Source organism: Lepisma saccharinum, unplaced genomic scaffold (assembly GCF_977018435.1).
Source record: "Lepisma saccharinum unplaced genomic scaffold, izLepSacc3.1 HAP1_SCAFFOLD_968, whole genome shotgun sequence".
NCBI lineage: Eukaryota > Metazoa > Arthropoda > Insecta > Zygentoma > Lepismatidae > Lepisma > Lepisma saccharinum.
Genome location: NW_028143620.1, coordinates 1 through 62,608, shown reverse-complemented (window position 1 = coordinate 62,608; position 62,608 = coordinate 1). Strand labels below are relative to the sequence as shown.

At 37.2% G+C, this 62,608-nt stretch overlaps 2 protein-coding genes across 3 annotated transcripts; both read right to left on the bottom strand.

The window, feature by feature from the left end:
• Positions 1–19,332: 19,332 nt before the first annotated feature.
• LOC145983450 (uncharacterized) lies at positions 19,333–25,107 on the bottom strand. The gene is made up of 2 exons (XM_083116555.1): positions 25,029–25,107; positions 19,333–22,936 (listed from the first exon to the last, which is right to left on the bottom strand). The coding sequence occupies exon 2, from the start codon at positions 22,917–22,919 to the stop codon at positions 21,651–21,653; it is 1,269 nt and encodes a 422-aa protein (XP_082972681.1). The 5' UTR covers positions 22,920–22,936; positions 25,029–25,107; the 3' UTR covers positions 19,333–21,650.
• Positions 25,108–39,767: 14,660 nt separating this feature from the next.
• Positions 39,768–53,068, bottom strand: LOC145983449 (uncharacterized). Of its 2 annotated transcripts, none has more exons than XM_083116554.1 (2): positions 52,952–53,068; positions 39,768–41,390 (listed from the first exon to the last, which is right to left on the bottom strand). In XM_083116554.1, exon 2 carries the CDS (start codon positions 41,378–41,380, stop codon positions 40,127–40,129), a length of 1,254 nt encoding a protein of 417 aa, XP_082972680.1. In that variant the 5' UTR covers positions 41,381–41,390; positions 52,952–53,068; the 3' UTR covers positions 39,768–40,126. The 2 variants fall into 2 exon arrangements, with proteins under 2 accessions (XP_082972680.1, XP_082972679.1); XM_083116553.1 differs by lacking the exon at positions 52,952–53,068 and adding an exon at positions 50,898–51,033.
• Between the last annotated feature and the right edge of the window lie 9,540 nt (positions 53,069–62,608).

Here is a 62,608-nt window from a genome sequence, read left to right as displayed (position 1 = left end):
TTTTGAAATCTACAAGGCTTATCTCTGTGACATAATTCCCCAGGATGCTGACAAGTTGTTGATTTGTATTCAATGCATCTATGATGCTCACTTGCATAATTTGTGTGGGGACATATGGGTTCTCTTCAAAACAAACAGTTCTGTGATTAAAATTATCTGAAAAATCTTTTGCATTTGTTTCATATATACTGTAGACAAGATACTGATTGTTTATATATTTTACAATATAATTTTCAGACATCTTGCAACGTATGTTTAGGATAAATTGTTCAGGATTGAACATACGTTGAAACGTTTATATAGGAACAATGGTGGAAAATATCAGAATCAGATTATCTGGATTCTCTGAGTATGACCTGTTTGCAGTTTGCAATGAAACAGAGATGCAGTGGGTGCTTAACACTGAATTGCCTTTTTCACTACCTATGCCACAAATATATAAGCAAGTTTGAAAAAATTGTGTACAATAATTATGGCAGAATTGCTGGATATTTTGTGAATTTTTACAAAGATAATCACGGGTATTATTTCATGCTCAAAGTGTTTAGGAATCACTGGTGGGGAAATTGCTACAATTTGTTTTCAGAGCATAGGATGAGGATTGATTCATATCCAAGCTTGAATTGGGTGCATTACAAATTTAGAATATCTACAATTTATAATGATATTGAATTTGTCACAACAGATGCTGGCCATTTGTATAGTGGGGATGATTTTGATCCTGATTGTGTGTGGTACTCTAAACATATATACCTGAATGAGATTATAATGTATTTTATAAGACAAAAATTCAAAGATTGTGATTCTGATTGTATTGCAAAAATTCTAGGTGGGAATAATCTTAGCAGAAGATGAAATTGTGGGAAACAATTGTGGGAAACAATTATTTAAATTAAAAATATTTTCAGACACAGCAGAAACAACAGATACAGCAGGGACAGCAGGGAGTGCAGAAATAGAGCAGAAACAGGATTGAAGGTATAGAATAAATTTTTTGTTCCCAACATATTGACTGTACAGAATAGTGAAAGCCTAGATATAAATATAACCCATAGATATTCTGTTGCCCCCACTTGCAAGATGTCTGAAGATTATATTGTAAAATATATAAACAATCAGTATCTTGTCTACAGTATATATGAAACAAATGCAAAAGATTTTTCAGATAATTTTAATCACAGAACTGTTTGTTTTGAAGAGAACCCATATGTCCCCACACAAATTATGCAAGTGAGCATCATAGATGCATTGAATACAAATCAACAACTTGTCAGCATCCTGGGGAATTATGTCACAGAGATAAGCCTTGTAGATTTCAAAATTGTTGTTAAAATTTCAAATAAAGGCACAAAATGTTATGTCAACAAGATTTTCAGACCTGAGCTAAGCACATCCCTGAGCAGTGATGGGATCCTCAGGTTCTGTGACAACATTGTGAGTCCCCCTGAAAATAAGATCAATCTGTTCAAGCTCAATACCCACAAATACAATCAGTTGCTCAGGTATGTATACTCTGAGGTTGGGTACTATGATGATTTTTATGTTATGACCCTTGTAGGAACAACAAAAATATATTTTGTAGAATTTCAGGACAAAGCACCTGATAATATCATCACATATGAATACATAGAGAATATAGGATATGCATTCATCAAAAATTCCAAGACCTCAGCAGAAAAATCTAATTATATGAGCTCTATCAACTATGTTGATTGTTTCTCTACAAAAATTATATACAATTCAGAATCTGTAAATGCCATTGTTTCATGCTACCTCCTTTTCAGAACAGCAAAAAATAACACCGAGAGGGTTCTTGCAGTTGAGTGCTTCATGCAACTTGACAGATTGGAATATATTAAATTGAAAAAATTACCCCATCTCATATACAATATTGTTTTGGATGAAACAAGTGACACTGTAATTGTTCACTGTGTAATATCTTTGATGGGCCTTGAATCACATAAAAACAGTTTCATCTCAAAATTTGTAACAATCATAAACAATGAGGCTGTATCGGAATGCATTGAGTAATGGGTTTTCATGATTCTGTTCCTTGCATATTCATGCCAGTGTGTAATTATTAAATATGCAGAATTTTTTTGACAGAAGAGCAATTTCAAAATACATCAAATCACAATCACTTATTGGGGATTTCAGGCTTAGGTTCTTGAATCTGTCCGAGCATGACCTGTTCTCTGTTGGGAATGAAACTGAAATGCAATAGGTGCTTTCAAGTGATTTTGCCTTTCACTACCTGTCCCTGAAATCCCTAATAAGATTTGAAATATCCATGTTCAATACATGCAAAAGAATTGTTGGATTTTTTGTGCATTATTCTGTAGAGTATTATTATTGGCATTGTGGATTTGCAATATATGATGATTACTGATACAACAATTGCAATGAGAATTGTTTTGTATACAGAATGGACATAATTATGCCACAGAGTCTAAACTGGATCCACTATAATATCACCAACAGAATTTCTGTACCTCTACCCCTGAATCATATTGAATATGTCACCACTGATGAGGGCAATTTGTATCGACTTGAAGATTTTAAGCCAGGCATGAACAAATTTTCAAAATATACAAATTTCAGTGAGATTCTAATGTATATGTTTAGGCAAAAATTTAAAAATTGTGAGCATGAATGCATATGCCTGTCACTTGAAGCGCACAACATACAAAATACATGCCAATGTGACAGGGAATTGTTCACATTGCCACTAAGCTTGTCATAATGCAGAATTTTTTTGACAGAATGGGAATTTCAAAATACATAAAATCCGAATCACTTGTTCAAGATTTTAGGCTTAGGTTCCTGAACCTGTCCGAGTATAATTTGTTTGCAGTTCAGAATAAGACTGAAATGCACTGGGTTCTTAACAGTGACAAGAATTTTCAATACTTGTCACTGAAGGATGTAAGCAAGTTTGAAAAATTTATGTACAACAAGTTTAAGATAATTTGTGGATTGTTTGTGCATCACCACACTGGGAGCTATTATTATTTCTGCAGGTTGAAATTGTTTGATGAATGTTGGTACAGCAATTGTTGTGATGGGTATGAAGATTATGATTTAGAGCTCATGGCTGATCAGAGCTTAAATTGGGTGCATTTTAATTTTTTGAACAGAATAATTTCCAATCCCAATCTGTTTAATAGGAATATTGAATTTGTGACCACAGATGATGGGCACTTGTTCAGTGCAGATGATTTCCACCCGGATCTTGTTGGGTATATAAAGCACAAATGCCTGAATAAGCTTGTTCTGTATTTTCTGAGGCAAAAATTCAGAAATTGCAGCAGTAAGTGCCTTGCACTGTGCCTAGACAAAACCTCTTGGAATGAAACATGCAGGTGTGGGGAACAATTATCTAAGCTCCCAATAATACATACATAGTTGCTACAGTTCCAATTTTGCAATATTGTTCAGCAAACATGTATCCCGGGCAGTGTGATTTGGAAATAAATCGGGATTATCAGCAACAAAGGAACAATATTATTAAGCATAGTGTTGGGCATGCTCTTAAAAAATTACAGCATTGCATTTTTGAATGTGTCATTGTTTTAGAAGGATAGCACACAGCACTTGTTGCAATGTTTTTTGAGAGAAGGAATTTGTCACAATATATAAAATCGGAATCACTGTTGGAAAGGTTCAAGCTTGCATTTTCCGATTTATGTGAATATGATGTGTTTGCAGTTAGAAATGAGACAGAATTTAGGTGGGTGCTTGACAGTGACCATGAATTTGGATGCATACATCTGGGATTGTTGGGCAAGAAGGAAAAATACATATATCTGTTGCACAGGAGAATTGTTGGGCTGTTTGTAGGTTTTTATGATTGTTACAGAAAAAATTATTGGTTCATAACAAAATATTTTTGAATCAATGTATTGTTTTCATATCCCATTTGTCATATCTGAGAACTGGAAACATTTAAATTATGATACTTATTTGAAATCCTATGATGATTTTGAATTTGTAACCACAGATACAGGCTTGGTGTTTTCTGGTGCGGATTTTGTTAGAAGGCAAAAATATATCTCAGGGGTCATAAATGAAAATGAGATTATTCTGTATTTGCTGAGTTTGAAGATAAAATTTCATAATTTGAGATATTTTGAACCTTTAAACTGCAATTTTTTGCAATCTTCAAATCTCAACCTCAAATTCTGATCGGGAGGTACACAGAGCCATGTACAATTTCTGTTTATATCTACATGATTGCTCTCCACAATTGTGTAGGTGCACAATAGGATCAATGCTCATGTCATTTTTTGACAGAAGAGATGTTGCAAAATATATTAGATCTGAATCTCTCCTTCCTGATTTCAAAATTAGATTCTCAACACTCTCAGAGTATGATTTATTTTCAATCAATAATGAAACAGAATTCCGCTGGGCCCTGAACAGCACACAAAAATTCAATTAACTAAACTTGAAATACATCACTGATTTTGAGTGCCACAAGTATAATTCTTGAAGGGGAATTGTGGGACAGTTTGTTGTTTTTTTATTATTATATTGATTTTTCCTATTATGGAGGATGGTTTTCAAATCATGCAAGTGTGGGGAGATTCTATGATTTTGAGATTCTTCCCAATCAGAGCTCAAACTGGAAACATTTTAGATTTTTGATGATGCATCTGGATAGGTTCCAAAAGGCAGAATTTGTTACAACAGATAGTGGAATGTTGTATAGTGGTGCAGATTTCAATCATCACCTGCAATATTTTGATGCATACAATTCTCAGATGTTGAACATGACTGAGATAATCATGTATCTTCTTCAGCAAAAATTTAAAAATTGCAGCATTGGGTGCTTTAATAGGATAATAAAATCATGGAATGTATTTACAGAGTGTGAGTGCGGGAAACCACTAAGCTGCATGCCTCTGCTGTTGCGATAGCCCAGCCTAACATGTAATATTGTTTGCAGGTTGATTCAAGATGCAAACATTTTTTGAAAAAAGGGATATTTCCAGATACATCAAATCCAAATCTCTTGTTCCTGAATTTAAATTGAGATTCTCAAAATTGTAAAGTGTATTGTGTGCTCCATGATGCTCACATAATTTGTGGAGAGGCATTTTATGGCCTGTTTCTGGTGCATAGGGTCTAGCTCCTGGTCTAGAAAATTACAAAATATGGCCTTGCAATCTAAATTATAGAGAGCAATCACACAAATATTTCCAATCAATTTTGTTTGGAAATGTTGATGACTGTGCAGAACAAGTATAAGTGAAATATTTCATGTTATATTTTCTATAGCATTTTGGGCATATTTTTGTGAGAATTCTGCTTTTATCTGGATTACAATTCTTTTGATGCTTAGCCCAATTGGTGCTGGATATATTTTTATTGCATTGATTACAATATTTTTGATTAGGCATTTTTTATTGTTGGTTTATTATATAAAATTTCTTGGGGTTCAAATCAAAATTCTATGCTTAATAAAAAAATATCAGTTGGGTTCAGCAGTGTGTTTTGTATATTTAGTGTGTGTGTGTGTGTATGTGTGTGAATATTTTTGGCTTTGGTATTTATATAAAATTTCTTGGGGTTCAAATCAAAACTCTATACTTAATAAAAATATCAGTTGGGTTCAACAATGTGCTTGTGTGTGTGTGTGTGTGTGTGTGTGTGTGTGTGTGTGTGTGTGTGTGGGTGGGTGGGTGTGTGGGTGTAGGTGGGTGGCGGTGGGTGACGGTGGCTTAATTTCAAGTGTACCCAAAAAATATCAAGAGGGGCATATTTTTAACAAGCTTATGGACAACAATCTGACAGAAGTGCCTTTTGTAAGTATGGGCAAATCAATCTGAGGGGGCTCATCATTTGTACACTGTAGTTTCGGGAAATTCCCGAGGGCATTTTTACAAAAATCTTGGATTAGACAGGGTACTACACTTGAGCAAAAAGCTCATATGCTCATCTTGAGCAAGGTTTAAGTGTAGCCAAATCTGCCTGAGGGGGGTTCATCATTTGTTGAGTTTATAATAGGTCAAATCATACTACTTACACTTCAAGGTAATTATAAATGGCTTACAATCCTACCCGAACTTTTAGATAGATATAACAACTCGGTCCATTCCACAATCAACATGAAACCCTCTGAGGTAACTTCATCTGATGAGCAAAAATTGATCAGTACTGTTTATTATCCTAGATACCAGCCAACAACAAGAAAAGCCAAATACAAGGTAGGTGATCAAGTAAGAATCAGCAAATATAAGCACTTATTCAAAAGAGGCTTTACAAGAAACTGGAGCACTGAATTATTTACAGTGGTTCAAGTTAAACCTGGGGCCCCTAACACATATATAATAAAAGATCACCGAGGAGAAATTCTCAATGGCAGGTTTTATGAAGAAGAACTCAGCAAAACTAAGCAGCCTGACACATATCTTATAGAAAAAATCATCCGCAGAAAAGGCAACAAGATACTTGTCAAATGGCTAGGACTCCCAGAACACAGCTGGATCGAGGCAGACAAAGTGATACTATGAACACCTGGGATGTTATAAAGAGACTGCCAGAGCCTGAACAGCAGAATAAGAGAAATGGCAAGCTGCTGCCTGATAATATTAGATGTCTTATTGTTGGGCCATCGGCTTGTGGTAAAACTACACTAATGATTGATAATTTTTTATTGGCACCCAACTGGTTAGACTGGAAAAACAGGCACTTGTATGTTTTCTCTAAGAGCTTGGAACAATTAAAATATCAGCAGCTGATGAAGCTATATGATGGACTGGATATTGCCACTTTTGAACCAGATGTTAAGCCACTCCATGAATGTGTCGATAATTCTGTTGTTGTGTTTGATGACATTATACTGGATAATCAAAACAAGGTTAGAAATTTCTTTACACAGGGCCGACACAAAAACATAGATTGCTTCTACCTTGCACAGACTTTTTCTAAAATACCCAAGCAGCTGATCCGAGACAACAGCAATTTTATATGTGTGTTTCATCAAGATCATACCAACCTCAAACACATACATGATGAATATGTAGGTGGGGACTTGAGCTACAATGATTTTTCCAAGTTTTGCAGTAGGTGCTGGAATCAAAACAGTTATGGGTTTGTCACAATTGATATGACAAGGAAACCCAATAGTGGCAAATACAGAAATAAAATCAACAATTTTCTAGACATTGAAACATATATAAATAACCATGAAAAGGCCATTTATTGATGATCTTAAATTAAGAGATTATCTTGTAAAAAGATTCAAGGGATGGAAATCAGAGATCCGAGGAATCTATGAACAACACAAGCAAACAGAACAACCTATTATTGATGCTATTAGTGAATTAGGTAAAAATATCAAAACTGTTACAGAGCAAAATCAAAATTTGATCACAGAGCTTGTACCTGTAGCTGCTAGGAACATATTAGATTATCCAATCACCCCACTTTCTAGTATTCATACACCTAGTCCTGTTCCTCCTCGAAGAATTGAAGCTACTCAGGATCCTATTGAATTTGGTCTTCTTGCTCAAAAATATTTAAGCACACCTAAAGACAACAAAGATGAGGTGTTTGGTTTATATGCCGACACAGATCATGATGGTAGCATCATACATAGAATTGGCAATTTCAGAGTAACATTTATGGGAGATGATCTAATTGTACATTCAGAATCTCATCTTGGAGAAAGAGGTGCTTTTGTTAAGTATCCTGGCACACCTGGATTGTGGGAACTGATGACTAGGAAGAGACCTGGCAACTATACAGATCAAGACTATGAGCATTACAAAGAAATATTAATAAAATCAGATGCTCTATACCAGAACAATGATCTCACACAAAAAAGAGTCAAGTCTAGCAGTGGAGCAAAATACAACAACTTAATCAAGCCCATATGGTCACAGATCAAGACTGGTAGTGGAATCAAACAATACAACACCCTGCCTAAAGAATTTGTGTGGGTTGATGATGTCAGGAAACTTGTAGATAGGTTATTGGTGATAGCTGGGGAGGAAAATGCTGGCAACCACAATTTTTACAATGAAAAGGTTGGAATTATGGACATGATAAGCACAAAATTGTCTAATTTTATAGTGAATGACACTAAGGGGATTGGATATCTTATAAAAATTATTAATACTCTACCACCTAAATTTTGGAATATTTCTGAGGGTCGGGGGCTGGTTAATGACATTATAAACAAGCTGCCATTTGAACTACACATTCCAGGCTATCAGTATTGTGGTCCAGGCACAAAATTGGACCATAGATTAAACAGAGGGGACCCTGGTGTTAATCCCCTAGATGCTGCTTGTAGAGACCATGACATAGCATACAACACACATTCTGATCTTGATAGGCGACATGTTGCAGACAAGAAATTAGAAGAGGCTGCATTTGGCAGATTTGTAAGCAAAGATGTTTCTTTAAGTGAAAGAATAGCAGCATTGGGGACCACCATAGCTATGAACACCAAACAAAAACTGGGGTGGGGTTTGTGATAGATAAAATAAATTTAAGCCACTTAATTAAGCTATGTAAACCCAGAATATGTATATAATAAACCTAGGATGAAGGCCAAGGGTGTTATGTATCAGATACCTTATGCAGGTCTTAAATGTCTTAAAACTATTGATAGTCTTTTAACCAAAAAGCAGCGCAAGAAAAAAAATTCTTGTCTTGCCAAGGGCCATGGTATGAAATTATTACTTAGTACCCCTCAATTAAAAAAATTACAGCAATCTAGAAAAAAATCACATGTGGGTGGCTTCATATTTACTATCCCGGCCATCTTAGCAGCACTTGGTGCTGTTGGGAGCTTGGCTGATGGATCAGCTGCTATAGCAAAAACAGTAATAGATGCCAAGAAGAATAAGGCAGAATTATATGAAATGAAGCGCCATAATCTAGCCATGGAAAAACAAGGCAAAGGTGTTAAGAGAGCCATGAATAAGTTTAAAAAAAACAAGAGCCGCTTACAAACCAAGATATTGAAGCTTTAATCAAGCCACTGGGCATCAAAAATTTTAGAGGTGTGTACATGTCTGATTCTTTACCAGAACAACCACTCAACAAAGAGTGTGGCATAATTAATTTGGATAAATACAAAAATCAGGGCACTCACTGGATCTGTTATCTTAAATATTTAAAAGATGAGGCATTTGTGTTTGATTCATTTGGAGGTGTTCCACCTGAAAATTTAGTAAAATATCTAAAATCAACTAATCTTTATTACAATAATGCCCGTGTTCAAAATTTCAAAGATGTTAATTGTGGACATCTGTGTTTATCTGTTCTTAGATATCTGTCTCAAATAAATAAACCATCAATTGAAGATTTTCAAAAGGCCTGTGGTATCTGAAAAGTTCATGGGGGTATTTCAACTCACCAGCCAAAATTCAATATTGAAACTTAGATTACATGATGATATAGTGTATCCCAAAACAATAGCTCTCAGAGCATTTTATGGCATGTACTTGATCCCTAATATTACACACCACAACAACACAATTGCAGTTGGTGACCAAAACATTGTCATCACTCCAGGGCAGTATAATCTGTCTACTTTAAATGCTCAGTTACCCAGAGGTATTTATTTATTTATTTATTTATTTATTTGAAAAGTCCTGAATACAGAAAAATCCATTTTACATCAGGATATCAACCGGAAAAGAAATAAACAAAATAATAAGATGGACACATACACACACATATACATATATAACAAGAATAATAACAACTAGATCAAGAATAATATTATTTATACTTCAGCTGCTTTATGCACGCCGTTCTGTAAGTCTGCTTTGATAAATGGAAGCCCGGAGCGTCTTTTAATGAGTTGTAAATGGTTTGTAGCCTGTAGAGAAGTGATCTTTGTTCTAAGGATAGCCTTGAAGATTTAATGTAAAAGAAGTTGTTGCATTTACTGTTGGGACGTGGGATTCTGATATTAAGAAGTGGCAAGAGTTCGCTGGTGAAAAGTTGTCCATTGATGATTCTGAAGAGTAGTGTTAAATCTGAGAGTTGACGGCGAAGAGAAAGGTCATGAATTTGTAGAGTGGATAGAATTTCTTGTTTGGAGAAGTTTGCAAGGGCTGGGCATCTGTGTTTGACTATTCTGACGAAGAAACTTACTACTTTGTTTGTTTTCTTTAAATTGCTTTCACATGCCATTGACCAAATACAGGAGCCATATTCAAGAATAGGAACAACACACATTGTAAAGTAGGTTTTGAGGGCAGAAACGTGAGTTATGTCTGTAAATCTGTAAATTAGTCCAAGTGTTTTCATCGCTTTCGAAGTTATGTAGTCTATGTGATGGTTGAAAGTCAGTTTGCTATCAAAAATGACACCAAGATCCTTGTGCTGTCGTACGAACGGAATAACCTGGTTGCATAACTTGTAGGATGGCACTGTGTTATTGGATTTTAGGGTAAACCTCATGACAACAGATTTATCCGGATTTAATTTGAGATTCCAGTCTTGACACCAGCGTTCAATGTGTTTGAGATTGTCTTGGATGTAGCATGTGTCCTGAGGTGAGGTAATGTTTCGGAATAATTTGCAGTCACACTCACAGAGTAGAGATTGTGTCTGCTACAGAAACAGTGGATCTGGGTACTATAAGAGAGCTGTTAGGATTTGAAAACAACACAAAACTTGAACCAGCCATCAAACACACTGCTATTAATATACCTAAATTCTTAGCCATAGAGACTCTGAATATTCACTGTAATGTGGCCGAGGGTATGATCACCAAATCAAATGGCATAGGCACTCACAAACAAACTGGCATCATTGCAACATTCAAACCTAACTCTGAATTTATGGAACCGATCATCTACACTCCATCACCAACATTATATTTTCCTGTAAGCCATAATAGAATAGATAATATTGAGTTGATGGTTACTAATGAAAAAGAAGAATTAGTTGATTTTGCTGGAGCCACAACAACTGCAATCATAGAAATTAATATTTAAATAAAAATACATACAAAAAAAATGAAAAATATTGAGAGTTATGAGCTACAATCATTCCCCCCAAACAGGAGGACATTTGCAAATTTAAATCAACCCAACACAGAGATTGAGGTTGATCTTGATGTAGGGGATGGCCCCTACAGAGCAGATCTATACATCAAGTTTGATGTTGTAAAGCTCGATGGTACAGATTATCCGGCAAATTCATATATAAGATTGGTAGACAATTTTGTGCCACATCTGTTCTCTGAAATTGAGATCAGAAAACGTGGTTTTGTTATAAACAGAGTGGATTACCCTGGTATTACCTCTACAGCTTTGGCCACACTAAAATTATCCAAAACCGAGGCTTCTTACTACAAAATAGGTGGATTTGAGGCTGGTGATAAAATTATATCTAAAAGCCACACTGTATTGTTCCCTATGCGCCTGTTACCTGGAGTTTTCTCAGATTACAAATATATTATGTGGAAGGGTGGATTAAGAATCACATTTAGAAGAGTTGCCAATGATAATAATGCTTTGATGAGGTACAGTACATTAAACTCTACCGGGGCAGCTCTGCCTAATACCCTACCTGATGAAGGCAAATGCATTATTCAGACTATGGATCTAAGAATTCCGGTTGTTGAATATGAAACCAGTTATGCTCTTAAATACAAAGCAGATATCCTAAAAAATCCACAGATTCCTTTACAATTTTATACATATCAATGTGTGCAGAAGCCTGCCACTGGTAGCTATTATGAATTTGATGCTACAAACTCATTCTCCAGTATACAATATGACATGCCAGATTTTGTGGTGGTACTGTTTCAGACTGGAAGACACAAGAATCAAGAAAAAAATTCAAGTAAATTTGATAACTGCAACATCAAGAACATATATCTTAAAAATGGCAGAAATGAGGTGTTCCCCAGAGAAAATTATAATTTAAACATGTCCAAGGATGATTTCCTCAAATTATATGAAGCATACAATATACAGCATACAAAAGGGTCACTATTGGCAATACTGACATGTATTACAAACCAGATGAATTCAAAGCACAGAGGCCCATGTTTGTCATCAACACCTCAAAAAGAAAACAAGTTGTGGTTAATGACAGGACAAACATTAAAATTATCTGTGAATTCCACGATACACTCCCTGATGACACTATATGTAGTGTTATTCTTATAGGTGAAAAATCATATGTTTATGATGTAAGAAATGAGAGAGTCACAGAGCAATTCTAGAAGGCCTCTGCATATTACATTGTCTTAGTACTAGATATGCAAGTTGAGCCTGGTGTCCAATTGAACTTAAACCGGAAGTGGACCGAAAATGGACAGGAAATAAACCGGAAGTAAATATGTGTGTGTGTGGGTGTGGGTGTAGATGGGTGTATCTTGGCCTAGTTTTAAGTGTGGCAAAAACAATGTCAAGAGGGCCATATTTTTAACAAGCTTATGGACAACAATCTCACAGAAGTGCCTTTTGTAAGTGTAGGCAAATCAATCTGAGGGGGCTCATACTTTTACGGGAAATTCCCGAGGGCATTTTTACAAAAATCTTGGGTTAGACAGAGTACCACACTTGAGCAATAAGCTCATATGCACATCTTGAGCTAGTTTTAAGTGTAGCCAAATCTGCCTGAGGGGGGCTCATACTTTCTCGGGTTTATAATATAGCCAATTACACTCATAATCTGATAATGATGCACTTTTGGTGCATCTAAACATATTTTTTTCAACTATAGCATGTCTAAAAGAATCATTGAAGTTTGGATTTTTATAACTTCAGGAGGCACGGCTCTGTAAATGTGCGATATAAAATATATGCAGGTTTGCCTTTCATATGTGGTGGTTTTGTCACGTTTCTTCGCTTCGTACAACATACACTTTTGCAGGAACGGCTTCTTGAATCCTCCTGGGGCCTTGCTCTAGCTAAACAAAAATATATTTCTTTAGCATAATCGAGGGTTACTTTTTTATGCCGAACAAGGATTTTATTGCGATCATACGGCTTTGAATGACAGTATCAATGAAGATTTATGTACACTACTACTTATAATAATGAGCATAAAATATTAATCAGGAACTTTATTTTTCGTCAACTGGATGTAACATCCTTTTTTGTTATTCAGCAAATATTCAATTCATCACCTTTTTTTACATTAAACGTCTTGCCAGGACAGCTGTTTTTATGCAAATTTTGGCGATCTTAACTACACGTAAGCTAGATATTAGCTAATATTCGTGCTGTTATATTACTATTCTTCTACAATCTTTGTAACATTTCATGTAATAATAATAATAGAATTGATTAATTTACATATTCAAATGAATAGACCTATGAATTATATTAATGTATTAATTTACACATTTGCTTAATTGTTGTCGTTAATGTTATTATCATCATTTTTTCTGAAACACTTGGCTCGGACACCCTCCCCCGACATATATTTGTAGATATATTGCCTGCCGAAGGATAAATTAGATCAAGCGGTGGTGGTACCAGACTTAGAGGCTAAAGAGAAAACAAAGAAGTATGTGCGTCATAAGCTGAGCATAAGAAACAGCACAATATCACAAAGAAACACTTTTTGAAACTTATGTCATAGAAGATGTTTAACAATGTTAAGAACAATAAATGTAATATACTAAGTATTGAAATTTTAAATAGTATTTTGTGTTCGTACTACACATTTCAAAACTTTTTTGTTGCTCCCGAGCGCCAAGCTTAGAATTTAAAGAAGAAATGTACATTTTCGTAGTGCACGGAAGTTCGACATTCAGAAAGAAAGAAGGTCTAGTGGAAACATTTCAAAACTTCCAAATGGTATAGCAGTAATGAAAAGAGCACTCTTGTATGGAAGCCAGAAAAACCACAAGGTAGATTTTATAAGATACCTAGCAATCAGTAACCAACAAACTGCATTTTTAATATTAATGTCCTCATTATTAACGAACCTTATTTATTCTCACCACGCAATGGGTAAAATATTTGGAGCTTTATCCCACTTTCCGGAAAAATATTTCGTGTTTCTGCTTCTTTTGACTTTTGTTGGCATGATATCCCGGATCACTTTTACGAGACGAGACGAGACAAAACGAGACGGGACGAGACGAGACGAGACAGAACCCTTCGAGACGGGACACGAGACGGGACAAACGAATATTTTCGAGACGAGACACGAGACGAGACAGCATTTTCACGAGACGGGACGGGACAGACCAAAGTCTCGTCTCGTCTGGTCTCGTGGGCAACACTAAATGCGAGGGTCACGTGTGGAAATCGGAAAAAAAGCCCGTATAAATGGAATTTTTTAGAGCTGTATCGCATTGTTTTAGGAACAAAATTTTAACTAAGCTTGCCTAACCTAACCTAACCTAACCTTACCGGAAATGGTTCGTGGGGCTATCCTTGAATGGTTTGTGGGGCTGTCCGTCAATGGTTTGTGGGGCTAGCCGTGCATGGTTCGTGGGGCTACCCGTATATAATATAAAATTTTTACATGTGACCCCCGTATTTTAACAACAGATTCGTGATTAGAAGGCCAAAATTAGTTAGTATACCAAATATTAACGAAATTGGAGACATTCTCTGTATTCTTCATTCTTACCTTAGAAATATAAGTGAGGCATGTTATGCTACTAGATATTCAGTACAACAATTTAAACAACTATTGTGTGTGTTTCGAGGGGGGGGGGGATATTAGCATTTCATTGTATCTTACAAATTGTACGTGGTTATATTTCGAACCTCTTTAGCTTGAGATTTAGTGTTGAATTGAAGCTATGAAATAATGGACAAAAGTTAGTTTCAATTCCATTAAATGTAGTAGAACAGTTGAACAGTTTGAACACACCGTTTAATCTTCAAGACAAGATTTGGGCCCAAGTTTCGATTAATTACGATTTCATGAAGGCAAGGTACGGGTAAAATTTTTGTATCCGCAAAACGTATTTCTTCAATTTTACAGGAGAAAGTACTGTCTCTCCGATGCACAAAAGTCTCTCTCCGATGCACGAAAGCTGTTGCCTCTATGTCCTTCCACTACGCGAATCAAATGTTGCGTGCGTTCGATGATGTAACCCCCGGCCAGTGTTTCCAACCACACTGTTGTTTTCCAAGAACATGACAATTTTGAAGATTACAATTTTAACTATGTTTGCCTAACCGAACCGAACCTAACCTAACCTAACCTTGCCGTGCATGGTTCGTGGGGCTATTTGTGAATGGTTCGTGTGGCTATCCGTGCATGGTTCGTGGGGCTATCCGTGAATGGTTCGTGGGGCTATCCGTGAATGGTTCGTGGGGCTATTTATGAATGGTACGTGAGGCTATCCGTGAATGGTTCTTGGGCTATCTGTGCATGGTTCGTGGGGCTATCTGTGCATGGTTCGTGGGGTTTTCGAACCTGGAAAAAAATACAATATCAATACCACGAAAGTAGGTATTTTTCGATGAAGAAGGTTGCAACACTGCATAACCACTGATCATGGACAACGCTAGTCAAGATTTCTCCGCCATATTGCATGTAACGCAAGCAAAAACGAACAAACAAGTATTACTCGATATGTCGAAAGTTGAGATTATTTGCGTGAAAAAAACGAAATGGCACCTTCAAGAATCCTTAGGAATGCAGAATACGTAAGTACCAATGTGAAAAAGAAGAAAATAAAGGAATTTCAGACGTTTGGTGGCTACTGAAATTTTACCAAGGTACGTACACAGGTATTTTTACATGGTTCGATTTTTATTTATTTCTGTTAACATATACTTCGGAGTTTTAGCGATTACTTACTGCGTGTTTGCTTTACAATGTTGTTGTTTTCATTTCCATATACTCCTATTTGATTATTTTCTTGCCTCCAGCCATTCGTTTACTGTCGTTCTTGTTACGGACTACTGTTGCCATCTACGTCACGTGTGGAGTGCGAAGAGGTTTTCTGAATCGGTCCGTTTACCGTGTGACTTTCGTATACTCTGTGCCGGGCACCTCTGGAGCAAGCGAACGGAAGTAGCGACGCGAGACGGCTCCACCAATAAAGACGTGAAAAGAAATGAGATTGCGTGGAGGGGAAAACGACTGCAGTATCAGCCTTCACAGCAGCGTGTACTGCTTCCCTCTGCCCGCTCGATCCACCCCCCCTTCTCTGCCGCTATGCTCTAGGTCTTCCTCCACAGATATTGGAGATAGAGTATAGTTAAGGTTGGTCAAGTTTGGGGCCTTTACCATTGAAGAAACGTCACTAAATGCTTTCGTAGTTAGGTTATACTGAACGCAGCTCCAACAGGCGGATGACCTTGACGGATATTTCTGGCCCTTTCTGTCCCCCAATCGTCTTCGGGGATGTGTGGCTCGATGGGTGTCAACAAACTTAGTTGCGAAATGAAAGCTGTAGGGGTAACAGCGCTCTCCCGAAGCAACGTTGCCAAGCGTACTTCTGTTTTGCCAGTAGTCTATTTGCGTGTTTGTAGAGTGTTTGCATGTGAAACTCCCTCATGTAGGTCCACGTGTGCAGTTGTACCATTAACCCCGCTGATTTCTGGTGCTGCCCGAGAAAAGTCTTTCTCGCTTTACAGTACGTTTGGCAACATGTGGTGGACCCATTTGTTTCGTCCAGCGAACAACGTTCGGTAGCTTGTGACTTGACAAATGCCCGATTTCAGTCAACTGATCGCTGATTCGCTATTGGAGTTGCGTTCAGTATAGCCGGGTCACGACACCCCTTCGAGCCAGCCTCTTGTGAGCAAGTAAATACGGCAATAGTCTGTGGAAAACTTTGTCGATGGGAAGCTGAATGTTTGCTTACGTTTTCCTAGAAGTTTCGCCCGAGACATGCGACTGCTGCGGCGCACCGTGCCGATTGGCCTTGACAAATCTCCTATTGTTTCAGTCGAATGTGTTTTTCCTTGCTCCGTGTTTTTCGCCGAACGCAAAGGCCAAGGTTCAAATTTAGTGTAACGGTGATTTCCACAATTCTGCGATACTTCGTCTTTCTCCTGTGAAACTTTGAAAAAAATCATAAAACATTCTTAACCTTTACAGTCACCGAGACACGTGGCATTGAAAATATCCACTTAAGGAAAATAAAAAAATGGACCCCTCGCCCCAAAAAATATTTGCATATTTGTTATCACTCCTTGCCAGACGGATAGAAAAGTACCTATTGCTTTCATTCATTCCTTTATTTGGAACCTAACAGCTTTTATGCTGTTTTTTGTCCATAACAATACACATATAAAATGTACATAATTGTTTTACAATAAAATTATCAGTCCTTCCCCCAAATTTACAGATATTACATTTTTTTACTAAAAAAAGAACACTTTGCCTTTTACAATTATATGTTACACTTCCTTAAAAATGATAACAAACTATAACCAATCCACACATCTGGATTAACAACTAACTTAACAAATTTGTTGGAAACTGAACCTTTAGATTATTTAAAGTTTTATACAAGATATTTCTCTCTCTATTATATTTTGAGCATTCCAGTATTATATGTTGAGCATCTACACTTCCCAGCCACATTCACATTTCTTATTGCTCGTTATTACAATTTTGGATAAATGTTGCCTAGTACACAAATCGCCCGTTCTCATTCTATTAATTAATGCAATTACATTTCTTGCAGCACTTATATGATGAAACCATGGTTTTTGTGTTTTGAATTCAGCAAATGTTCTGTATGATTCTCCAACTGTTGTAAGTTCATTTCGAAACCAATCAAACCATTCAGAATTTTCTTCTTTACTCTAGGGAGAAGATCCGTATAGTATAATGATAAGTTCGTAATATTTGGAAGACGCACTGCTTTTATTGCACATTCATCTATATGTGAATTACCTGTAATATTGCTATGAGCTTTAACCCAAGAAAACTCAATGGTTTTTCCAGATTTTTGTATTGTTTGAACTAATTGTATACAATTTATAATATAAGGGGATAATTTGTAAAGACTTTTGTAAGAAGATTTAAGAACCTGTAATACACTTTGCGAGTCAGTAAATATTAGATACCGCTTCCTCCTTTTGCCCGTTCTCGATTGACAATGAACTGAACTCACTCTCTAAAATATCAAACTTACTTACTTCATTGATGGCAGCACAGAAGAATGAGTTTTTTCTTGGTTATAAAAATCATATAAGGCTGGGAAATTTACTTTTATATCTCTGTAAAGGACAAGTTGAGTTCCAGCATTTCCGGAAACATTTGAATTGTAGACAATCAGATGTCACGTGGAATGCGCAGAATCATGTGATGTAGCGTATATTTTGAGGTGACTAGCTTCAGATATTGAATGAACAGAAACCTTGCAGTTACCATGAAACCGAATTAAAATCCAACAAAGATTTTCAATGCGCAATGAAAAACACAAACAAGAAAGAACATTAATGAGAATTACCAACACCATTCTCTTCAAGACTGAATGTACTAATTTTTTTTTGGTAGGCTCAAGATGATAATATCCGACCTCCTTGACGGAGTGGTTAGCATAGCACGCTACAACGCCAGGAGTCCCGGGATCGAATCTCGACCTGGGCATGGGTATTCTCTGCGAATGTCCTTTCATCAATATATCATCACTCATCCTCATATTCGCGATTAGCCGAAGGTGACAGAAAAGCGATGTAAAATAAACCAATTCAATCAATCAATCAAGCAAATAATAAAAAGGTGTCCTTGTCTTGAAAATGTCCTGAATGCCAATTTTTCATTCATCTGTATTGTATTCGTATTTTCAATATGTTAGATTACTTTTCGGCCATTTTTAGTAACCATGATGGGAATGAATGATGATTACGTGAAATTGATGAACGGACAGTCACAGGAGAACACCCATGGCTAGGTTGGTACTCCGACTCGAAATTCTCTGGGAGAAGAACGGTAGTCTACCACTCCTCTAAAACATTACTAGATAGAGATCTTTTTAAAACGCCTAGATGTTTGCGAAAGAAACAACCGCTTGATCTTGTTCCGAACACATTTTTTCGCCCTAGAGTTTGGAAAATATGGATTACACAGTATTTTCAGTATTGTAAATGAAATATTGATAACCTCCAAAGTATTGTAAATTTAACCCTAGCTTACTCGTGCCGCACGAGAAACTTACGAGCCCCACACATTTTCTTTTACTAAAATTTAAGAAAGCATTTCTTTTTTTATTGAATCACTGCTTCTCATGTTGCTTATGTAGTTCAGTTATATAATAGTGATAATATTTACAATCATTACCATCATTAATAAAAATTAAGAACAAATTATTGGGTGAGTGTTCACTAAATCTAAAAAGAAAGAAACATAGTAATGTTGCATGAAGGCTTTTTTTGTTTATACACTGCAACTACAGCAATACAGAAACGTCGGGAACACCCTAGGGAACCAAAAGAGCTTTACTTTTTTTACCCATATTCCACAACCTCAACCTTATTTACCTTTTTTAAAAAAATGTGTTCGTACCATGTATCTGAAGAAAGTACTTACATCATAATAAGTATGATTAAATTTCCAATTAATTTCTAGTAGAATAGTTATCTCATATATATTTCTATACAAATTCCTTTGCCCTAACAACAGATCGGAACAACCAATCAGAAGTCTTAGAGCTAAGTACATAATTGTAGCTTCTAACTGGTCGTCATTTCATGGAACTTGCAAAATTCATTGTGCCATTGGACTTGTGCGAATGTATGAAACTGTGAGTAATAACTCATGTTCTAATCTTGCTGAGAATTCTTCCACTTCTGAACTTTAAAATGACAGTATTATCATTCCTTATCAATAAATATATTACCAATCATCTTAAGATTTGATTATACTCGACTTTTACGCAGAACGTGTCCGTTGGCATAAGTCCCAAGAAGTAATGATAAAAACAACGTGAGTTATCAGTACTCAAACGGCCGGTAAAAAAAAGACCATTGATGAATTGTTACTTGACATACACGTTGAACTTACCCGCTCACGCATTGTTAATAGATAATATTTTCTGCTTGGAAACTGCGTATATAAACAAACAAGTCTTCTAAGTTCGACAGATACTAACATGATATAACGAACGCACTTACAAGTAACATGATTTTTGGTAACTGTAACTCTAGCTCAGTTACTTCTGTTAATAAACAACGAAAACAACAGTAACTCTTCTTTACGTTTTCGAATGGAAGAAAGCTCGCATTTAGGAAAAATTTACCTCTGTATTTTCATATTTAGAATATGGGGTTCTTTACTGAATAATTTAACAAAATTAATTCAAATTTAGATAATTATCAGTGAAAATGGGACAGCCTTATTGTAATTGATCTGTGAAATATGTTTCACGAAATGAATCTTACCTTGATGCTGCGTTAGTTGTAACTGACATGATTTATTTTTCAAATATGGTAATTATAACAGAGTTACTTTCTGAAGAAGTAATTGTGACTGTACTGCGTTACGTACTTTAAAAAAATAACTTTCGGGAAAGTGATATTTCATAGCTTTTATAGATCTTTCTTCAAAAGTCATCTTTATTAATACGCTATTTTTCATCGCCCTGTAATATGTAATAAACAATAAACATTGTCGCATGAAATTCTCTTGTATACTTTTTAATTGTGTAATACTACACTCCTACATAAGTGAGGAAACACTATAAAGTACCAAGCTACACCGGAAGTACGATGCATGTTGTTCATTATTAAAACATGCAGAAACAAATGATGGCAGTCACACTAAAGTCTTGTAGTGTCACTTCAGTGAGAATCCTTTAATTTGTTTCCTAGTGTTTAAAAACGAGCAGCATGAATAGTGCTTCAAGGAAACACGTAGCCTCTTACTTTCGCTGTGTATCCTAGTTAAGGTTTGAATACCACAGAAATTGGAAGCAAAGATATTGAAGATGTAGCATACCTGTATATGCGTGTGTGTGGCGGCTAGATGGCGGTACGCTTTCAGTGGTTGACCTCCGATTCAGTCACCGAAGTTCCAGGAATGAATCCTGGCGTGTGCATGGGTGTTCTTTATGAGTTCCTTCATCAATTTTATCGCATCATCACTCATCCTCGTAGTCTCGATTAGCCAAAAAGTGGGTATATTTTGTTGCGTCACATTTCATCCTAAACATTAACCGCGACGATGAGAACGAATAGCGAATTTTCTTCCAAGCTGACCTTATTTATGTACGCTGGATTTTTTTCGGAGGGAGATGGAACTGTAAAGATGGATATTAGATATTTGCGTTTGGGGAAATACACAATAAAATATTTCGTATTTACCACTTTTAATCATAGTTTTAAAAATTACTCAAAGAAAAGAGTGATACGTAATAGGGGATAATTTTAAGGGTAGTTTTCATTTACCTCTTTGATTTTTCCCGAGTTCTCTACTGCTATCATTGGAAAATTAAATTTTTCTCAAAATTTTGGAAAGGGATGTAACCCCTCAGCCCCCTCCTGCTTACGCCAGTGTTGGTGAGTGAGTGTGTGTTTATGATTGAATATACAATGACATTTCAAACAAATGTTCGACAATGATTTTCGAATAATAACTATAAAAGAGATTTTACTATCTTAGACACAATTATTTTATCTAAAGTAACATGAAATTCAAATACTACTAAGGGTTCAAACCGTTACAAATGTGCCAGTTATTAGTATTTAAAGTGTATAAATGACACTCTACATTTAGGACTTCTTACAGCAACGTTAAACGTTTAAATATCCGTTTTCCTCCATATCGTCCAGGACCTCATTTATGCGTGATACCAAGATATCATTCTGTTCATAGTCGGTGTAAAAAGGGTTCGTCTCCGCACTATAAATTTCTTCTTCCGTAAAGGAATCCAAGTCAGGCACTTTATCAGGTTCAGCTACAATGAAAGGAATGATGGTCAGCGCAGTAAGAATCCCAAACATGTATTTGTCTTTCATTTCTTTCTTGAGCATTTCGAAAGTGAATGCTCCGGTGTCCACACCCAAGATCTTCAAGGACACCGAAAAGCTATTGTGGTAAATCCGAAGAAGATCCTCCAAGTGCTTATCACGTAGTTCCTTAGAGGTGCTCAGGAACAGGAAATAGAGAATGTCCAGGACAGGGGAAGCGTACCGGGATATCTGGAAATCTAAGAACTTCACTTCCTTTAACACCTGAGAACCTTCTTCCTCTTCGTAGCGAAACAGAAGATTGTTGATCCAACAATCGCCATGATTCAACACTGCTATTGGCTCCTTGGGTTTGCAAAACTCGCTCATCAGGTCATAGCATGCATGCTTCAACACCTCCAGCTTTGGGATGAACTTGGCCCTCGCCGGGTATTGTTTGATCAAAGATAAGATGGAGTTGATTGATGTCACAGTGTAGTGTCCTACCATCTCCTTGCATTCGGGGCAGTACAGCTTGTCCTTTTTGAACCTGACCGTCTGCTCGAATGCTACTGGGTTTGCACTCTTCAGAGCATAGGACAAGGAGTGGAACTTGCCGAGTTCTTCCATAACCATTTTGCAGTGGTGGAAGTCAACCCCTTTCCTTCTGTCGGCCATTCTGAACCCGAACTGAGCTAAATCTTCAAAGACGATTGCCTCTCTTCCTTCGGTGGTTTGGCTAAAAAGACAGCGGGGAATTGAACTCAAGAGAGATGCAGAAACATTCTGTTTCCTTTCGAGCCTGATGAACTCTGGAAACACCTCCTCGTACATGGACACTTCCCGGTCGAACAGACCAGTCTCGCGTATCCACTTCCGTCGCAATTCGATCTCAGGTACGCATTTGATCACCAACTTGTAAACTCTGAAGCCACGGCTCGAACTGGCTTTCACTGATGATCTCAGGACTATGGTTGCATAATTGTCTCCTGCGTTTGTCCCAGGATACACGCTGCACTCCTCTACTTCGAGCTGGATGTCCTGTTCTCCAATTCTGATGGCTTCTTGGAGAAATTGCTTATTGATCCAGAAATGGGACTCTTGGGCCATCATTCACTCTACAATAAGATCTGGAAACAAACACAAAATCAGACAAAAACTTTAATACTATCATTCAAAAATATATTAGTGACATGGCACAAAAGGAGAAAAATCAGAGTATGTTATTATTAGATACATGTATAATACTTACCATTTTGAAATTTTAATCCATTTTTCCATGTGGAGTCTTATGGTTTATGGATGATATAAAAACAAGGATAATATAAGAATAATACTAAATACTTTTAAAAGCATTAAAAGAGATTGGTGTGAAAGTTAGTGAAGAGACAACTAAACCCATGCTGTACGCCAGTATTAGTTAATGATCAGAATTTATCATAATTACTGATAACAACTTGGTTCAATCTTTATCATTTTTGCCAGTTTTTCAAGGTCTATCTCAACGTTGTCCTTACAGCCTTGTCTTAACCTTTATATATCATCAAGTTTCCGGACAAGGTCAAGTTTTTCTAAGAGTTTTACAAAATTAACAATATCAAATCAAATTATACATATTGTAAAACAGGAAATTGACAACAGATTTCATTAGCATAATACAGTATATTGTTATTTTCTACTGACAAATTGTTGAAAATAAAATACTTAGAAAAACCTGATCTTGTCGGGAAATCTGATGGTATTAGAACTGTATGAAGACCAAGACAAAGCTGGGAGGACAACATTGAGACAGACCTTGAAGAGACTGACGAAGATGGTAAAGGTTGAACTGATCTTTATCAGAACAGAGACACGTGGAAGGCTCGTGTTGCTGCAGAAAAAACCTCCGATATTTGGAACACCAAGAGTTAATTAGATGTAACTGTGAAATACTCTTCAAAATTAGCGTCCTCTACTCTAAAAACAACGTATTGTTGAAATGTGCGATTTTTTTGTAAGAAGTAGCTGGTAGAAATGCAATATTTATCAAGGATATTCACTTCTATCAGGAAAGTTAATAATACGAGATATTGTTGAACAATGAAAATGTCGAAGAGAACAGATGTTGAAGAAGTAGTACAGAGTAACATTTACGAGAATGGGCCAGTGGCAGGGTGCCCGCAGAGGGGATTCATGACCCACCTGCGTCATGGTATTTTTTTTTGGGGGGGGACTACAAGCATTTTATACCAATTCTACTTCACACAAAAATCGTTCTTTGATTGACTTGTTATTTATTCATTTTTAGTTATGGTTATTATGTACAGTTTTTCTACCTACCTGTGGGTTATCGCGACGATGGATTTCAAATGAAACACCACCTCTTATGACTTTAGAATCGGTTTGAAAGGAGGAGACGTGCTGTTTGCATTAATACAACATTAGTCAAGCAGACAAACTATTAAGAATAAGGTTCAGTACACTAACAATGGCAGTGAGTCTGAGCAGGTTTGTACGTTTAATGTTCGCAAACATGAAAGCTTAAAGTACCTACAGTAAGCATATATTGCTTAAATATGTCTGTATTATATTGTTCCGCAAATTCTGTCTGACCAAGATAATTTGAGTAAATAATTCGGCATTCGGCATAAAGGGAGGGTGTAAGGGGAATGTTCTACTTTTTTGGGGGGGGATGGGCACCCCTGGCCAGTGGAGACATACCGAATATACCCCCGTATACCCTCGACCACAGCCCTTCAGTTACAATACTTAGACATTAAAAAATCCATTTCGGAAACTCTGAATCAATATGTTTTGCACATACAAACAGGCTAACAAAATCACTTTCGCCTCGTAGTCGCCAAAGAGCCTTTTGGTACTCATTGCAACAATTACAACCTAACAAATACGTTCACAACCGTGCAATTGCGGTAATAATCTGATTATGAATTTTGTCAAGCTTTTGCTCTGTAGTTAGCGTGGCGAGCTAATCCGAATTCTTTGAAGGCATGAACGTTTGTTTCATTGTGTTAGTTTCGTCTGTTTCATCAATTCACCATTCTTCTTCATCGTTTGGTGTCACCCAGAAAGGAAGAAACGTGCCGCAAGGAAGCAACATTTTTAACTTTGGGATACTTACGAAAATGTCCTGAGTAAAATGCAGTCGTATGTCTCGTACAAATTGCAAAAAAATCTTACCAAAATTGCACACTCTTTGCTAAACAAACTATTTCTTATTCTTACCTGTTGGAATCAAGTACTTGTGTCCACGAAGAGGAATGAAGTCTTCAGATAAGAGCGGATCTTGCAATCTCGGCAGAACACGATGAACCGAAGGCCGCAAACGCAAATTAAAATACAGCTTGAACCATAGCTTGACACGTCGGCCTATCAGCAACTTCCTCCAACATTACAAACAATTTTCTAGTTACGTAACCATTTTGGCAATTGTAGGCATTTGCGCAGGGTGTCTGAAAAGCAATTGTACAACTGATGACCAAATTAACAGTGGACGAGTTGTCCATGCCAAACCTCTACTGTTTGAATCTACTTTATGCACAGTCAGGCTAATCGGGGCTGGACCTTCAGTTTAAAGTGTGATCCGAACCACTAAGAGCCTCCACCGGGTATCGAACCCGGGTCCCCTTGATTACAAGGCGACGACACTACCACTGCCTCATCGAGGAGGTCCTTATATACTGTTTGGTTTATGTATATATGTATGCACTGTATGTATGTATATATTGTAGCGTGACGTCGGGTAAGGTACGGGATCGAGTCACGCCGGGACGTAGCTCAGATAAATACAATAGGTCTTAAGTTTGACTTGGCTAACCACCTCTACCCTTAAGGAGGCTGATGAAGGATTGTTGGGAGCCTGTGTTGTTGAACGCTACTCACCCCTTGCTGTTGGTCTGGCCCTCGGCTTCTGGCGTCGGCGACGGTGACAGGTGTCCGCTGGAGAGATCGAAGATGACGATAAGAGACGGCAGGCAATTCGGCGACTTGTTTTATTCTTGCAGATTCTTCGGTTGGCTTAATCCGGACTGCTTATGGACTTCTCGCTTGTTGCCGCCTCGTAGTGTCGCGATCTCTCAGCAGGCCGTCGTCCTCTTCTCGTCGATCAGTTTGGTGGTGATATTGGAGCGAAGTGAGAGATCGATTTACTGTCTCCAGCGGTTTTATACATTGGATTTGAGTCATAGGTTGGTGGACTTTGCACCTCCACTGTGCACCTGGGGTATCCCTGGATGCAGATGGAAATTTACAGTGGAGGTGCACTCACCGCTGGCGAGGGCCGTTGCCTTGCTGACTGTGCAGAGCCGAGTGGAAAATTCTTGTTGCTCGGCTCTGCATCCGGTGGAATGTGGGGTGAATGAGCGTTCAACTTGCGAGCTTCAGAGCGATGTTTGAGGCAAATTAATGTTTCGACTTTTATGCTCTCAATTCCTTCATCATTCCCCTGGCCAAGATGTATCCACTGTGAGTGGTTACGAAGCAGAGTAGAGATGGTTATGGAGAGTATATTTTGAAATAATAATTGAAAGTACATTGAGTAAAGAAAAATAAAAACCCTGTATATAATAATGTGGAAAAATAAAATGAAAAAAAAAGTTGGAGCTGTCGGCATAGCTGTACTGCACGGGTCTGGCTGCATGTTCAGCTGGAATGCTGACTACTGGTGGTATGCTGAGCTGCAGGCTGCCTGTGGTCTGCTGGCTACATGTTTATGTGCTTGCTGCAGGATGGCGGCATGGTGTCTGGCTGGCTGCATGATGTCTGCATCATGATGTCTGCTGCAATAAGATATCTGCTGGCTGGCTGGCTGCATGATGTCTGCATCATGATGTCTGCTGCAATGGGAAGGCTCCTGGCTGGCTGGCTGCATGATGTCTGCATGGTGTCTGGCTGGCTGCATGATGAGCCGCATGAGGATTGCATGATGTCTGCAATAAGATGTCAGCTGGTTGGCTGGCTGCATGGTGTCTGGCTGGCTGGCTGTATGATGTCTGCAATAGAATATGAGCAGGGTGCCTGGCTGTATGATGTCTGCTGCAATGGGAAGGCTCCTGGCTGGCTGGCTGCATGATGTCTGCATGGTGTCTGGCTGGCTGCAATAGGATGCCTGCTGGCTGGCTGGCTGCATGATGTCTGCATGATGTCCACTGGCCGACTGGCGGGCTGCATGATGAGCTGAAATAAGATATCTGCTGGCTGGCTGGCTGCATGATGTCTGCAAGAGATGGCTGCTGGCTGGCTGCTTGTACAGCTGCTCCAGGATGACTGCTGTGCCATGATGATTCCTCGCTGACCGACTGCTGGGTGACTAGCTCTATGCGGAACTGCCGAAGAGAAGCTTGAGAACGCCGTGAGTGTAGTATGGCCAGATGGTGACGTTGTGCAAGGGGGAGCCGACAAGCATAGGGAAGGGGGAGTTATAATAAAAGGTGTTCGCCTAAGTGCGGAAGAGTAAAGGTTGGAGTCGAAGGTGACATAAGTGAAATGACAGGGGTGGGTAGACAGTAGCCATCATCGAAAGTGATACGTGTGGGAAGAGGAGGAGCTAAGCGAGTGGGAGTTGTAAGTTGACGAAGAGTGGGAGGGGGTGGTGGGGAATGTGCGGGACGTTGAGATATAGCAGCTACGGAAATAGGAGGACTAATAATAGGGACGGAACATGTCTTAGGAGGAGATGGGGTTCGCCGGTGACAACATGAACAGCAAGAAGTGTGACGTTTTAGACGTAAGTACATGTAGGTAATGCAAATACAGAGAAGCAGCAGAGCTATGAAAATTAAGAAGAGATAGGTGGTCGTATGTGCAGGAGATTTTACAAGGTCTTGAGGGGTAAGTGCACGAGCCTTAGAAGTAAAACATAAGAAAAGGGGAATGTGGAGAAGTTTAAATTGGTATATGACACCTAGAGTGAGACATGTGAGCCAGACAAAAATTATAATGATAGGAAAATCCGCATGTCTGTAAAGTGGAGTTATAGGAGGGATGTCAAGAACTTTATATTGGGAGAGGTTAAGGTGAGGGATATGAAATGTCCATTGTTTATGATAAAGAGCCGTTGCATTCACAAGGGGGGAAATCTTATAATGGGTGTCGAGTAGAAAATTGGGATTGTTGGTCCAGGCAGCAGGAAGGATATGAATTGTTCGGTGGATTGTTGAATGATCGAAACCACAAGGAAAAATAGCATGAATTTTGATATCGGGGGTGATAAGTACATCTGTACGGCAAGCCACGTGTAACAATACTGCACCGGGTTCGTGAAAAGTGGTAAGATTATAATGTAAAGTGGAGCCATTAGCATAAAAAAAGGTGATGGTAGGAGGAGGATTAATTATTGCGTAAACATTTAAATCTAATTTGACCACATCAGTGAGGTGGGATTCGTGACATGTGTAGGTACACCCATTCATCGTATCAGCCACGGTTGTTGCTTGAATCAATTTGGAAAAACAGAAATTGAGCCCATCGTGTCTTCCTGTGTGAGAAGGCAGAAGGCACAATTTCCGTGTATGGACCTGACAATTTTCAAGGTCTGTACCACTAATAGTGACAACATTATGAGAATCATCAATGGCGATATACGATGGATTATGCGACACTACGCATGTTAAATTTTGATATGAAAAGGGGACAGGGATTGCTAAATAAAGTTTATATTTCTTCTGATTGGAAGTGATAGGCACCTTCAACTCAATATTGACAGCATCAGCAGAAATTCTGCATTGGGACAGTGGCATCTGATAATACATGTCAATAAGGGTGAGAGGAATCGCTATATCAAATCCAGTAGGAAGAATATTTTTTTGAATCTTTTTCAAGTCTCGGTGCAGTGTTGTTTTAGATACTACATGTTCAGAGAGAAAATGATGTTTACAATTGTTAATGGTATTCTCATATTCAAAAAGGGTGAAAATTTGGCTAAGCTGTAAGGTTAGGGTCATAAATTCGATGAGATATGCCTGTGCTTGATGCGCATCTTTGATTGTTAAATTTTTGAGTTTATTAATTAATGCTTCCTGATTTCTGGCCAAGTTATCAGAGTGATTAGCATATTCAGTAAAAACATCCTCAATCTGATGTTGGAAAGAGTGAATTTCACCAGTTAAATTTTGATAGAAAATATGATTAGCTTGCAGTTGTAGTTTAATGTTAGATATCGTTTGTTTTACTTCATGAGCATTTTGGAATAAGGGTTCTAGTTGCTTAGTAGTGGCAAAATCACAGCAATAGTTAGCAATGCTACTTATAAAGCCAAGGAGTGCACGTTTTTGTCTAACTACGGAAGTGTTGGGAGTGGGTCTTGTGAAGAGGGAAAGGTGTGAAAAAAGGTGTGAATGAAAATTTTGGAGTTGGACCGCAAGTTTACATTGGTTGGAATCTTCGTCGCCTTTGTTGCACATGGCATTATGTAGTGTTGATGGGAAGTGCTGGGGTTTAGGCATTTCTAATTTCACATTATAGTAGATGGGGATGGTATAATGATAAGGGATGGTTCCTGGTAGTTCTTTCAGATAAATTCCCGAGATGATTTTCACATGTTCAGTCGCCGTGGTGACCGAAAAATGAGGGAAAAAAGGGAAAGTAGTAACATTACTGCCATTGTCGGTAGTGAACCCTGAAAGGGACAAAGATACAAATTTAAAACTGAGTTTGCATAAAAAAAAAATATCATGTATTAAGCATGAGATTTGTGATGAAGAAAAAAAATGCTTTGCGAGTTAGCTACTCAAATAAAAGGTTAAAGAGCCTTAATGATAAATTAGAAAAGAGAAGGAATAACAAGCTGTAATGCAAGAGATTCTCGAGACTGAATAGTTTATAGTATAAACTTCTGCATTTTTATTTGTTTGTATTTTATTACCATTTGTTTACGTTTTGCGCTCCGCGATGTATTTGCTCGAGCCGAGGCGATTGCTACATCGTCAGCTGTGCGAGATTCGTCTACGGGTAGGTCGCGCATGTGCAGATACTTGTGCGAGTTTTTTTTTCTTTTTACAATCTGCTTGCTGCAGACAGAAAAAAAAAATCGCGTTGTCTCAAGCGAGTGGAAAATTCACGTACTCAACCAGTAGTCAGTTGAGAGACTACGTTCCTGATTGGCCGTTTTTACTTTCTACTTCTTTATTATTATTTTGTGGAATATTAAAAGTTTATTTTAGTCTTCGAACTTGCTTTTAAAGTTAATTCCCGACTCTTTTATGTGTACAGTATTTGAGGAGGAGGGAACAGGAAGAAGAGGGTACTATGTGAATCAAAATGGCGGAACTTCCGTTTTTACATGTGCTCGTTCTTGTGTGCGGCTTGGTGAAAAGATCGCGTTGCGAAGGGAAAAAATGCGAAATACAAGTATTATATTGACATAAGGGTGCGAAAATAATATTTATAAAGTGTGAATGGACTGTGCAACGGTGAAAAATTGAATATTTAAGTGACAGACTCGTCCGAGTCAAGGTGCCTTGTTTTCAAACGGTGAATCGTGATAGCATCAGTTTTCAGTTTGCCAAGACCATCGGTGTATTCCACCAAATAGGAATTGGCGTCGTTTTGTGAAATTATTTTCCTTCGAAATTTGTAGGAGGAGGAAAATGCCTTGGGTACGTGGGGATGAGGGGTAGTGTCCAAAATATACACTAATTGTCCAGGGGAGTATGTTGTTTGTTGTGTCTTTTTGTCGGCACATTGTTTTTGCTGCTCAAATCGCTTTGCTAAATGTTTGTGTGCTAGTTCTCGAGCGGCTTGGAGTTGTTCTATTCTCTGTTCATTAGAGTGGATAGTGGTGTTGGGATTAGTAGGGAGAACAGCATCTGCAATTAACCTAGGGTGTTGTCCAAATAGCAAAAAATAGGGGGAGTTGTTCATGCCAAGATGTGTACTTACATTGTGGGCATGGGTCGCGCTAGCCAAAAGTTCATGCCATTTACCTTGTTTTTGTACCACATAAGTTTTCATGATGGATTTCAAGTAGTGAAAAGATGATTCGACTACACCATTTCTGAAGTGGGCAGCGGTATCAACAAATTTTAATGTGACACCAGTAATTTTGGATAATTCCTGTATTAATTTGCTACAGTTCGGGGAGCTCCTGTCAAGCATAATCGTCTCTGGAAGACCAAAAATGAGAAAAACATGCGACACAAGGGCGTTAGCTATTGAGTTGGCATCATGGTTGGGGAGGGTTGTAGTTATGGCAAATCTGGTACAATTGTCAACAACGGATAGAAAATATTTGTGTCCTGTGTCAGAGTTGAAGTCAGTGGTCCACACACGTCAATATGTATTTGGCTAAAGGGATGACTAGCGGGTGGGCTCGTTTGCAGTGTATGTTGTATGGCTCCGTGAGCTCTTTTTGCTACTTGACATTCAGTGCATTTGCGTACTGCAGCGTACACATATTTCTTTAGATTAGGCCAATAGTAGCGTAAAGAGAGATGGGAGTATGTTTTAGCAGCACCTTGATGTGCGGCCATCATTTTGTTACAGTGAATTAATTGAAACACTTCTTTTCTTAGTTTTTGGGGAATACATAACTGTCTTCTATAGTCTGGTGAAAATTTAGTGTTCCTATAAAGGATTCCATTGTCAAGAACAAATGAGTAGGCTGTTTTCTCTAATTTGTGATCAGCATCTGGGTGGTTTTCATGAATTTTGATTAATGCTTGTAAGTATGGGTCCTCTCTTTGTGCCGTACCTATGTCAAAGTCATCAGATTGTAACACGAAGACTTGATTTAGTATGTCCTCCTCGTCTGTGTCAAGGGAAGTGTCTTGTGCTGTGTCGTTGGGCAAGGAAGGGGCTGGGTCTACAGGATTCCTCGATAATGCATCAGCAATACCATTCTGTGATGATGGGATATGGTGGATTTGGAAGTCGAACTCTTGGAAGAAGAGTGATCTTCGAGCAAGGACCCCGGACAACTGTTTTGTTGTTCTAAGGTAAGACAATGCATGGTTATCTGTGAAAACTATAAAGGGTGTGTTGATTAAGAAGAATTTGAATGATTTTAGGACATAAAAGGCAGCTGCAATTTCAAGAGAAAAGACATCTGCTTTTTTCTCAGTGTCTGTAAGGTGTCTGCTGCAGAAGGCTATCGGATGTAGTACTCCATCTTCATCCTTCTGCATAAGACAACCGCCCATACCCTGGTAGGATGCGTCGATGTATACGCATGAAGTTTGCTTTGGGTCATAAGGTCTAAGAATGGGTGCGGAAATAATTTTGTCTTTTAATGCCTCAAAGCTTTTCTGATGCTCTTCATGCCAATGAAAGTTTACTTTCTTTTTGAGTAATTTGAACAAACATTCTGCGGGTTCCGCAAACCCTTGTACATAGCGTCTGATGAAATTGCATATGCCTAGGAAAGATTTCAAATTCTTCTTAGATTTAGGTGGAGGGAATTCTTTGATTGCACGCAGGATGTGATCAGAAATTTGGAATCCCTTTTGCGACACAAGATGGCCTAAGACTGGAATTTCTTCAAAGCAAAATTTACATTTATTTGGCCCTAGTTTCAAATTGGCTGCACGTAATTTAGCAAAGACTTTATGTAAAACTTGTAGCATTGCGTCAACTGAGTTTGTGTAGCAAATTATGTCATCCGTATATGCAGATATCTCGGAACTATCTATGCCAGATAGAGCCATAGACATTACATTGTTCATGACCTGACTACTTGTCTTCAATCCCATTGGCAGTACTTCATACTCGTAATTTCCACAATTACTAATTGCAAATGAGGTCATCTTCTTTGACCTTTCTGTTAATTTTACCTGAAAAAATGCCGATTTAAGGTCAAGGGTTGTGTAATATTTCTTGCCTGCCATGTCTGCTAAAATGTTATCAATGTTAGGTGTTGGGAGTGAAGAGGGCTGAATAATTTTATTCAGCGCCCGAAGGTCAGACACCACGCGGAACGAATTGTCTCGCTTGCGCACTAAGAGAACTGGGTGTCGGAATGGACTACCTTCTGACCTGCGAATGATTCCATCTTGTAAGAGCTTGTTAAGCTCAATTTTCATTTGCTCTCTAAGATTCAAAGGGATGGGGTATTGTCTCATATAGGGAGGTTGATTGTCGCCAATGTCAATGTCGTACTCATAAATTGGGGTGGTTGTGAGTTTATCGCCTTTCCAAGCTAAAACATCAGCATAAGCAAATACTAACTTTATGATTTTTTGTTTGTCTGCCTCTGATAAGTCAGGGTTAATACTAATGCAAGATGGGTCAAATTTTTTCTGACTTTCCTTCAGTCTTGTGTTTTCTGTATTGTCTTCTGTGCATGCGTATGTAGTGGTAGTCGTATCAGTGTTGGATGCGTCTGTCATGTCTACTAGAATGTCACATGGGGTTGCTTGGCCAAGTGGGGTGTTGGATTTGAGTGTGACTGCTTTCTCTGAGGGGTTATGAATTAGTAACAGAGGGGAAGAAGTGTTAAGGAGAGCATGGGGTATGAGGATATTGTATGTAAGGAGTGTTTCCTGAGAGGGTGTGAGTAGGATATTGTGGGGGAGGGGGGGAGTGATGGAAACTGAAACATATGTTCGGGTTCTAGGTTGTAGGGTTACATTTTCTGGGATTGTTACTAAACTGTGTTGGTTGCTAGTAGGGTGTAGTTTAGAAAAAATTACATCAGGGATGGTGTAGGTGTGTGATTTTGTGGGAAGGTTATAGTTTGGAATATGGCCTAAGCGTCTAAGAGTTAACAGGTTAGTACTAAGTGAAATGTCACAATTTTGTGTCTTCAAGAAGTCATTGCCAAGGAGAGGAGGTAATTCTTTGGATTGCACAACTCTAAAAGGGTGGGAGTACCTATATTTTCCTATGTGAAGGGGGAGTATTACAATTTCTGAGATAGGAAGTCTGTTACCAGTGACGCCTTTAATAATGCTGTGCATTTGAATTTTCTTTGCATTGGGTGGAATTAAATGCTGAGGACAAATACTAATTTGGCTTGCGTTGTCAATCATAATTTCTAGGGGGGTATTATTTACATGAGCTTGAATGAAGAATAGGTTGTTTTTTTCAAGGATAGGAACTGTGTCAAATTTTGTCTTGCGTGTGGATCCGTCCCATCGATTCACACGGTTTTTCAGTTTAAATCGTCCTTGTTTTCATTGTTTGGGTTATAAAAACAGTCCCTGGTAGAGTGATTTGAACGGAAACAGATCTGGCATTGCGAAAACTGTGAATTTTGTCGCCCCCCGTCTGAATTATTATTTCCACCTCGAGATCTGAAATTACGTCGCATGCCGCGAGTAGAACCTCTGCGATTGCCATTCCCCTGGCCGTAAAAAGTAGGCCGGGTCTGAAATTGATTACTGTTATTTGATTGTATTTGATCTGCCAGGTTCTGGACAGTGTGACACAACGCTTCAACTTTATTTTCTAATGTTAAGGTTTGCAATTGGTTCGTGACTGAATCTAGTTGGTTCGCTGTTGAACCGCCAGATGGCAAAATTGCGTTGCAAGACTGGGAAACGGCCGCGCTGGTAGAACTAGCGGACTGCGTGTGTGGAGCTTGACTGGAAGGGAGGGAAGGAGGGGCTGTGGGCGTGGTTTGGACTTGCCATGAGTTGGTCGGGAGAGCTGGTGTAGCTTGATAAGATTGCTGCGGAAGAAAGTTGTATGGAGCTTGAGAGATCTGCGGGAGGGGGGTAGGGGGGGAATACGTCACAAATGAGGAAGCAGGCTGAGGTGTGGGGAAACGATGCGTGTTGCTGACCTGTGGTTGCGTACAGCTGGGAAACTGAGGGGAGGCTGTTGCGTAAATGGAGTGCATGTACTTAGCGGCATCTATCAGTTTCATCGCTTCACTTTGTTCCTCATTGCGTCTAGCTTGAATCAGCATGTCTTGCCTTTCTTGATTCTGCAGATGTGCAATAAGAGAACTTGTGTCGGTGAACTCTTTGTCTCCTATCGCAGCGATGTGTTTAGATCGAAGTCCCGACACAACATACGAAAGGATTTGAGGGTTCGTCGCTTGCGGGAAGAATTGAAGGACGAGATTTTTCTTACGAATAACATAATCATGAATGGGCTGGTTAATTTCCTGCTTTGTCTCTAATAAAATTTGGATGGGCATGCTGACTAAGTGACTGCCTTTAAATAATGAAATTAATTCTTTTTTGATTTGCGGAAAGGTGAGGGTGTTGAAGTTTGGCTGCTTCTTGAGATCGTTCAAAAATGTGAGCGCTATGTCTGCGAGGAACAATGGCAACATTTCGCGTTTTTTATTTTCCTCCCACGCCAAAGCGCCCGCAATGCTATCGAACTTTTCAAAAAACTGCTCAACTTCTTGAGGGTTTTTTCCTGTGAAGGGGGCGGGGTATAAGCCATGGGGTATATTTACGGACATTATTGACGGGGATGGATTGATGGTGGTAGGGGTGTTAGTTTTAGGTGTACTGGTTTGGGGTTCTGGGTGTTTCTTTTTTCGTTTGGGTGTTTCTAGACCACCTAAAAACTGGGGATAATCGGGATGTTGAGCCTTGGATCTGGTTATTCTGGGGGAAGGAGCGGGCGAATTAATAGCGGAGGCTAAGGATAGAATCTGGTCAAGAGAATGGTCTAGCTCTTCGTGAAGAATAATTTGGGATTCGTTCATGCGAATTTAGGGAGGGGGAATTTTTTTATGCACTTATTCACAAGAAATGAAGGATAGTGAGCGGAAGAGAAATTTTACGAGTGGGGAGTTTATAATACCAAGTGTATTATCGAAAAAGAAGAATTTCTAGGGTTGCTGCTGTGTGCGGCGGGGATTTTAAATTATGGGGTTTTGAGTGACGTAAAAAAAAATTAAAATTTTCTGCAATTCCACGGAGTGGAGCCGGCTATCTCCACCATGTAGCGTGACGTCGGGTAAGGTACGGGATCGAGTCACGCCGGGACGTAGCTCAGATAAATACAATAGGTCTTAAGTTTGACTTGGCTAACCACCTCTACCCTTAAGGAGGCTGATGAAGGATTGTTGGGAGCCTGTGTTGTTGAACGCTACTCACCCCTTGCTGTTGGTCTGGCCCTCGGCTTCTGGCGTCGGCGACGGTGACAGGTGTCCGCTGGAGAGATCGAAGATGACGATAAGAGACGGCAGGCAATTCGGCGACTTGTTTTATTCTTGCAGATTCTTCGGTTGGCTTAATCCGGACTGCTTATGGACTTCTCGCTTGTTGCCGCCTCGTAGTGTCGCGATCTCTCAGCAGGCCGTCGTCCTCTTCTCGTCGATCAGTTTGGTGGTGATATTGGAGCGAAGTGAGAGATCGATTTACTGTCTCCAGCGGTTTTATACATTGGATTTGAGTCATAGGTTGGTGGACTTTGCACCTCCACTGTGCACCTGGGGTATCCCTGGATGCAGATGGAAATTTACAGTGGAGGTGCACTCACCGCTGGCGAGGGCCGTTGCCTTGCTGACTGTGCAGAGCCGAGTGGAAAATTCTTGTTGCTCGGCTCTGCATCCGGTGGAATGTGGGGTGAATGAGCGTTCAACTTGCGAGCTTCAGAGCGATGTTTGAGGCAAATTAATGTTTCGACTTTTATGCTCCCAATTCCTTCATCAATATATATATATATATATATATATATATATATACACACACACACACACAGAGAGAGAGAGAGAGAGAGAGAGAGAGAGAGATTAGTTCTGATTAGTTATTTGACGGAGAGAAGCGGTTTCAGGGCGAATTGAAAGTTTTACAGACGTTACCTTGAGCCCAAAAGAGCGGTTTCATGGGACAACACTGGAGAGAAAGACAGCCTCTTCACATCCACCACAAGCATTCATGGCATGTAGTAATGCAGTGTGTGAATTAACGGGGGGATGCCAGGGATTCCCCCCCTCAAGAATTTTCATCCCCGGAAGAAAGAAAATATTGTAATCACTGCCAGGGATGTTCTTATCCCCGCCAAAGGAAAAGGAATGGAAAGGATATTTAAACAATTTCTGAACTATGAATGAAACACCACTGAAAGAGTATTCGGGAAAACAGTTAAGTAACCTTTAAAATAATTGCACTCTACTTCGTATTTTTATATAACTCATTGTTTATTGTCGTTGTGTGCAAAGGTTTTACAAAAAGCTCTCAGGGTAACGCTGTTGCTCTATCGGTTGCCAAATAAACTACCGCCATGGCAAGAGATGATTTCTTCAGCTTTATTCGTTTGGAGGTACGGACATTCCATTTCTCGCCGCACACCGCCATTGAGTGGAACGTCCAAGAGATATTTGGGCATGTTTTCTCGGTGTGAATAGCTCTTTTTGTGTATGGGTTTTCTTAGAATGTAAAAATACATCATCAATTATAATCACTAAACTGAATAAGAACTTTCTTAGGATTATTAATAATTCCCACCCCCTTCTGACAATCACGGACTTCTTACATACCGGGTGGTTCAAAAGTCCTGGAACGGTCACAAATCGTGAGAAATACACATCGAATCTGAAAACTAAGAAATACGTGTTTAATAAGTGAAAGAAAGCTATTCAATGATATCACACTTGATTCCCCACCCTCGCCCCCTGGGGGTGGGGCGGGGGCAACTGTGAAATTTTAAATGGAAACCCCATTTTGTATCGTTGAATCGAAAAGAGGACTTCATTTCGAGTCCTACAAGCTATCAACCATTCTCCTAGCTTAATTAGGAACGGAGATATGGCGATTTTAAATTTTCGCATGGTAGACCCCCTTCCATATACTCTACTGAAAGGTCTTGACGTGCAGATTCCGAATCTGCTATCGCTTTCACTCTAGCTCAATTAGGGGCAGAGCGTCCTTTTGAATTTTTTGGGGGTTTTATGATTTTATTTTTATTTATTTATTTTTTATTATTATTATTAATTTTTTTTTTATTTGCGAAAATTTAAAATCGGCATATCTCCGTTCCTAATTGAGCTAGGAGGATGGTTGATAGCTTGTTGGACTCGGAATGAAGTCCTCTTTCCGATTCTACAATACAAATGGCGTTTCCATTTAAATTTCACAGTTACCTCCGCCCCACCCCCAGGGGGCGAGGGTGGGGAATCAAGTGTGATATCATTGAATAGCTTTCTTTCACTTATTAAACACGTACTTTTTCGTTTTCCGATTCGATGTGTATTTCTCACGATATGTGACCGTTCCGGGACTTTTGGACCACCCGATTTATATGTATAACAACATCAAAATTATATGAAGAGTTTAAAACATTTCTGAGAATGTTCAACCATCAAGGTAGAACATTAATATTTGTTAGCACATTTTCAATAATTTTATTTAATAATTCAATAGGGCTATTCCAGTATGTGATCATTTAATGTCCTAGGTACTTCGTACTGAAGGCAATAGTTCAGTTTACTAACATATACAACTTTGCATAAAAGGAAGAGCATCCCCTTCAAACCAAATTGTTTAATTCGCACCCTGTAATATGAAGTAGCTTTAGTTTGCTAACTATATAACGTACCCATATGGAAGTTCGGGTGCAAACAGGTTCTTGTGGCTTTCTCTCTACAACAGTCTGTATTCATTGATGAGGCCAAAAGTGGAGCTGGCATTTTCGTTCATCTAATACGCCCCAAATACTATACAGTATGGAGCTTCGTTTACTAAGACACTAATATACTCCACAGACACAAATCAGAAGATTGATTATTCCAACACTATTGGTCAGGCGCGTACCCAGGGGAGGGGCCATGGGGACCATGCCCCTTTCGAACCATGAAAAATTTAAATATGAACCTACAAAAAGCTACGATAATAGCATCTAGAATTTTTCAAACTTGTAAAAATTTCAATTTTGTCCTTGCATAAATGAATGTGTTTGTTGTGTAGAGAGGCACGTTACGTTGTCCAAATCCCTGCCTGGGCATAGTGAGTGTGTTCCTTCATCAATATCATCGCTCATCCTAACCGTCGCAATTAGACAAACTTGTCAGGAAAGCAATGCAAAACAACCTAGTTCAGTCAAACTCACAGCATTTTACGGCCTTCTCTTTGTTCCAAATTTTCGGATCTAACCCCCCCCCTTGTAAAAAACAAACCTTGGGGACGGGCCTTATAGCAACATATACTACTACTTGTGTAAGACACAAGTCGATTGTAGATTTCATCTTCATTATTATCCATTAACTTCGGGTAAATTGTTTAGAGCTCATGCAAAGAACATTTTCACAAATTTATGTTGTGGGAACAATTTTTTTTTCACACTTTCTTAAGGACACCTCAGTGTAGACGAGAACAAGAACTACTGTACAATCAAGAAGGAAGCCTGGGGCATCATCTTCGACATGTTTCTTGTAGAGCTACGTGCAAGAATTCATTTCTGGCTGCAAGAGTCATTACTTTCCTTACCACTGAATCCGAGCACGAATCTTGCAGTAATAACTGACATTTTCAGTCACTTTCCTTTGCTGACGGCTTGTAAAAAGAACATTTTTATTCTTCTGAGGTCATTTTGTGGGGGGCATCTTTAAGTTACACTCAAGCAAGAAACAAGTTTCATATTCTCAAAATTCATTTTCAGTCAAATTCTTGCAAAGTTTGTAGGCAAAGGCAGGCAATGAGCAGTAAATAATAAGATAGTATGAAGATAGGCACTTAAAAAAGCATAAAATAAAATGCGGACCCAAATTGTCAGTAAACATGAATATTTTTCTCAGTCAGTTAGACACTTATTGACTTGAAGGTTTAGCATTCTATTGTAATTTTCTTGATTTTTTATTGGGTTTCTGATTCCTTGGACAATGATGCTGAAATTAAAATTAAATTAAATTGATGAAGGAACACGCACAAAACAAAAGATAAAGAAAGCGAAAAATAAGCATTTTTAGACAAAAGTAGACATTGAACTTGAAAATAAGAATTAATAGGCACTATAAAATGCGTCAATCCAGAAATCGTGAAATGAATTTTAACATTAAAATCTATGTTTTACTAACTCCTTGGTTTTATTAAAGAATAATTTAAAGTTGCTTTTTTCAAATATCTGTTATGTTATTGTTTAATGAAATTGTACAGAAATACAGAGAATTTTACATTGATTAGGTTTTTTCATTCCATTTCTAATTCAATCTTAGAATGTTTTCATTGTGGATATTATTATATATCCTTAGACTATAAAGACACAGCAGCAGATATTTATCTTAAAACAATTAATCATTTAATACATTTTATTGTTTCATTGCAAGTAAATGATGATGGATTGAAAAAATAACGGTTTTCTAAATTTTTACAAAGGAATATTACATGAAGAGTATGTTAAAAAACACAGAGCATTTAAATTGCAAAAAACTCGAAATTACATCTATAAAATACAAGTACAGTCAGAAATTATTGGATGAAACAGTGATTTTACATGATATAATTTTCATCCAGCTCACAAAAGACATCTCTAAGGCGGAAGGCTAGCTCGTTGTTCCTGAACATTCGACCAAGCCTTTCTTTGTTGGGATTTTTTACATCAGCTTCAGTTATTGAATCCAAATCTGGAGTGTCTTCCTTTTTTGTCATCATTACGGGAAGGACGACGCACGCCGTGGTGAATGCAAAGAGGGTTTTCCTTTTGATTTCCCGTTGCAGAGCTTCGAAGGTGAACTCACCCACCTGTGCTCCCAGTGCTTCCACTGTTCGAGCAAAGTTGCTGTAATATAACTCCAGCAGCTCTTGTAGATGTTCACTTCTGACTTCCTTGGTCGTGCTGCTGTAGATGAAATTGACCAAGTCCAAGGCTGGTGAGGCGTAGCGTACTATCTGGAAGTCAAGAAGCTTTACGTCCTTAGGAACCTCCGTACCTGCTTTGGTTTCGTATGAAAATAGGAGATTGTTGAGCCAGAAGTCGCCGTGCAAGATAACTGACAAAGGTTCTTCCGGCACGAACAACTCCACCAGGCGATCAAAGACTTTTCCCTTCAGACTTTCAAACTTTTCAACCACGTTCTTGCAGCACGGAAACTGCTTGACGAGAGACATCGAGCTGTAAATCTGGTGCTGAAAGAAAGGCTCGTACATTTCTTTGCTTTGCTCACAGTACAGTGTTTCCTTGCACCAGCTTAACTTCTCTTTAAACTTCTCCGGATCTTGAACCTTCATGGCGTAAGAGAAGGCATGGAACTTCCCCAGCTCTGCAAACACCAATCGACAATGCTTATAATCGAGCCCCTTTAGCCTGTCCGCCATTTTGTACCCAAGAGGCCCCAAATCTTCCAGTACCAGACAGTCCCTCTGCTGATCCATAAGGGTGTAGTAGCATCGAGGAACACTACACAACATAGCTCTGCCTCCATGTTTCCTTTGAAGTCTCTCGAAGTCTGGAAATATTACTTCGTACATGTTTATTTCTTTAGTGAAGTAGCACATGGTATCGATTATTCTTTTCCTAACCTCGTTCCTTGGAACACACTTTATCACCAACTTGTATACCTTCTTTCTGTTGACCACCTCTGCTTCAGCTGTCGCTCTGTACACAATGCTGCCATAGTTATCACCTACGTCCGTACCTGGATAAACATCACACTTCTGGACTTCAAGGTTTGGATCTGCCAATCCATGTCTCAGCGCCGTTGTCAGGAACTTTTGGTCCAACCACGAGTGGTCATTGCTTGACATATTGGCATTCCTAAAATGAAAAAGAAGGAGAATTCTCCTTGGTAACGTAGTTGATTCTTTTTTTTTTTGCCAACCCAAATTACTTGAGCTAAAAAGCAAATGCAAATGTATATTTGTTATTAAACATCGCTTTTCGGCCACTTCTGGCTAATTGCAACGATTTGGATGATGATATGATGAAATTGATGGAGAGACACCCATAAAGAACACCCATGTCCAGGCCGTGTTCGAACTCGGACCCCTGGCGTCGTAGCGCGTTGTGCTAACCACCCCGCTACGGACAAAAGCAAATGGAATTAAGGAGAAGGGTTAAACACAAATTTGTCTCTGAATGAGTAACTCACGTGATTAGAAGAATCGACTCAATTCCCCTATATTGTGGAACCACAGGCAAAAGAGCCTGCGCAGACCCGCGACTCCTGTGCATCGTATCCCCGCTAAGAGGGGAGGGACAGGGTGGACCATGCTTCCTTTTGACCCGAGTTGAATCGATGGAGGGAAATGTGCGGGAAGACTTTTGGCCGAAGGTTATTTTCATTGTGGTCGTTCTGTGGTAGACTTAATAGTTAATAGTTAAAGTTGCAAAGTTGACGCAACCAAAACTTTGCCATAAATAAGATTTCCTGATTAGAACAAAATGAATTAAGATAAACTGATTTGTGACTATCAACAGTGCCTGTGCTCAGATCATAGCATATTAGGCAGGGTTTATGGACTTAGGTTGCGTCCACCCAACTTTTGTGGGGGATTTTTTTTTAGATGGAAATTTGACTTAATAAACAATACAACATTGGGCGGAAGTTGATTTTAATTTGTGAACGAATAGGGTACTAAGTATTATTTGGGGGAGGGGGAGGAAGGACAATATCCATCTCTTACACGTTATGCCTTACATTCTTGTGGGGAATTGAAGATTAAACTTTGGGGGTAAGGGCATATAACTCTTGAATCTGAGTGTTAAATTTTTAGATTTTCACGTTAATATTAGTTAGATGAGACTGAGCAGTAAATTCATTTTTTGAATATCACTTAGATTTTTTGGTGAATTCTGGTGTGGGGATTGATTATTACTTTAAGGGGGGGGGGACAATATCTTCTCTTCAATGTAAAGAGTAAGTCTAAAATTAGCATGGAGATTAAACATCGCCGCAACTTATGAAAGTTTTGACTACCTATAAAATTAATATTCTGGCTAGTTTGGAAAGAAAAAGATCAAAAAATGTTCTTGCTCGCTTTGCTGGCAAAAGTGCGTTACACAATACGTGTATGCAGTGGCGGCGATTAAGCTAGTTTTGCCAGTTTGGGCACCAAAATGGCCGCTACTCCGTATATGGCGTTTTGAGGAGGTAAGTAAATTATTTTAATGGTGTTGTTCTATTAGAAATGTTATTGTATTGTCGATTCCCTGCATGCTGTAATAATTGTACAAAGTGTACTGCATAGTAATAGACTGGGACAATTTTCGAAAATTCTGACTGTAGGAAGCATTTTTGAGGAAAAGCCGGCAAACAACATTTTCTGAATGTATTTGATGTGCTGATTACGAATATTTTGTTTGCCACTCTCGATTTTGGTGTTATATGCTTCAAATCGCTAAAAAACAAAATGGCGGCCATACAAGATGAGCTCCAAATAACTTTTGAAGGAACAGAAACAAAATAGTAATCTTGGTGTCAAACTTTATGTTTTTGGGTATGCTGAATCCAAATATTATGTTTTGTAATCTGAAATTTGAAGCTATTTGCTCCAAATTGCTAAAAACAAAATGGCGGCAATACGAAATGAGGTCCTAATAACTTTTGAAAGAGCAGAAAGAAAATAGTGATCTTGGTGTCAAACATTATGTTTTTGGGTATGCTGAATCCAAATATTATGTTTTCTAATCTGAAATTTTAAGCTATGTGCTCCTAATCGCTAAAAAGACAAAATGGCGGCAATACGAAATGAGGTCCTAATAACTTTTGAGTGAGCAGAAAGAAAATAGTGATCTTGGTGTCAAACATTATGTATTTTGGTATGCTGAATCCAAATATTATGTTTTCTAATCTGAAAGTTTAAGCTATGTGCTGCAAATCGCTAAAAAACAAAATGGCGGCAATACGAAATGAGGTCCTAATAACTTTTGAAGGAGCAGAAACAAAATAGTGATCTTGGTGTCAAACATTATGTTTTTGGGTACTATGCTGATTCCAAATATTATGTTTTCTAATCTGAAATTTTAAGCTGTTTGTTCCAAATCGCTAAAAAACAAAATGCCGGCTACGTGCATCCATGCAATGTTTCGTATCCATACTTTTGAACTAGGAATAAAACAGTGTAACAGTAGGTTTTTAATACAGAAAAAAGTATAGAACATTTCTGAAGTAAAGATGCAAAATTATAATATTATTCAAAGCATAAGACCATATTGAAATATTAACAGTACCAGTGTATGATAAATCCGCACGTTATCCTTTTTCAACCTTATTTTGCCTACAAAAATAGTATAATAGTTATCTAGTCACGGATATTCATGCACTCCTTAGTGCCAGTATCTGTACATTTGCAAGCTGCAGTACATACAAGCTGGCCTTTCCTGCAGGAACATGTAGCGGATATACAACCACCCAAACATCCACAGGTGACAATGTCGTAGCAGGATTGTGGAATTGGTGGCAGCGATTGAAGTTTTGGAACGAGCTGTCCATCAACCATTTTTCATCCAAAGATAGTAGGTGGTGGTAACACAGGTTTTGGTATGACCGACTACCTCCACACCATGGCTAGATAGTGGACCCGTTGTACATGTAACCGTAGAGCATCGGTAGTGGGGGGGGGGGGGGTGGGGGGCAGTGCTTGTGGTGTTTTTCCTTTGCTGAATAGCTTTACTCTGGCTTCATCACAGCTGCTTGCATCCGGAACACCATACAACTTGCATGAACTTCTCTGCCTTGTGTGCTGTTTCTTGTTTCAATTCGTCAACACCAAGATTTAGTAGTGTTAAATATTTTCCATACTGTCTTCTTACTGATCCCAGCAATGTAGGATGCTGTGTCGCATCCTGTTATGGCGTGGAATGGGATGAGAGTTTCGAAGACAGGATCCGTAAATGAAAGCTTCTGCCTGACTTCATGTACTGGAATGTATGTTCCTGCTCGCAACCACAATTTCGTACATCTAATCTACCTATTGCACTAATATATCTATCTGCATCACGTGCTGAGACAACAATGTTATCAGCACCAGAATTAAGACAGTGAACTATAATACGCGTGTCCGCCTCTTCGTGGTTTGCCTGCAATCCTTCAATAGACAAATCACGATTGTTTGTTCGTACGTCATCCTCCTTGTGAAATCCACCGGAAACCACAAATATTTTGTCTTCAGGAGCATTGTTGATCAAATGATGAGAGAGAAAACAGGCCAAATCTTTTTTATTCTCTGAGTTAGCAAGAAAGTCACCGAATTTGTTGGGGATTGGCACGGATACATTTTCTATTACTTTTCTTACTAAATGAGCATGTTTCAAGCGCCTATCCCTTGTTCCAGCCTTGTTTGAAGTTACGTTATACCGATCAAAGGTGACATAAATACTCTTAAAGCTTCTTCCCATAGAAACAACAAGGTTACGAAATGCATCTGCCAGTTCACCAAAGTTTAAAAACTCCTGATGGCTTTCCAAGTGCAACAACTAATGCTTGACCATCTATTATAAGTCATGACGCAGACGGAATTGATATATCAGGTGGACAAATTACATCCTTGGTCATCACATCAGATAGAATGGCTTTGTTTCCTGTTATCAGACTTCCGTTTGTGTTGGCAAGGGAGATTGGAATTGGCATTAGTTTATGACACAAAATGCGATTTAGATTCACATTACGACCTGCCTCATAGGCAGTTACGAGGCGCTGGAGAATATTCCTGTCAGTTTTCAAAATGGTTTCCTTGCCACTTACTACCAATTTAACTTCATAGAGGGACTTAAAGGTCTTTGCATTTGACTTATGTAGAGGATCACTTAACTTGACTTGTGTGTGACTTTTACCAGGGGCCATCGTCCTTTCCTTCACGAAGGTGTCTAGCTTTACCTGGCCCAGTGTTTCAGCTTTCAGGAGAGTATCTTGAATATCTGAAGTAGCTATCCTTTGTTTGTGGCAATGTTCTGGAGGAACTGATAAGAAACATCTTAAGATGATGGCTCATAGGTGCAGGTCTTTTCAAATTTATAAGTGGATCCATGGTTCTATGTTTCTATCATTCTGAGATAAAGTAAAAAAATAAAAATATATATTATACGTTTAGTCATTTTTGTGGTTCTTTTGTTTAAAAAGGAGGAAAAAAACAACAACAATTTTAAAAAATGTCAGATTAGAAAACATAATATTAGGATTCTTCATACCCAAAAACATAATATTTGACACCAAGATCACTATTTTCTTTCTGCTCCTTCAAAAGTTATTTGGAGCTCATTTCGTATGGCCACCATTTTGTTTTTTAGCGATTTGGATCACATAGCTTAAAATTTCAGATTAGAAAACATAATATTTGGATTCAGCATACCCAAAAACATAATGTTTGACACCAAGATCACTATTTTCTTTCTGCTCCTTCAAAAGTTATTTTGAGCTCATTTCGTATGGCCGCCATTTTGTTTCTTTAGCGATTTGGAGCAAATAGCTTCAAATTTCAGATTAGAAAACATAATATTTGGATTCAGCACACTCAAAAGCATAATGTTTGACACCAAGATCACTATTTTCTTTCTGCTCTTTCAAAAGTTATTTTGAGCTCATTTCGTATGGCCGCCATTTTGTTTTTTAGCGATTTGAAGCACATAACATCAAAATCGAGAGTGGCAAACAAAATATTCGTAATCAGCACATCAATTACATTCAGAAAATGTTATTTGCCGACTTTTCCTCAAAAATGCTTCCTACACTTTTTACAGCCACATTTCTGAGAATTTGCACCAGGCTATAACACATTCTAAATATCAAACTCGCATTTCTAACTTCTTCCTCCCCGATGACGCAGTGGTATTGTCGTCGCCTTGTAATCAAGGGGTCCTGGGTTCGATACCCGGTGGAGGCACATAGTGGTTCGGATCCCACTTTAAACAGTAGGTCCAGTCCCGATTAGCCTTACTGTGCATAAAGTGGACTTAAAACACCAAATCAATCAATCAAGCATTTCTAACTTCTTGTCACAGGAAAATTTTACTTTAGCAAGTGAAATTTGCACTTAACATAAATTCTATGTAATTGTTGTTATTAATTACAAAAATGATAATATTTATCCCAAGTAGAAGGGGCACCTTATCGCCCCGACCTTAGAAATTTCTGGCTAAGCCTTTTGATGCCTCGTGAAGCAACAAAATGAATCGGTTACGAGAAGAAACTAGTTTTTGGTTAACAGGCAACTACAGCACGAATATTTAGTGTGCCCAGCTTGAAATTTCTATTTTGAAGTTGAAAACAGTTTGTGTTAAACAGTCAAATTTTTATTTTAGAAATCTTATTCTCCGTCTGTGATGAACAGTGTTTAAACGCACGTGTGTAATTTACTTTCTAACAAGTCAGTATTACTTAAGTATTTATCCAATCAAAGTACTTGGATAATTTATTTTTTTAAAAATGGAAACAAATTATCAACATTCAAATAAAAATCAATTACTGCGTATTTATTCAAAATATATTTTGGGGAGTTTATGATAAAACAATTTTTTTTGGGGGGGGGATTTTGATGAACGAATTTGAGGGGGGATCCGTGCATGGCATTGGGGGATGTGTGTCCCAGACATTAGGAATAAATTAAACGCCGAAAATATGATATTAGAGATTCTGATATGTGCGTATGTATGTATGCAACTGTGTGCGCGCGCGCTTCTGCTAAATAATGTTTCCCGGTGCAATTACGGTTTTCTATGTTTTTCTGATCACATAAACGCTGTTGGAAGAGAGGAGGTAGCTCCCAATGTTTATAAACTCGTCGAAGATTAGATAAAAAAGGTTTTCGCTTTGTAATAAGGCTGAATGTCATCGCTAAACGCAAATGATTTGTGCGTGCAGAACTAAAACATGTGTGTATGTCGGTCTCCGTGGGGAGCGACCAGTGTTAAGCAGCACAAAACTACATATCAGAGGTTCGAACCTTGTATATAGCATGGGTTGTGTCTGTCACGTAATTCATAAGTTCATAATCATCTCAATGTCACAATTGGCCTCTTATTTTCGACAGCAAACTGACTTTTAGTCTCCATAAAGATGAAATAACTTAAAAAGCCATGAAAACTCTTGGATTAATTTACAGACTTATAGACAAAATATTTCTGCCCTCCCAAAGCTTCTTTACAACGTACTTTGTACCTATTCTTCAATATGATTTCTGGATTTGGTCTATGGCCTGTGTAAGCAATATCAAGAGAACAGACAAAGTAGTACACTTCTTAATCAGAATAGTTAACATAAATTTAGATCTAACATTTCATTTCAAAATCATGAATGGACTACTTTGCACTACCGAACTCTTGCCACTTCTTCATATCCGAATCCCACGTACCAACAGCACATGCCGACCTCTGTGTCGCAGTGCATAGCACAGGGGTTCGAATCTCGGCTTGGACATGGGTGTTCTTTGTGAGTGCTCCTTCATCAATTTCATCCTATCGTTACTTATCCTCATCTTTACTATTAGCCAAAAGTGGCAGAAGAGCGAAGTAAAATAAGCCAAATCAATCAAGAGCAAATGTTTTAGTTTATTTTACTTCGCCTTTTGTGCCGCTTTTGGCTAATTTGCAAAGATGGAGATGATTGATGACATGATGAAATTGATGAATGGACACTCACAAACATCCATGCCCAGGCCAGGATTCGAACCCGGGATCCCTGGTGTCGTATAACGATGTGCTAACCACAATGACTATTCTCACCAGGTTGTGAGGCTAGCTTTTGAGCTATTTTCACCAGATTTTAAACTGTATGTGCATGATCTGCAACCTGGCCTGGCCTGCTACACGTTGTTGATGTGGATGAAGCTTATGTTGGTGTGCATTTATTTTCGTGCAGTAGACAAGTACTTCTTTTTTGCACATCATGGAGTTGAAAAACACTGCAAGGTGTTCTGATGTAGACTGGTGCTGTTAATATGTCACATGACATACGTAAGTACGAAGGGATATTATATTACCTTCCTAAATGCTTTCGTTGTTAGGTTAGGCAGGTCAGGTTTAGGGTTTTTAGCATTTAAATTACTTCGGTAAATACTCTCCAACAACTGGTCATGCAATTTCTGGTCTTCAGCACTAACTGCTATTCTCACTACCTGGTGATAATAGTGTTAATATAATAAGATAAAATACAATGTTATGTTATGATTCATGTTATTAGTTTGCTAGTGAAAATAGCCCTACATTCTGTTCTCAGCACCTGGTGAAAATAGTCCCACATGCTATTCTCAGCACCTGGTGAAAATAGCCCTACATGCTATTCTCAGCACCTGGTGAAAATGGCCCTACATGCTATTCTCAGCACCTGGTGAAAATAGCCCTACATGCTATTCTCAGCACCTGGTGAAAATAGACCTACATGCTATTCTCAGCACCTGGTGAAAATAGCCCTACATGCTATTCTCAGCACCTGGTGAAAATGGCCCTACATGCTATTCTCAGCACCTGGTGAAAATAGCCCTACATTCTATTCTCACCACCTGGTGAAAATAGCCCTACATTCTATTCTCACCACCTGGTGAAAATAGCCCCACATGCTATTCTCAGCGCATGGTGATAATAGCCCACATGCTATTCTCAGCACATGGTGACAATAGCTCGACATGCTGTTGTCAGCACCTGGTGAAAATAGCCCTACATGCTATTCTCAGCACCTGGTAATAATAGCCCTACATTCTATTCTCACCACCTGTTGAAAATAGCTCCACATGCTATTCTCAGCACCTGGTGAAAAGAGCCCTACATGCTATTCTCACCACCTGGTGAAAATAGACCCACATGCTATTCTCAGCACCTGGTGAAAAGAGTCACAGCCTTTAAAAAATACTATAAACATATTGTTGAAATTGTCATGTGCAAATTGTTCTCTTGGTTTTCACAAATTAGTAACTAATTCTAGAACTGCATCGTTTCCTGCAAGGTCATAAAAAATGGTATAGAACTACCAGTTTTCATTGTACACATATCTTAACAAAATAATGGTTCGTATGCATGCAATTCGATTCTTTTCACATAGGATGTAAGAAAAACAAGATGCTATGTTACTTCGCTTTTCCACATCTTGGGTTAGAACTGGGTGGGTGTTGAGACAAACACAATGATACAACCAGGGTTTCAACCTTGGGCCTCCACCTTCGAACTGAGTTATGATGACCAATTCGCCACGGACATCGGCAGACCAGATATATTCGATCGAGATATTAAGTATCCCATTATAGTAGAACCTATTGTTACTTCAGTTCAAGAAATTACATCCTTACACATGTGATAGTTTTCCATCAATCAGCAGTTGTCGAACAGATCGATTTTATAGTTAAGTGGAACTGACCAAGATATTGAATCTCACATCTACTTAATCACACACATCTGTTCAACTTGGTGAAGTCTCACATTTATAACTCGAATGATTCCGGATATGTCACAGCATTAAATATCCACCCACTTTTAACTTTCGATTGTTCGAGCCCTCAATAGACAGACGAACGGGTTAATCAAAGTAGTTCATATCCCGTTAAATTAGCATATGAGAGTAATTATGGTCACATTTCCTAGTTTTCGAGATATCGTGAGGTCACTTTTCATCGATTGTTGGTTATCAGCGCGCTATGACTCCAGGGGTTATGGGTTCGAATCCCGGACTGTGCATGGGTGGTCACTGTGAGTGTATTCTTATCAATTTCATCATATCATCACTCATCCTTATCTTCGCAAATTAGCCAAAGATGGCACAAAAGCGAAGTACAATAAAGCAAATCAATAATAATAATAATTTTCATCAATTTCATCATCACCCATCTTCATCGTCGCGATTAGCCAAAAGTAGCAGAAAAGGCAAGTAAAATAAACCTATAATTAATATTTTCCTCTCTACTTTCAAATATTTTTCTTGAATGAGGTGTGTATAATTTAATAACAAAATCAAATAACTATGAACTTGAGTATGTTAAATGTAAGAAACAAAAATATAGCAGTTTTGTAGGATTGTCATTCGTGTAGTGGCTCGAGTTGAAGTCTCTTCCAGGGTTACAACAATAATAAATTTGCAAGAAAGCAATAGTTTCTTAATTGGTTTGTAATAATAGTAGCGTTGTACAATTACATATTATGTCACGGTCTGATCACTCCTTGAAAGATTTCCGGCGGCGCCATGGTTCTCATGGACAGATTAAAATGAATGACAGCACTGAAAGAATAGTAACATTTATGAGAAACCTAACTCCACTATTGGAAGAACGTCCTGGTTCAAACTCCGTGAGCGACAGGCTAAACTAGACTACTTAAATACAACTATGGACTCTATTAAGAGCTCACCTTGAATAAAATTCCTGCTAACTACGTCCCCGACCTCCAAAACGAACACAATGTCCAGCTGCCTCACGTGATTGCTTTAGCTCCAAAGGTCTCCTGCGTCATCATTGCATCCAGCCTGTGAAATAACTCCCTAGGGCATCAGTTGCGTAATATCCGCTGTGAGCGCAGAATAAATCTTCGGGAGAGGAATTCCCTTCCTTGCTTCCAAATGTGAGCAAAAAGCAAATATCCTGATATTACGATATCTTCATTGTAAATAAATAGGCAGTGAAATGCATTTCAGTATCATTTCAAATTCTCGTAAGAACATCACACAAGGACATAAGAGTCGACCTTGGTGGCGTAATGATGGGGAATGGGGGAGAGGAGCAATTGCAACAGCCTCCTATCTGGGGTGATACATATTCGGAAATTTCTTCATTTTTTTTAAAAAATATATATATTTGGAGCTGTTTTTATAGTGCAACACTGATATATTCCATGGATACTGGCATATTCGTAATTTATGCGCCATTCCATTTAACGAACTGACGATATTAGACTTTGTATTCCTCTTATTTGATGTCGCTTTTTTCTACTTTTGGCTAATCGCGACGACGAGAATAAATGCAAATGCCCAGAAGTAAATGCAAATGGGCCTCCCCGATGGCACAGTGGTAGGCCTTGTTGCCTTATGGAGGTACACGTGGTTCGGATCCCACTTTAAACTGTAGGTCCAGTCCCGATTAGCCTTACTGTGCATAAAGTGGACTTAAAGCACCAAATCAACCAACCAACCGAGAAGTAAATACAAGTGCTCATAAGTAAATGCAAGTGCAAAACAAGCAAATTGAAGTAAATTCAAGTGAATTGAAGTAAAAGCAAGTCCATACATATAAATGTAAACTCTCATTGAAGTGATCGCAAGTGTATGCTAATAAGTGCAGGTGGCGAAGGAACACTCATAAGGTATAGTTAACCAGACCGGGTATTGAACCAGGAATCTTCTGTAACGAGAATTCTGCACAGCGAAGTTCAGCTCATCACTTGGGATGTATATGACAGTAAAAACATTTGAAATATTGCACGTGATTAAAAGTTGTCAGGGCTGGTCAATAGTGGAAAGGATCATTCACATCAAATTACCCTGGTCATCCCAGCCACCCTCACGTATTGCCTAGAAATTTTGTGTACTTGTAAACTTAAAAAAAAATTAAATAATGAAGGTATTTGAACACAACAAAAGTTTTAAAAGAGAACAGTAATATTCTTAAGACTAATAAATCATTGTTGGTCCTTGGTTTTGATTTTATCATCACTTTTTTTTAATTGGGGGTATAATTTATTTTTATTTACAGTTTTTCACGATAATTTATGATTTATTTTTATTGCCTTTCCTTTATCTTTGGCTTGATTAAGTTCTTGCTTAGCTGAGACAAATCGTACTCCTTTCCCCATGCAGACATACACTAAATAGATAAAAAGAATAAAATACATGAGGTCTTCAAAATATATCAAACCATACTCCGGAAGTTATCGTTAAATTTTTATGACTACAGTTGCATGATTCATAGTGGAGTTCACTACACTGATTGATATATAATTGGGTTTCAAATTCGAAAACTGTACCGTCGATACCACAATATATACGTATATTTGCTAGTTTGAATGTTTTAAGTCAACTTTATGCACAGATAGGCTAATCTGGACTGGACCTACAGTTTAAAGTGGGATCCGAACCACTGTTCAATCTGCCTCCACCCAATATAAACGTGTGTGTGTGTGTGTTTATATTGGGATATAGAATGTATGCATTTACCTGTTTAGAGGTTGGTGTCCGCTCCACCACATTGAGGGGAACGGTCACAACATAAGAAAGCAAATATATCCTCAAGACTTCCGTCTAGAAATAAATAATAATAATTATAATGAACGTCGGATACAAGGAGGTTCAGTAAGGCAGTGACTACTAAAAGAAGAAATCATTCAAATGGTCAGAAATTTCTAGGCACGTAACTGCGACAAGGCATACAATTACTGAAAATATGGCTATTTATAATAAATGAACGACTTACCTCAGAAATCGGTAACTAGTAATACGGACTGTCAAAGTAGGTGATGAATGTACTGCATTGGTCTTTACGTGGCAAAATGTCGAACAAGATGCATCTTGTAACAAGTAATTTTAAAATTTGCCACGAGATGGCTGCATCAATATCATACTGCTTTATCTATATGTCAGTATTCGAGCCTTCTTTGAAGGTCATGATTCCTGCTAGTTCATCGCATTACATAACTTCTTCCTAGCAAACAATGATGACGACATACAAACAGACGACATGTGCTCAAATTGCGGATATGAATTTAAACTCTCATCTTGAGATAATGTGATTGAGTACATTGACTGAGGAACGTGATGAAAATGCTAAATGGATCAATGGATGTGTTTTCTGTAAGTTATTTGTTCCCGTTAAATGTTGGGGAGGTCAAGGATCACTATGCTATGCTTCTATTAGGCCAAAAATTATCAAAAGAGGGACAGCTTAAAGTGTAGAAGGGTTCGATTTTGTGTCATCCTATTCGGGGATGCAATGATGAAATCACACCATTGATTTTTTAGGTGTTTCTATGGGCACATTAAGGGGATGAGGTGATTTCTTGATTGCCACAATGTGCAATAATCCTTGAAATAACATAAAGGTAAAAGGGGGATCGCCCCCGTGACGTCACCATCGATTAATATAATTGGTACCAGTAGTATCGGAACGCGCCAAGGCCTGTTTTCTCCATGGGTGGTCTTTTATTTGCATATAATTAAGAACTAATTTGCATAATATGAATAAATTTGCATATCATTAGAATACTTTACATTTATGTATTTGCATGTTTATAACTTTTATGAATATATAATTATTTATTTTATGAAAAATATGTATATAGAAGGTAATTAGAGGTACTAAACGCTATGCATATGTTTTTATATTCATTACTGCAAAGTATGTAACGTATCAATCGATAATATTAATGTTTATAATATTGAAAATAAGTTTTCTATGGTTTATGAACCGCTATGAACGGTGGTAATGGGTGTAGGTACAGGTTCAATTACGATTGGGGACGGTCCCGGTGCTCGAACCCGCGATATGTAATATTATTAATTAGTACTATGTAATAATGTATGTTATTATGGTATGAAAGACGATGATCTCAGACGCCAGACAGGAGACTGTGAACTCCGCAGGTAGAGGAGAAAGGAATTTGGGGGAAGAGCGGTCAAGGTCAAATGACGTCAGAACGTCAGAACAAAGGAAGAAGCTGATTCACCAATCAGAGAACGCGTCGGTAGATTTTCAGAACCGGTTTTTTCAAGGTTAACCAGTACGCAAGAACAGGGGAAAGCTATGCAATACTGTAGGGCAGGGGAGGTATTCAACCAGACAACAAAGGATGTCTGAGAATGCGCAGCAAGGGTCAAATCTCTGAAGCTATGCGGTTTCCGCCGCCAATTAATATTCCGCTCAGGTTTGCCTCCAAGGCACAGGACGCTTTAGCGCAGGTTTTTTTTTATCTGTACTATGAAGAAGGGAGAGCTATTAGGGACGGGGCCTACAGTTTTCACCATTTTCTTTTATCACGGGGTAACGAACCTAGGACCCTTTGATTATTGATTTAGGTAGTAAATGTATGTTACTGTGTGCTATTTAACTTAATTTTGAGTTTATTTTTTACCAAACTTTGACTTTATGTCAAACATTTTCACAGCTTATCCTTATTTTTACCAAAATAACACTATTTGTACTATTCAGGCAACACTTTTATTAAATTTTGGACTCACAAAGACATTTTTTTCAACGTTTAACTTATTATTTTACAACTTTATATTAATTTTTTACCAAAATAACACTATTTGTACTAATCAGCAACATTTTTTATTAAATTTTGGACTCACAAAGACATTTTTTCAACTTTTAACTTATTATTTTACAACTTTAAGTTAATTTTTTACCAAAATAACACTATTTGTACTATTCAAGCAACATTTTTTATTAAATTTTGGACTCACAAAGACATTTTTTTCTACGTTTAACTTATTATTTTACAACTTTATATTAATTTTTTACCAAAATAACACTATTTGTACTATTCAAGCAACATTTTTTATTAAATGTTGGACTCGCAAAGACATTTTTTCAACTTTTAACTTATTATTTTACAATTTTATGTTAATTTTTTTACCAAAATAACACTATTTGTACTATTCAGGCAACATTTTTTATTAAATTTTGCACTCACAAAAAACATTTTTCAACTTTTAACTTATTATTTTACAAGTTTAGGCTTATTATTACCAAAATAATACAATTCAATCTGTTCAGGAAAGACTTTTAGTCGCATTTTCGACACACAAAGTGTGTGTTCTCAACTTCTATCTGTTTATTAGGCTTATTATTACTCAAATAACATTATTTATACTATTCAGGCAACATTTTTTTATTAAATTTTGGACTCAGAAAGATATTTTTCAATTTTTAACTTATTATTTTACAACTTTATGTTAATTTTTACCAAAATAACACTATTTGTACTATTCAGGCAACATTTTTTATTAAATTTTGTATTTACAAAGATATTTTTTTACAACTTTTTAACTTATTATTTACAAGTTTATACCTATTTTTAACCTAAATAACACTATTTATACTATTAAGGAAAGACTTTTAGTTATATTTTCGACACACAAAGTGTGTGTTCTCAACTTCTATCTGTTTATTTCACAAGTTTAGGCTTATTATTACCAAAATAATACAATTCAATCTGTTCAGGAAAGACTTTTAGTCGCATTTTCGACACACAAAGTGTGTGTTCTCAACTTCTATCTGTTTATTTCACAACTTTAGGCTTATTATTACTCAAATAACACAATTCTATCTTTTCAGGAAAGATTTTTAGTTACATTTTCGACACACAAAGTGTGTGTTCTCAACTTTTATTTGTTTATTTTACAAGTTTAGCCTAATATTTACTCAAATGACACTATTTATATTATTCAGGCACCATTTTTATTACATTTTGGACTTTCAAAGACACACACACACACACACACACACAGAGAGAGAGAGAGAGAGAGATTTTTTCCAAGTTTACAGGATTATTCTCTAGTTTACTCAAATAACACAATTTAGATGTGTTTTGAATTATATTTTGGATGCAAAAGTATGTTTTGACAAGTTCTACCCTTTTATTTTACAAGTTTAGGCTTATTATTACTCAAATAACACAATTTAATCCAGTCAGGAAGGATTTGTTATTATATTTTGGATGCACAAAGAGATGTTTTCAACTTTTTTACTGATTTTTTGCAGGGTATGTATTAATTTGTATTTATTTTGTTTCGTATCATATATACATTTACAAATTTTTAATTTAGAGTTTAGTATTTATTTCATTTTTTTTCAAAAACACTAAAGAAAAAGTACTTTTAGCTAAAATGTAAGCCACAGAATATATTATTATTATTATTATTATTATTATTAGGGTTTACTGATTTCCACTATGCTATTTTTGGTTCTGTATTTCTATATGTATTTATTTAGGTCAGGTTACGCCTGCTACGTAGGAAAGTTTGTTTATTTTAGAGTTTGCTGAGTATTTTGTTACTTTTATACTAGGTAAAGTTTTCTAAATATATCAGGTAGAGCTCCATCTATATACTTTTGTTTTTGCTGTTTGGAGATGATGCGATCAGCATCACTCTCCATCTGCTTTTTATTTTATGTACCCAATATTATTTTGAGGCTTAGTGAATTCTAGAGCCTATTTATGCAGAGAGAGGGCTTGAAAATTTTGATCTCAGATAACCCACAACTATTTGTCAGAGTATTTTAAAGGATATTTTATATTTATTATGTGCCACTAGAATATCAAACCTTGCTTAATTTTTATGTCTGTAACGCTGTTATTGTATTTCTAGCTAAGCCTTACTGGATAAAGTACACGAAATGTTTATCATTTCGACTATTTACTTTTATACGAGGCCAAATTTTTAGTGTAACGAAAATTATTGTGTGTCTATAAAGACTGAAGTCCCTTTACCGATGGGTCCATAACTGGACGCTTACCAACATTGTTTCTTTTTTTAAAAAATATATATATAACCATTTATCAATATATTCTCAATTCACAGGACAAGACGAAGTTCACAGACGACTGACTACATATATGAACCATAGGTCCACTTGCTAAACTTTTTTCTATGCTAGAAGAATAATTTAGCCTTATAGCCTTTTTCAAAGTATTTTTGAAGTATTACTGTTTTTTTTTTGGGTGCATCAACACTTGGGTTATTTCCATTTGGTTTATTATACGAGGCCACAATCACTGTCTGAACACTGAAATCCTCTGATTGAAACTAAAAGCTTAGGCTGTAACTAGGGATTTAGTATGTATATCGACAATTTATAGGACAACACGAACCTTACAAAGGATTGTAGGTGACGTAGGACCACACGCCAGAGCTTTGTTAACCTGCAAGAAGGAGTTGCAACTAATGCTATGAGGATATAATGTTAATTTTTCATTGTTTCACAAGGAGGCTATTTTTTACACAACCAATATTTGCTTTTTCAAGTAACTACATGTACCAGAAGCACTTACAGGCCAACTCTAACTAGACTTCGACTTATTCTATATCAGGTGCTAAATTTATAAAGAACTATGATTGTGTATATTTCTGAGGAAGTACACAAAAGCAGATTACCCGATTAAAGTATCTGAAAAACATATTTTTCTATGCAAGTATATTTTTATTGACTGGATTATTTAACAGATCAAACAGGAAGACTGCAAAATTCATTAAATGTAGTTCTATAGTATAGGTGGTTTCAGAGATATAAAAAGAACAAATATAAGATTTCGCTTTTTTTTGCTTCTGAGGCTAATCGCGACGCAAAGGGTAAATGGCCAGGAAATGTAACGGAGGAGAAACAGTCCCAAAAGTTATGGGCTGCATGTAAGTTAATACCACAGAGATATTACAGTAGGTGTAGGTTCTACCACCAGAACTTTTCTATTATAATAATACTGGTTATGCTGTACTGTTAGCTAAAGATGCTGATATTTGAGAAACTTAAAAGCTTACTTACGACTTACTGTTGCACAAGATCCGATGACAAAATTTAAAAATTGTAATCGCCCAGACAGGGACTCGAACCCTGGACAGATAGGTTAAAAGCCTAACGCTATACCAACTAAGCTATCTGGGCACAAGGTATTCTTTTCTTGAAAAGTTAGTTATGTTAAGAAATATATTGAAACACTTGAGAACACTTTTGGTCTGGTTCGACAGAGAAGGAGACAACATTTCCAAATTTTTACAGACTGGGTGTATTTTTCCACTATAGGGGCCTTCACTATATGTAATTCGAAACGCTAAAGTTCAGCTACCTTCCAAAATTGAGGTAAAGATTGTGTTTGGCGAGATTAACAAGTTACAAGTATATCCCGTTACGGACAAATAAAGCTAAAACTCTCAGATTTACTGTACTAGCCAAGTTTAGTAACATTTTCTTCACTTTAGTACAAATACCAAAGAAATAGGTATATTTTATGTATAATTTGACAAAATGTACTAGTATTTAATTCACAAAGTTAGGTAAAAAACAGTATTTTTTATAAATATTGTTACTGCCTTCAAATTTTATGTTATTTAGCCACTAACAACTGGTTTACACTGTTTGGCATCCTTTAAATAGGAAAAGAAGGAATTATTTGTTTAATATTTTTACTACTTTATATTTATTTAAGAAAACAATTCTACAGTTTAACTTAATTTAAACAAATTGTTACTAATTTATATATCAAAGTTATGTTATTTAGAGTGTATGAAGGCGTATAAAGTTAATATTTGTACTTATCAGTTCAACTAACAATTATATTTTACACACAAAAGATAATGTTTACAGTTAAATTACTTGAATCAGAGAATAATATTTTACAGTAATTGATTCATTCAGCACTAGTCACTACTTTTATGCATCAGAAAGTTTCTTTAATTTTCTATTACGCATGCTATTTTGGGATATTCTTAAAATGTATTTCTAGGGCAAACTGGTTTAATTTTCTGCTTATAATGCAAAGTTGACAGTTTTCGCACAATGCATTGTACATTTGTTATATTCTCTACTTACAATCCAAATATTATGCTTATTTAATGTATAACTAACTAACTCTCTAGCCTTCTTAAACCCGAATGTTCATGGCTGCAGCAACACATGCCTTTCATCTGTCCATGTCCTGAGCAAGATCCATATACTCCTTTCCTTCCCTACCAATTTCCTTTAGGTCCATCTCTACATTATCCCTCTATCTTTGTTTTGGTCTCCCTATTGGTCTTTTGCCATCAGGTTTCCCAACAAGAATCCTGTATACTTTTCTTTTCTCTCCCATTTGTACCACATGATCTACACACCTAAGTCTTCTTGATTTAATCATTCTAATAATATCTGGACATGAATACAAATTATGTACTTCTAAATTATGTAATTTTCTCCACTCATCTGTCTCCTCATCTGTTTTAGGCCCAAATATTTTCCTAAGGATTTTATTTTCAAATACTCTCAATTTATGTTCCTTTTTCAATGTAAGGGACCAGGTTTATTTACTGTATTTAACTTTTATTTTTTGTAATTAACAAAAATTAAAAGCTTATGCTGTAGTTATTATATCTTTTTCTATCAGCTTATTTTGAAATTAATATTATTAGGTATAGTCTTTGATTTATAACTATATTGCTTTTTTTATCAATTTATCTAAGAGTACACGCAGACAAACACATGTGTACACACTTTTATGTAAATAGTTATGCCTTTTTTCAATATTTTAGTATGAATATTGCACTTTAACTATTCAAGCAAGGGTAGGGAAGGTAGGATTTCTGAGAATTTGTTGCAGGATTTTGTTGTCCAAGTATAGATGAGAACTGAGCTGGGAGACTGTTTTGAACCTTTTCATGAGAGTTTGCATGTGAACTGTATGCAAATTGAGCACTATTGACTGTGCATGCTTCTAAGTTTTGCTGTTATTTTACATCAACTCTGTGAGACTGTAGAGAGTTTTTCCTTTTCAAGTAGTTTTTATTGATTGTATTTGTATATGTTTTGGGGACTTAGCAGTTTTATGTTATGAGGCAGTTTGTTGTAGAATATTTTCACTGGATTCTTTTGAGATATTGAGTGTCTGCTGTTTTACTTGTAATTATTTTCCTTCTTGTGTTGTGTATTTGACTATATTTTGTCCAAGTTTGTAGTACTTAGAATAATTGTTATTGACTTGTAGATGTAGGGAGTAATAATCCTTTGCAGGATGCCCTATACTTTAGTCTGAACATTATTCTTAGTGTTCACTTTTGAAGCCTTAGTATTCTGGTAGTAATTCATTTGTAATGTAGGCATTTTTCTGATAAATTATACTCACTTAGTTGTTTCAGCAGGTAGAAATTGCATGATGGTTTACTGCTGATGATGCTAATTTGCTCTTCTTATGTACTACGTACGATGTAGCTTATTTGAGTAATTGGAATTTTGTACTGAAAATAAGATTGCTTGTCTATCTTATTCCTATGTTTTTACTCTATCCTATGCCTAGGAAGAATCTAGATATATTGTGTTTGCAGTTTTATGTTTCTCTAAGGTTTCAGCTATGTAGTTTTTAAACTGTGCTATTGGTGTGACTATTGATTTCTCTTTCTGGATGCCATTTTGGTTTCTGTGTATTGCTTTTGCTGCTTGAATTTGACTTAGGTTGTTTGCTTTTTCTTTGTTCAGTATTTTTTATTTTTTTGAATTTTAATTATTTTAATTTTACATTAACTAACATATTTTACTTTAACAACAAAATAATTTATTCTAATATAAAAACTTCTACTAACAAAAATATACTATTATAACTTTTAATTTTAGAAAATTGTATTTTTAAAACTAACTTTGAAAAATTGAATTTTAATTACTTTAATTTTACATTAACTACCATATTTTACTTTAACAACAAAATAATTTACCCTAGTATAAAAACTTTTACTAACAAAAATGTACTATTATAACTTTTAATTTTAGAAAATTGTATTTTTAAAACTTTAACTTTGAAAAAATTGAATTTTAACACACTTTGACTTTAACAATGTACTTTGAATTTTTTATGTAATAGAATATTAAAAACGTAAAAAATACTGAACAAATAAAAAGCAAACAACCTAAGTCAAATTCAAGCAGCAAAAGCAATACACAGAAACCAAAATGGCATCCAGAAAGAGAAATCAATAGTCACACCAATAGCACAGTTTTAAAAAACTACATAGCTGAAAACCTTAGAGAAACATAAAACTGCAAACACAATATATCTAGATTCTTCCTAGGCATAGGATAGAGTAAAAACATAGGAATAAGATAGACAAGCAATCTTATTTTCAGTACAAAATTCCAATTACTCAAATAAGCTACATCGTACGTAGTACATAAGAAGAGCAAATTAGCATCATCAGCAGTAAACCATCATGCAATTTCTACCTGCTGAAACAACTAAGTGAGTATAATTTATCAGAAAAATGCCTACATTACAAATGAATTACTACCAGAATACTAAGGCTTCAAAAGTGAACACTAAGAATAATGTTCAGACTAAAGTATAGGGCATCCTGCAAAGGATTATTACTCCCTACATCTACAAGTCAATAACAATTATTCTAAGTACTACAAACTTGGACAAAATATAGTCAAATACACAACACAAGAAGGAAAATAATTACAAGTAAAACAGCAGACACTCAATATCTCAAAAGAATCCAGTGAAAATATTCTACAACAAACTGCCTCATAACATAAAACTGCTAAGTCCCCAAAACATATACAAATACAATCAATAAAAACTACTTGAAAAGGAAAAACTCTCTACAGTCTCACAGAGTTGATGTAAAATAACAGCAAAACTTAGAAGCATGCACAGTCAATAGTGCTCAATTTGCATACAGTTCACATGCAAACTCTCATGAAAAGGTTCAAAACAGTCTCCCAGCTCAGTTCTCATCTATACTTGGACAACAAAATCCTGCAACAAATTCTCAGAAATCCTACCTTTCCTACCCTTGCTTGAATAGTTAAAGTGCAATATTCATACTAAAATATTGAAAAAAGGCATAACTATTTACATAAAAGTGTGTACACATGTGTTTGTCTGCGTGTACTCTTAGATAAATTGATAAAAAAAGCAATATAGTTATAAATCAAAGACTATACCTAATAATATTAATTTCAAAATAAGCTGATAGAAAAAGATATAATAACTACAGCATAAGCTTTTAATTTTTGTTAATTACAAAAAATAAAAGTTAAATACAGTAAATAAACCTGGTCCCTTACATTGAAAAAGGAACATAAATTGAGAGTATTTGAAAATAAAATCCTTAGGAAAATATTTGGGCCTAAAACAGATGAGGAGACAGATGAGTGGAGAAAATTACATAATTTAGAAGTACATAATTTGTATTCATGTCCAGATATTATTAGAATGATTAAATCAAGAAGACTTAGGTGTGTAGATCATGTGGTACGAATGGGAGAGAAAAGAAAAGTATACAGGATTCTTGTTGGGAAACCTGATGGCAAAAGACCAATAGGGAGACCAAAACAAAGATAGAGGGATAATGTAGAGATGGACCTAAAGGAAATTGGTAGGGAAGGAAA

What these genes read in the sequence shown, in the direction of transcription:
- LOC145983450 (XM_083116555.1), bottom strand. Translation starts at nt 22,919, where the DNA reads ATGATGGCCCAAGAGTCCCATTTCTGGATCAATAAGCAATTTCTCCAA.
- LOC145983449 (XM_083116554.1), bottom strand. Translation starts at nt 41,380, where the DNA reads ATGTCAAGCAATGACCACTCGTGGTTGGACCAAAAGTTCCTGACAACG.